Raw genomic sequence first — 72089 nt, forward strand, 5'->3', positions numbered from 1 at the left:
CCGAGCGCTCGCGAGGGAAGTCCCTGGAAGGAGCTTATGTTCTGTTGTTGAAGGGTGAGGTTCTCCACTGAAGACCACACACAGCCCGATGAAGACCCAGCCCTGATGGAGTGGGTGTAGAGGACGACACCCGGGTCAAACACACACACACACACACACCATTACACAGAGACATAAGCCTGCTTTCCACCGCACTGCTCAGATATTACGCTTTGTTCACACACACTTTACACTTTACATTAGTTAACATGAACTAATAATGAACAATACTTCTTCAGCATTAATCTTATTTCATAATAATTTCAACATTTACTAATATGTTATTAAATTCAAAGGTCGTATTTGCTAACATTAGTTAATGCACTGTGGACTAACATGAACAAACAATGAACAGCTGGATTTTTATTAACTAATATTAACAAATACTGTAACAAATGTATTGCTCATTGCCAGTTCATATTAGTAAATACATTAGTTAATGTTAAGTAGTTAACCTTATTGTAAAGTGTTACCGTTAGGCCTACATCTTCTCATGATGGAAAATGGCCAGAACTGATTTTTATTTTTGATAAGATCCTGTTCACAAATGATCTCTTAGTAATTCCCCAGATAGCAAGCAACCATTGAAGCATTACTGAGTCAATGTTGATTGCTCAACATTAATTGCACTGAATTAATGTTACAAAGTGATGTTGCTTCAGGATCAGGTTTGCACCCTCAGTTAATGTTGAAGCAATGTGGAGATTTCAACCACAAATCAATGGTAATATTATTGATTCAACATTATTAAGTGATGTTTGTTCAATATCACGTTTGCAAACGCATTTAATGTAAGACAATGGTGAGATTTCAGCAAAAAAAATAATCAATGGTAATGCTATTGAATCAATATTACACTATGATTGATTCTACTTCACTGATGCTGAATCAACACAGAAATTAAGACAAATAATCTTTGGAAATATTGTTCGATCAATGTTACAATGTGATGTTGAGCACTTTTGTTGAAACACTGAGAAATGTAATGTTGCATAAAACAATGTTGCCATCTGATATACCAAGTTAATGTTGAAACAACATTAATATCTCAGCTAGTACACTTCAATAGTGCGCCAATTCCCGACCATTTAAAAGTTTGGGGGAAACCTTTTCAAATATAAATGACACCTTTCCAACAGAGTCAATTTATTTTATTTAACAGTTTCACACAATCAATGACGAAAAGATATAAAATATCACTAAAAATAGAAAAATGGATGCTTTATTCAAACACAATTACAGTCAGTAACAATAAAAATCAAACGCAAATAAGCATGCAAAACAAAGGAACAGAGAAATCATAAGGTATATGCGATATTGTTTGAAACTAAAGTCATGCTGGTTCAACACACAAGGCTTCTGTGTAGGATACACCTGTGTTTTCTCTCTAATGAGGAAGCATCAGTTACACTACTGAGAAGTGCACATGCAAAACCAAAATGGGCGTTTCCCAATCAGTGGCCAATTTCAAATTACACTGGATGTTTTTCAGCCATTTTCCAACAGACTTGCTGAAATCACGAAGGCCCTCCTCTAAACGAAGCCCCCGGTGGATTAGAGCAAATCGGGTAACGCGGTTGAAAACGCCGTCGTGTCTGAAACGCCCCAGTGATTGAGAGACACCCACTCGTGTTCTGCAGAGATACATGCCTGAATGATCTTCTGCTCATTGACTATCACTGTTAGTTCAGTGTCAGTAGGCGCGTTTCCATTACAGATTTGCGCAAAACTTTTGCGATTTTTTCTAAATGTTGACAAAAAACTATTGCGAAATGACGGCGTTTACTTAACGCCTGAATTTATAAAGCTGTATATAAAAAAAAAAATTCTGTGTGTTTTTGACTTTAAGTAGATGGTAAATAATGTTGAGATTATCAATTTCACTTTTGCACAACAAATAAATAGAAATTTTGGTATGTTGCAAATTTGCGACAGTGGGCATTTAGGGTATTTTTTTACAAAATGGAAAAATTAATAAAACACATTTTCCCATCTCAGGAATGTAGATTTTATTCATGGCACAAAGTTGTTAGAACTTATAAACTTTATACTTATAAACTTTGACAAATTAATGAATCTTGACAACAGCAAGAAACAAAACACTCTCCTACTCCCTAACATTGACAGTAGTTTTTATACATTCCATGTTACACTCTGTTTAACTCTTTCCTTGTTTCTCCAGTGCATACATTATATAATCTTATAGTTATATCCTAACATTCTATTTTTTGTGGGAAAAAATAATAATTTTTTTTGGCTGAAACCATCTAAATACAGCATTATTATAATATGTAGCCCATTAGCCCAATCCAGCCGTTATGGACCAATGTCGCAAATTTGCTACAAACAGAAATCTACAAAGTACGTAAAAAATATTCGTCACATGAAGTCTATATGAATAACATAGCTATAGAAGCAATCAATAAGCTGGTACATATTTTTATCTTAGCACAACTTAACTCATTTTGGGAAATTTCTCCACATTTGCGCACTTGATGTGCGGATTTTGCAAAACAAAATATTAGCTTCGGTGAACCGGATGTAGTTCCCACTCCGACCGCTCCTACGATAAACCAGTGCGTGCAAAATGTTCCTAGGTATGTATCGAATGTGCACAAACAGGCATTGGGGGAAAACACACGCTATCTCGCCTGCAGTCTGAATGGAAGGGGTTTGTTGCAAATTCGCGACTGTGGGCGTTAAGGGGTTAACTGATGTTATGCGACTAAAACTTAATTTTTCCTCTCGCGATAAGTAAAATCATTCCAAAAATCATGGCAATGGACGTTGGTAGGTTTATCTACGGTGACCGGGAAGGGACATGTCCGGTCACTTAGTTTTGTCGTGGCCACAACATATAAACTTGTGGGAACGTGATAATAAGTTGTTGCCATGAGATATTAATTCGTGGGAACGTCATATTAAGTCTTAATGGGAACGTGATAATAAATCGTGGCCACGAGATCATTTTGTTGAGGTAACGACATCATTATGTAGTGGCCACGCGATGTAAAGTCGTGGCCTCGAGATCATATGTTGAGGGAACGATATATTTTTCTCGTGGCCACGACTTCATATTTTGAGAGAATGACATCTATTTCTCGTGGCCACGAGTTATGTTGAGGGTAGCCTACCACACCGGTCAATACTGTAACCATATACAGCAGTCGGAGATGGAGATGACTGATGAAATAACATTTTACTTTGAATTAGGAATGTCATATAAAGATATAGTGCGGTCTCTGGCATTAAGACATGGGTACATAAGCGAAAGACACCTGAAGCGCACTCTTAAGTTGAATGGGCTTTTTGTCGGAAATTTGCTGGCTTGAATGAAATACTCGGGTCACGAATAAAGTCCCATTTAAGGCAATAAACAAAAACAAATTATGAGAAACTTAAATTAACAAATAACAAAGTAAATTATGACCGGGGTAAAAGGAGGAAGCCCGTATCGCGTGTGAAGATTCGGTTCCCACATGTTATATCACTGGTAGCCACGAGAAACTGATGTCATTCCCTCAACATATTAATTCGTGGCCACGAGAAATGGATGTCATTCGCTCAACATACGTTCTCGCGCCCACGAGATATTATGACGTTCCCACGACTTAATATCACGTTCCCACGAGTTTATATGTTGTGGCCATGACAAAACTAAGTGAACCGAACATGTCCCCTCCCGGTCACCGTATTTATGTACTATATCCCAGCCACTGCACTGGCCATTATTATTAATCGAAGGAGATGTATGAGTGTTTTCCAAGCATTAATAGTAAGGATCGACCCTTATTATACTTGTGAGCGGCACATATGAGGTGTTTCTGGGTGTTTCTCCCTCAGATCTGCTTCCAGGTCTTGATTGTGGCATTTATTTGAGGTTTAGAATCCATTATTCCTGTAATTCTTTTGTCTTATATGAATTTAATAAATTGCTCTGTCTCGTATTCTGTCCAAACACACCGCGTCGTCTACGTCAGCTGAAATGCGCAAAAACTGTTTCCATTGCAATTTTGCTAAATATTTCTTTTTCGAATTGCCTGAAAAACCTCCTCATACGAGCGTAAAAACTTTTTTGCGATAAATGGCAGTTTTTGTGAAATTGACGTGTTTCCATTGGGCGTATTTTCAATTCACAATTTCAATTTGCGCAATTTGAAGGGTAATGGAAACACAGCTACTGTCTCACCCATGTGTGCTGTCGACTTTCATCACAATTTCAATGCTGATCCAACACGATCCAAAATGATGGATTGGATCACAACTCAACATTGTATCAATGTCAGGGTTACCATGTGTGAAGGGGACTATAATCTCAGGGCTACGAATCAGAGTTTAAAGGTCATGTATGGTGATAGACTATACAAAGCTTACCGTATTTTGGTACTAATGCGTGAATGGAATCTCAGCTGTAAAATTAACGCTGTTGCTCACGTGAACTGCATATCTGGTATATTTACCAGTAATTTACCTGGTTAAATGTGTAAAATGGGCTGACGATTCAATCAAGTCAGAATACCAAAAATGTGTAATTCAGGGATGTACAGACCATTCTGGCAACAGTCAATATGAATAATGTACCATTAGTAAGAGATTCCACGATTCTGGTCTTCCAAAGGAAGCCAGAAAGGAAAACGCCTCAGCTAAGAAACAATACAATGTGCTCTGGAGAGATGAATCAATGGCGGATATTTGGAAAAACCAAAGATTGCATTGGCAAAAAATGACCACGCACCAAAAGTGACCTTCTCTACCTCCCGCCTGGTCCTTTCCCTATCATTTTTAATGCTGACAGACTTTAGTATTTTATGATGTCCCCTTCCTTCTGCCATATTTCAATACCTTTCTTCTTAACTACTGCTTAACTGGAACTGTTATTTACCTGAATCCTGCTTCTTCTTCTTCTTCTTCTTGAGTTTTATGGCAGTTTGGCAAACCAACTTAAAAGGTGCAATTCAGCCACCTACTGGCCTGGAGTGTGAAGTGCACATAGGTTTAACTATCTAAGAATATGATATGGGGAAGAAAAAAAACAAACTTGTATTCTATCCATTACTCCTGTCTTTTTTAGATACTTAAACAATTCCTCATATACTTTTGATTGCATTAACACATTTCATAATAGCACCTGCAGAGATATATTATTAATTCCCATCATTTCTAATTCTTGAGATAGCTCAAATCTTTCTCTGTCATTTTGCATCACATTTTAGAAGAATATTCTCTACTTTTTCTGCGAGTCCACATTTTACACAATTACCATTCTCATGTTTCCCTATTATACGCAAACTGTAATGTAATGCTGCAATCCCTATTCTCCGTCTTGATATGATCACATCCTTCCTTCTATTTGCCATCCCTTATTCCCTCAGCACCAACACACTCCTGAACCTGATATAAACGACTTCCTTCTTTTTCATCAGCCCAAATGTTTTGCCATTTCTTTCTTACTTCTATCGTTATTAATCTCTTAATTTCAGCTATATTTATTGATACCTTGAATTCAGCTTGTGTTTGTTTCAGGGCCGTTTTCGCCAGCTGGTCCTCTTCCTCGTCCCCTTCCACACCCAAAGGAAATACACCAGTATCCCGAACTGCCTTATTCTGTACAAAAACAGCACTATTTCATATAGCATGTCTTGTCGTGCTTCAGATTTTCCACTCTGTAAACCTGTAAGGACAGCCATCGCATCTGTACATATCACTGATGTATAAGGTTAGACCTCTTCAATCCACTGTGAGGACAGACATGGCTAATAAATCAGTAGAAAATACTGAATCATGATCAGATATTCCCAAACTCTGTGCAGTCTCCCAACATTCTTTTAAAATGTTCCTAACTGGATGATATTCTTCACTCCGGTTCATCCTCAACTGAAGTCTACATAATTCTAGTGGCATTTCTCTCATTTCAACCTGTAATGATATCACGGGTTATCTAAATATCTAAATGGTCTGCAACACACTCTCATTGCCTGTGTTTGAGTCTTCTCAATCTTTGTAATCCATGTTTTATTCACGGAGCTATACACCATAATACTGCCATAATCAATGTCAGATCTTATCCCTAATCAGTGTTAGATCTTATCCCTGCTTTATATAATCTTTTCAGTGACTGACTACTTGTTCCCCATTTTACTCCCAATAAGCACCTTAATATGTTTAACCTTTTATTTATTATCGGTTTCTAAATATGTATTCTGAAGTTTAATTTTGAGTCCATCCACATTCCAAGAATTCTGACCACATTTACTTGCTCCAAATGATGCCCATACGGTTTAATATTCATAGAGAGATTCATTTTCTTATTCGAAAAACATATTACCGGAGTATTTGCCACAGAAAATCGATTCTCAACCTCATTTACAGCCTTTTGCATTTTCTTTTCTACATAAAGAAAATGTTTTCCATAATGCTCCATAATCTGCACACACTGACCTAGTTTCTCCCACATCAATATTGCAGTTTTTTTCAGTCGATTTGACACATTTCTCCAAATTACTGTAGTTGCTCTCAAAACAATTAACACAGCAAACTAAACACTCTTATGTTGGCCAAACAGTTTTTCTGCATTTTATTCTAGTAACGCATTTATCGAAGATAAATAGTAACATCAAAACTACAAGTGTGTTCTCTGTTGATTTGATAACAAATTCAGGTGCGGATACACACATACGTGAATGAAAATACATGTTCTTTGTGTTCTTTAATCGTGTTCTTCAAAGTATACATTTACACCCCAAAATAAATAAAATAAATAAGTAAATAAATGAATGTACTGCAATCATTGAATCAAGGAACTTTATAGATCTTGCCTCATTTACATCTGGTCAAAGAATTCCATCAACATCACAGCATATATTCACACGAGTTGTGGGGGAAAAAGCCGTAAATGCTGGATCCAACTTCTCCACAGGCCTCTTCCATCGTTTGAAGAAAACATACTTGGCTGTAAGGGTTATGATGATCACATACCCCTTCTCCAAGAGGAGAATATGCTGGAAGGAACACCATCCTGAAATGTGGGTCAAGTCACATTTATTTATACAGCGCTTTTTACAATACAGACTGTTTCAAAGCAGCTTTACAGAGATAACAGGAAAATATGCAAAAAAGTTTGTTTCCAGAAGAAAAAAGCGTCACAGTCCAGCTTAAGTAAGCTTTAGTTCATTTATATATATATATATATATATATATATATATATATAGCTGCTCTGGAGTAAACCGTGATGTCATCGTCCAGCTCAGCTCAGTTCTTGTATAATAGTGTCAGTGCAGGCAGATCAATATTATTGTTGAATATTAAATTAAATATTAAATGTAATGTCCCCGTACCAGTGCTGAATGTTGAAATGGGGAATTTGTCCTGAACTACAACAGAGTTTCGCTCAGTTTGCTCCTGATCACTTTGTGGAAAGTGGATTTCATTGAGGGAGTTTAAAACATTTACGGGCCTTTCTGTGTTATGCGTCTCCAAGACACAACACCACTGGTGCACAGATGACTGTGATTTTTGTAAAACCATTAAAAATCAAAACCATTTTTTTTTCTGATATATTAAAGTTTTGGTATGAACTATTGTGAAAACATTTGAGAATTTGTGCACAGTGATTTGAAAAAATTATGAATGTGATTTGCAATTTGCACGAAATAAAGGAACATTTACAACCTGTTAAAAACAATTACAAGGTGTTCAGATCACTGTAAACTGTTCTGAGACCAGTGACCTGAGTTTACATTTACTTTACATTTACATTTATTCATTTAGCTGACACTTTTATCCAAAGCGACATAATTTTTATTTATTATTTTATTATTATTATTATTATTATAGAACAGAATAGAATAGAATAGTAGAGAAAGTGTTAGTTTGAAGAAAGTTTGAAGAAAAGTGTCAAATCGATTGAGAAAAACTTGTCATTTATCATTAAGTTAAAAAGAACAGGACTACTTGCACTTCCTTGGGGAGAATATTCTCTATAGGATACGTCTGAGAATATGCGAACCCCACTCATACTTGAACTGTTCTCCAAAACCCTTTAGTTCTATCTAACTTCATTAATATACCCTCCTTACACAGCATAATCATACGCCTTTTCAACGTCGGAAACACTCCTACTGCCGCCTCTTTACTTACTTGGGTCTTTCTTATTTCATTTTCTAGACATAAAACTAATCCATGGTATTTCTCTGATAATGAGACAACAGGTTCTTGCTCTCTGTAACATGTGACAGTCTGATCATAACCATCCGTTCCATTAGTTTGCATATATCATCAGGCAACTTTCCTTTCTCCCATACCATATTAAAAAAAGTCTTCATATTATATTTAATGATAAATGCTTAATCATCTCATAACATATATATTCCTTGCAGGGAAAGTCTGTTTAATCCCTGCCAGTGCTCTCTTCATCTCGTACAGTAATATCGGAGTCTAATGCGCCTCCTGCTGGTTTCTTGTTTTTACCCAAATATCTGTGTATTGCTGTTCCCTACTCTTCCTCATATCATCTGAGATATTTGCATTGCTGTGCACCTTTACAGATGATTCTACTAACATCTCTGCTTTATCACTGTCTGTTCCCACTTATGATCTGTAACCAGTTACCCAAGAGTGACCCCTACTGGACACACACTTACATGCCAAAGTTTAAAATAAAGACAGAATGGCTTTTACACCATTAAATATTAGTGCTTGTATTCTGTGTTTTAGTTAGGGTCTTTTGTTTTATCTACATGCAATTACTATCACTCTACCTCTGCCGTTTGTCATTAAAGCTGCACATAAAACACTAGCAAAGGTGTAATGTTATAACTCTGGAGAGGCGTGATGACATTAAGGTCCAGGTATGGTTTGTAACTAGAAAAGAGAACCTTTGGGAACTCTTGGACAACAAGATAAGGTGCACTTTCTTTAATTTACATATGTTGTTTCAAGCCTGTGTGTGAAAGTGAAGTTATGTTTTACAAAAATAACACTGTGACAATATTAAGATTGAATTTTTATTCAAGAAAAGAAGTTGCTCTAGTGTTTTAGCCTTTAAACGGTTTATTTTCTTGCACAGAACTTCGCCTGCTTTGGAAAACACTTGATCACATGGCACAGATTGAAGCTGGTAAGGTGGAAGAGATGAGGGAAGAGCGTTTAATGTTTCGCCCAAAACTCCAGTGGATCGCTTGTTCTGTTAATGTAAGGTGTGTGTGTTGGTAACACTTTAGTATGGGGAACACATTTTCACTATTAACTATGACTTTTGCCTCAATAAACTCCTAATTTACTGCTTATTAACAGTTAGTAAGGTAGTTTTTGTAGCGTTTAAGTTTAGGTATTGGGTAGGATTAAGGGATGTAGAATAAGGTTGTGCAAAATAAGGCATTGATATAATAAACAGCCAATATGCAAGTAATATGCATGCTATTACTGTATGCTAGTGAGAATTGGACCCTAAAATAAAGTGTAACTGGTGTATTTAAGTATCGCTGTACTTCAACTGTTGCATCTGAATTGGATCAGTACAAACACAATTGACTTATTTCAGTTTTGTTAACATAATAAAACTGACCTGAAATCAGTTAAATCCATCGTCGACACTGGTCCACGGGTTCACTTTGAGATCAACTCCCCCTAGTGGCAACCATCAGAGTTTCAAAACGTTTCGAAACAGTAATGACGTAACAAAGCCTAGTTTGCTGAAATCTCGTGACTTGCCCAATCTGATGCACGCTCCGAACCAATGATTTGAAACAAAGATTCGAAAAAGTTTTCGAAGCTTCATGAAGCAGTGTTTGGAAAGTGGCCATCACTACCTGTTCATCTTCATCTTCTGGTTCAAATTCGCTGCGATCGCTCGTTAGAGCCTGGATTTCCTTGCTTTCACCGGAAACTTCTGTTGTCTTACCGTCACCAATCCCTTTCGACGATAAGACCCTGAAGTCTTTGTTCTGGATCGGGGGTAACTACCATCCCATAGACCTCCCAGGCACCCCTGGACTAAACTGGAGGGACTAGGGTCTAGAGAGTGTCTATCCGGACATCTGTCCAGAGCTTTTTTGTAATCTGAAATTCAAGAATGAGACACTAAGTAAGATGATTAGTCAATTTGTTGACAGATTTTTTAAATATTAATGTTTGTTAGAAAAAGATTATCAGCCGAATAGTTTGCTGAACAAGAAAACTATTTATTAATTACAGCAGTTGTTTTTATGTTGATTTTATTTATTATATTTTATAATAAACTGTATAAACTCATATATAAATACCTGCAAAATACACCAAACAGGCATGTCAAGACCCTGCTCTTTTGAAGTGTGTAACCAGTCTTTACATCCCGGGACAGGGCTGTGCTGTGGGTTCTCCACATCCAAATGGTCAAATGTGTATTATGGTTAATGTTCTGGCCTGTACAGGACAGTCTGGTGTAATCCTTGAAAGCTGCGACCACATTTGAACCATTGTCGGTCACTACAACAATATCCTTGCTCAAGATGCCAAACTCCTATATGTTAGGTTAGATAAAAAAAAAAAAAAAAAAAAAAACAGCACAAACATAAAAGATTAATCCAAACACAAATAAATTGAACATAATGATTACTTTGTAAGTAAATTATTGTTAAAGCTTGAGCTAGTCAGAACAGTTAACAAGAAATATAAGAGACTTTGAATAGAATATTACCATATTACTTGGACAAGCCAATAAATACAGTATAACACCGTTAAGTATGTGCTACTCATATATGTGGGGGACACTGGGGGTAAAAGACAGATACCTGAAGGATGGACTCCACAGTTCTTCAGATATTGTCATGGGATTTGACACCAATGATCTCCCTTGTAGCCAGGACCTGGTTCAATAATTTCCATCCAAGAATATAATGAACTATAACTGAACTATCCTTTCTTCTGTCCAAAGGTCATTTGTCAGAGTGAGGTTTGGGCACTAAAGGAATGATGTAAATGTTATTTAAGGCTTCACAGGATCTTACAGAAACAGATAACCATTTGACAATATTGCTTTTAATATACAATCCCATAAAAGTAGGCTCCAAAAATGGCAAAAAAAAGAGACCAAGATTAAACAAGCAGTGTAGCCAGGCCTACCTGTTGTAGCTCTTCCATAACAGGCTTCTTGACTTTCTCGTATTCGTCTTCAACATGGCGAGCACTCTGTAGCACATCCTCGACCTCAATGCTGCTTCCATATTTAGCGTCGATATTAATGAGCTCTTTCGCAACTTCAATGAACCCTCGACCCTCAACAATAGCGAACGGTCTTAGATCCTGGCTGCACATACGAGCCATCACGTCTGTGAATCTCTACTTTACTGAGTCGGAATGGTATTTGATAATGTGTCTACATGTCTTGCAGCTGGCGTATGGAGTTTTTCTCAACTCGTAAAAAAATTATGGTAACTTCAGACTGCCCAGAAATGTCAGTGGGCACAACTGAGGTATAGTTTTCCAACAGTAGTCATTGCAGCGTGGCTTTCATGCCTGACCCCATTTTGATTTTTGGGGCTACAGAGTGCATGGGGAACCTTCATTGCTGTTTCTTGACAGCACTAAGAACACCTTATGTCTGTACCTGAGTTTATTTTATAATTAAAAGATATTTCGTATTAGAACCTGTTATCTTCATCTTCTATATCACTGTCACAATCTCAAAGTAAATCAAACAGTGTGTCCAGATCAAGTTGAAACTTCACAAGTCAAATGACTGACTCGTGACTCAGTGTGAGAGTAATTACAGTCCAGCTGTGAATTTGAGCTCTTATAAAGATGCAGTCTTGTTAAGTCCCTGGATGTATGAAGTTTTTCATCCTAGGGGTGGTTTCCCTGACAGGGATTAACATTAGTCTTAGACCAAAATTCACATTTAAACTGGACTAATTGAAAAAGCATTTCTCAGACATGGTTTAAAATAGTTTCAGACTTTCCTTAATCTTGATATTTAAAGTCTGATTTCCAGAAGGAGGATCAGAGCTAGTCTAGGTCTAGGTAAAGGAACAATTTAAACCAGGCCAGAGGGAGGTTTAACTCCAGATTAAATGATGTTGGCCTCCAGGTTGACCTTGGCAACCAAGGAAAATGGATTACCTGGACTATTTCAATGATGATGAAAAGGCACCACCAAGACCAGACAGAAGAGCAACTGGAGCAACCCGCTGAAAGATTTTGATGAAATCAACTTTCGTGATTGCTTTCCTATGCACAGACAAAATGCAGCAGACATAATTTGTTTGCTTGAACAAAAGCTTTCATCTCTATTACCTATTCCTCCTAACCTGCAAGTGCTGATCACTTTGAGGTATATGTCATGTGGGACATTCCATTGTGAAATATTGTGTGGCGTAATTGTCCAGTCATTTTATGAAAAAAGGTTGAACAGACTGCAACAGAAGCAAACTCAACTGATTTTGTACTGTATCCTGAATATGTCATGAGTAAAAAAAAAAAAAAAAAAAAAAAAAAGTCCAGAAGAATCCCCTTAGGGGAAAGTTTAGAAAAAGACCCAAATATAGTCTATTCATACGCCTAGTCATTCTTTTTCTCACGTGAATAGGGTTTTTTCACCATTTTTTGGTCTGGATTAATTTAAGTATAATTAGTCTAGTTTTGATTTGATTTAATCCCTGTCTGGGAAACCGCTCCCTAGTGTTTGGATGCTCTAGTTAACTGGAAACATGATTGTAACCAAATTCCATAGACTATTAGTGGAAGAATGATGCATTTTATTTCATTTAACCTCATTCTCATTCTCTCTCTTTATTTGAACTGTTCTGAATGTTTCTAGGCTTTGTTTTGTATGCTTTGTGCTAATGTGAAACCTGATCTAATGCTGCTCTCTGGTGGCAAAGGCGGCACAGAAACCAAATCTGAATATCTGGTTTCATAGGCATAAAACCACAAAAATGTGAGTTTACAAAGACTGTTTAATGCTGTCCTGAAGCGGCATAAATAGATTAACACAGTATTTAAAATTGCGGGAACGATCATGGGGATGTTTTTGGAACATAACAATGCACTATTACTGTGACACTGATTGCGCTAAGCTTTTTAGGATAAGTCAACGTGCCTGTCCTTGACTAATGAACTCAAACCAGCTCTTCAAAAGAAGACTGCAAACTGGGCATTTGATGACATTTGATGACATCTGACCAACCCTTACCCTTCACATGGGTAGGAAAGGCAGCTATTGTTAAGGAATTAATTCACCGGGAATCAGGATTACGAGGCCATGCTTTAAAGTACATAAAGAAGGGATGGTGCAAGCAACAGCTAAAACAAACATCTTTCGTGATGTAAGCATACTGGACCCAGAATATCCCAATGAATATCAAATTCTTGCACAGTTGTGACTGTGGTGGCCCGATAAATAAATTCAAAACCAACAAATGATTTAGTTTTTCATAAGCTTAATTCATTTGTGTGCCAGACAGGGGTAACTGTCGATATTTTAAGAAAAATAACACAGATAGGATACCACCCATTACAAACACAAGAAAGGACAAATGAACAACCACATCGAACTCTCAATTCTGCTTAATAAACACATCAAAAGAATAATAAACAATAAAAAAAAAAAAATCATTTTCAATTCAAGATCCATGGAAATTCAATACTATAGGGCCTATGTCAATTTCAATAAAAAAAAATTCACAATTCCCCCAAACTTTTGAACAGTAGCATATATATTATTATATCGAAACCAGCACAAGCATACTTTGCAATCAAAGCATAAAAAAAGAAGAAATGTTACATTATTTTGCCTGTACCTATATTTAATTTTTGTGAACATCAAATAAAGCTTATTCTATTCTGTAAAAGAATGTGAAGTGTTTTTCTAACTACAGTAGCCTAGTTGTACCAAATATTATTTATACACTTTTGTCTAAACAATTTTGTAATTAAATATAACATAAGTACAATTTGGATTAAAGCAACCCATTCATCCTTGTGTGTGGTCTTAAATTATTTGGCTTATTTAAATGAACGAGAATTTAAGAACAATCACACCAGGATATATTTAAAAAACCTTCAATGTCCATAGATACATTTATTCAAGTTTATTCCAGTTATTGAATTCAACAAATGATAAAAATGAGTAAAAGACACAGTTTTAAAGTATTGCAAGGTATAAAGGTGTATACAATCTGCTTGGAGAACATTTGGTTCCTATCTAAAGAGTGTTAAAGTAACGCTGAATCAGAGTTAAAGTTAATGAGATAATTCAGTGATCAATTAAGTGATGAACACCTGCTGTCAACAAGCAGAATCACTGAAGGAAATAAAAACAACAAGAACAGAAAAAAGAGAAACACAAGAACTACAACTGACTTCATCCACAGTCTTAGATTAGAAGACATTAAATCTCTGAGGATCTCAGCAGAGGAGGATTAAACTGCTCCACAAACAGCATAAATGTTAAATTCAATTTAAAAGAGTTAATTGTAGCAAATTTAACATTTAATATTAAACAATAATATTGATCTGCCTGCATTGACACTATTATACAAGAACTGAACTGAGCTGGACGATGACATCACGGTTTTCTCCAGAGTGGCTATATATATATATATATATATATATATATATATATATATATATATATATATATATAATGAACTAAATTAATAACTTTTTTAAAAACAAAAATGAAAGATCACTGAACTTACTTAAGCTTACTTAAACTTTTTTGCATTATTTTCCTGCATCTGTATCAAATTCAAATTTAAGGCTTTTTAAGACCTGAAGAAATCAAAATTAATACTGTACATTAGGGGTGCGCAATATTGACAAAAATATGTCTAGATATTTTTTAAAATTTGTTTATAATAATTAGATGATATTTTACTGATTGTGTTTTTGTACTGGTATCCTGGCTGGTTTAGGCCTGTTGTTGACAGCAGACCCACGAAGATATTCATATTTTTTATATTCTATGCAGTGGTCAGTTCACAGTAGTGACCGAAATTAACATTTTTATTAAGGGGCAATATTTGCCACCTTAAATTGATTTCCAGGGGCATTTTCACCTATATATGGACATTGTTTCTAAAATTGACAATATTGTGTCCAAAAAGTAACTCACAATGTTAACTTTATTGTTAATTTAACTGTTGTATAAAATAAATAGCACATTTGCAATTGTGCAAAGGAAAACGGCACTCTTGCTCATGTGATATTCTAATATAACAACATAATATGATATAAATATAAGACAGAAACTCATTTGGGGACATCTATAACTGCACTGACACATCACGCAGTGAAGTTAAGCATGAGAGACAAACGCGATGTCAGCTCGCACTCGCAGTGCCTCGTACATAGTTAAAACAATGATTACAATATCATCATAGTTCATAGACAATATCGCACACTCCTAACTGACCTGACATTTGAACTGACATTTACTCGTTTTCTTCTCTCCTCTCGCGTGCAGGAGACAGGCGTAGGCTAATATGCTGCCGTAAGTGACGCGAATTGTCACGTGAACAAACAAATTCACAAAGATAGAATTAACAAAATAATACGTAGGCCTACGCTAATTAGATAGTTTTAATTTCGAAAGCATTTAGATAAGTCTAAGTCAAAGTGTCACCTAAAATTTCAGACCTTTCTTAAGTAAAAATAAGACATTTAATTTTTTTTTTTTAATTTTTAAGACTTTTTATGGCCTTAAATTTAAAAAATCGAATTTAAGAACTTTTAAGACTTTTTAAGGAACTTCGGGGACCCTGGTATTGTAAACAGCGCTATATAAATAAAGGCGACTTGACATTACCAGCTTCTTAATTCTCAATAAGAACTTCTATAGACGTCTGACAGAAATAAGTGTATTACTAACCAGATTTACTTTATTTCTGTCAGACGTCTATAGAAGTTAACAGAAAAAAAAAAATTAACAGAGGTTTAACTTATGTTTTATTGAAAAGTTGGTCACCATTATGATGCTCAGTGTTTCAACTGGCCAGTTTGCCTCTTGGCTTTTGATGTGAGTTTGTAGTCTTAGTAAGTTTTTACCAAAACACATCATTTGTTGAATATATTGGAATATTGAACATTGGTTGAAATTTGGTGAATAAAGTCTATTAATGACAAATAACCACTTTTGGTTATTATGGATTCATTGCTCTCCTGGAGCTGAAAGTGTTTTACTGATCAGTCTGTTCCGTATGAGTGCAAATTTTTTTTTTTTTTTTATCTTATATGCTTGTGTTATACATCAATCGATCCTGTTTAGTGTGTATTTTTTTTGTGTATGCTCATAATAAAAACAAAGTGTTGTGCTTTTCGCCAAATAAAGAAAAATAAACATGATGCGAGTTCTGTCTACTCTCTGTCAGTGAAGTCAATTCTGAAACGCGTCCGAAAATGAACTGTAACTCAGCGAATACTCAGTCAAACAGGCATTTAGTCACAGAGGTATGAAGCTTGAATTATCTTCTTTTAAATGAAGTATTTTTTATAAAAAACAAATATTCACAGTTTATATAATATGTATGTAAAGAGAGAGATGTCAGTCGTTCTCATCTCAGCTAATTAAGTTTTAATGTGACTCCGCCTACAGAGACCGCGCTATACAAACGCAAATGTGAAACGCCCACATCCGCTGGATAAGGCCGGTGACACACTGGATGCGTGGCGTAAGCGTCTCAGCTGCGTGGCGTGTCCGCTTTTATTTCGGCTCCCATGTTAACAGTTTAGAGTTTGCACACTGCCTGTGTGAGACGCTGTCTCAGGCGCGGCATGAGCCGCGTGGAAAACGTGTGCATGCTAGAAATAGAACCGACGCCTATTTTTCACGCGACACGCAAGCATCTTGGAAGCGTTTCCATGCAAAATTGAATAGGAAAATCTGTTTATTTGTCATTTTGACACGAATACATATTAATAAATGTCCTTTTGATGTTTAAAAGTGTCTAGGTTTTGACATAAATGCAAATATAAATGTAATTTTACAAAATATGATCGATTTTCAAATACTGCTGTATTGAATGAACAGCTTTTAGCAAACTCTATTGCTATACTGAGATGAGGAATATATATACTGTATGTGTTTTGTCAAAAATAAAGTCATCAACTAACTAATGAATCCTTCACTTTGAAATACGTATGATAAAATGTATAGGCCTACTTTAGTTTTGAAAGACGTTGACTAGTTTTGAATAGATTATAAAGTATGTATGTGCATGCATATATATATATATATATACAGTATATGTGTGTGTATATATGAAGAGTTCAGATGCAAAAGCCTCTAAATGCCATCTGAAATTTTCTCCTAGAATGATCATTTTTATGAAGCTTGTATATTTAAGTTAGCTATAGGTGACACACCTGAATGAATGGCTCATTAAGTATGCAGGGGCATTGTCTCACCAGGTGTGAACTACTAAATATGCATGATGCTGTTGGAGCGTTTACTTTCCAAACTAAAAGTGTTTCACAAAACTAAAATCAAAGTATCGTTTTATGTGAATGATTAGGCAGGATGATTTTCACATCATTTTGAAGAAAAAACTCTAGGCGACGACATCCATTAGTCAAAAGTCTTATTGCCACATATTTAGTATGTGTTTTGTGGCCTTATTTCAGAAACTTTAATTTTTTGTTTTTTTCGATAACCATGCATAAACATTATTCTCTCAAAAATGAAAACATGTAAATACATGTTGCTCACATATTATGGTAGTCCTGTTTGTGCTATATAGAGTGAATTTACACCTTTGCCATTAATATGTTTATAAGCAACTGAAAAAAGCACAAATGTCAGGGCATGTCAGAACATCTCAAGGACCCCAAAAACACCCCAGACCCCAGAGGGTTAAAAATCTTTTTTCAGACCAACACATTTTCAGTTATTTTAGAAAATGTCTTAGATCTTTCAGTGGTTATAATGTGAAGCTATGGGGTCCACCTCGTTCAAGTCCCAAAATGTGCATGCATCCTTCACAAAAGTAATCCATCCGGCTCCAGGGGGATAAACGAAGGCCTTCTGAGGGTAATCCGTGCGGTTTTGTCGTAAAAATATACATGTTTAAAACTTTATAAACGAAAATAACTGGCTTCCGGTAGCGGTCGACACGCGTTCACGGAGATGGATGCTGGCGTATGACGTAGGATGTAGCGTAGGAAGCGTCGTGACGTAGAACGAACGTAGAGTTTTGTTTTGCTCTGCTCTCTGGCTGCGCTGTCACGTTTGTTCTACGTCACGACGCTTCCTACGCTACGTCCTACGCCAGCATCCATCTCCGTGAACGCGCGTCGACCGCCACCGGAAGCCAGTTATTTTCGTTTATAAAGTTTTAAACATGTATATTTTTACGACAAAACCGCACGGATTACCCTCAGAAGGCCTTCGTTTATCCCCCTGGAGCCGGATGGATTACTTTTGTGAAGGATGCGTGCACATTTTGGGACTTGAACGAGGTGGACCCCATAGCTTCACATTATAACCACTGAAAGATCTAAGACATTTTCTAAAATAACTGAAAATGTGTTGGTCTGAAAAAAGATTGACATATGCATCTCGAACGGCTTGAGGGTGAGTAAATCATGGGTTTAATATCATTTTTGGGCGAACTATCCCTTTAAGAACAGAAACTCCCTTTATGGTGTAAAAGATTAAAGTGACGTTGAGCCCTGAGTTGATTCAAACCGATCATCGTCTGGACAAGTAGTCGTTTAACTGTTCAGATTCAGGTTGATTCAGTGAATCACCAGCATCAGATCTTATCTTCATTTGGACAGCAGATTCGGGATCCCTGAGAGAAACACATACAGTTTTAGTAGATGAAGACTCATAGAGCAAACGATTCACTTACAGCAGATTAAGATTCATTCACATCAGATCTGTGTGAAAGTTAAAACATCTAACGCTTGTTTCACATAAGTGATTTAGTTCAAGTCTTTGAGATTCACTCCATTTCGTTTATTAGCTTGTCTAAACAACTCTCACTGCATTCAAAGAGCTAATTTGATTCGTTCGTTCATTCTGTGTGAATCAAACCCATGATCTCAGTTGTTCATCTACAGAATCACTCACCTGTTTTCTGTATCATTCTCACACTGACAGATGAACTGCACTTTCCTGTGAAAAAATATGACAACAGATTGAATATGATTATTACACATCACATCCATCACAGGGTTTGAGTTTATTTATTCAGACTGTCATGATTCCACTGTTTTACATTCGGTAATCTGAAGATGAAGGGAAATGTGATTCATGATGACACGAGCTCTTGAGATTTACTGACTGAAATGATTCTTTTAGATTGATCACGACTCACCTGAAGATCCTTTTACGCTGAATCAAACACATCAAGAAGATGATAAGAAGAACAATGAAAACAGCCAAAAGCCACCACCACTGATCTATTCAAGTGATATAAAGATAAATCAGCTGATCAAATCCATACATTAATTAATAAAGCAATGATATTGGCTGATCTATAAGAGTGATAAATCAATATTAGAGTTGAGGTTTAATGCCCTCGATGTTTTACCTGAGAGCGGGAGAGGAGGAGTCACTTCTTTCACATCTTTAAAACACACATCGATCACAAATATAAGACAATATGACAGTAAACATGGATTGAGTCTGAATCAGATCTGAATCAGTGTTTTATTAGTGAATTAGACACGTTTATCAACTGAAACTCACCCGGGTTTGGAGTCACAGCAGTTTCATTCCTCACTGAAAAACACATTCACAATCATCGTGATTCACTTACTGATTCACTTACAGAAGATTCACTTACAGTGATTCAGTTCAACACAGAATCAGATCTGAATCAGGACAGACTGTGTGTGTGTGTGTGTGTGTGTGTGTGTGTGTGTGTGTGTGTGTGTGTCTCTCACCCCTGTACATGGTCGCATGCCTGTGATGAGTCTGAAATGAAATACAATAGAGAATCATGTTAGTGAAGGATTAAATATGAAAACAGACGAATGATGAGTTGAGAGTTGATTTACCCCTGAAGCGTCACAGACGATCTCATGAATCAGATTCACACAGCGAGACGTGACGAGACGATCAGGAGAAACTGATGAAGCAGGATCCATCAGTCTGTGTGGTTTATCTGGATCTGCTACACACTGATCCTGAACATATTAAAGACAATCAGATAATGTGTGTGTGTGTGTGTGTGTGTGTGTGTGTGTGTGTGTGTGTGTGTGTGTGTGTGTGTGTGTGTGTGTGTGTGTGTGTGTGTGTGTGTGGTGTGTGGTCCATCAGTCTGTGTGGTTTTGCTGGATCTGCTACACACTGATCCTGAACATATGAAAGACAATCAAATAATGTGTGTGTGTGTGTGTGTGTGTGTGTGTGTGTGTGTGTGTGTGTGTGGTGTGTGATCCATCAGTCTGTGTGGTTTTGCTGGATCTGCTACACACTGATCCTGAACAATCAGATAATGTGTGTGTGTGTGTGTGTGTGTGTATGCTCACCTCTATAAACCAGCTCTGTTCACAGACTCCATTGCGTGTGTGATTCAGTATAACTGGCAGAATCACGTACACAAACCCCACAGCGCTCTCAATCTCTGCACACGTCATATTGATGATGTCCATGACTCAAAACTGAAAAACAGTGTTTTCATAGAACAAACATCAAACCTTTAATATCTATCAAGCATGTAATGATGTGTCTTTAAAGGGATAGTTCACCCAAAAATGAAAATGCTGTTCTCATTTACTCACCCTCATGTTGTTCCAAACCTGTATGATTTCCTTTCTTCTGCTGAACACAAAAGAAGATATTTTGAAGAAAGTCGGTAACCAAACGACTGATGGACCCCATTGACTTCCATAGTAGGAAAAAAAAAATACTATGGAAGTCAATGGGGACCAGCAACTGTTTAATTACCAACCTTCTTTAAAATATCTTCTTTTGTGTTCAGCAGAAGAAAGGAAATCATACAGGTTTGGAACAACATGAGGGTGAGTAAATGAGGACAGCATTTTCATTTTTGGGTGAACTATCCCTTTAAAGCAAGTCTCGTCTTCTATCTTTCAAAAAAAAAAAAAAAAAAAAAAAAAAAACCAACCAGGGTTTCAGCAAATAATATATAAATGTCAGTCTGATCCCAAAAAAATAGCTGATATATTTCAGATAAACTCAGGATATGGCACTCAAGTCACGTGGATTATTAGGAATCACAAATATCAGATCATCATATTACATTATCACAGCAGTATTGATGAGAAATGCTGCTTTACAGAGTATAGCGAGAGGATATTAAAATTTAAATCAGGATTTTATCGAAGCAGAGTTAATCGAGCATTAGTCACACTCATAGTTAAAAGATTAGCAACCTTTATTGAATTTTCTATAATCAGTGATAATAATTATAATCAATCCTCTTAGATGAAGTGGAGAAATACACAGATGCAGATCTCTCCAGTTTAACTGGAATGCACAAACTCAATTATTTGTCTCCTTTCGACACTACTTTCAGACTGTAACTTGTACATAACTACTTCAGTTGAGTAAAGTTGACAATAAATTCACAGAATCGAACTTCCTGGATTAATAACTCGTGAGCTAAACATTGTTACTACACAAATAACACCTCTTTTAAATCATAGTAACGTAGACAAGCAGCTCCAACCTAATTTTCCACAAGCTTTCCTTCGCAGTGATACACAAAATACGGTGATCTGTTTGAGACTGTATGTGCAGCCGAGAGACAGATCCGAAGGGACCGCCTGCAAAGTGCAAAATAACTTCAATGTCACACAAGGTAGTGTCAACAAATTCAGTTCACACATCACTGCTGTCCTGTTGGTTATAATACAACACTTATTTTGGAAAAAAGTATTTTTGTATAATTTTTATTATAAAAACATTCAATAACTGTCATGAACCAGGATTGATCGTTCTCCTTTTTCTATCTCTCTCACACATTCACACACACACACACACACACACACACACACACACACACACACACACACACACTCACTCGCTCTCTCAGCTGATCCTCATCGCAATCAGCGCTCACGCTGATCTTCTCCACACCTGTTTTCTCTTGCCTCCTGATTTTGCCTGCTACTTCTAACTACCTTTCTCCCTGTTTCAGTGCCAGATTATTGTTGCTATTGAAGGCTTGTTCCTCTATGATCTATCGTTATTTCTACTCAGCCATACCTATACTGGATACCTGCCTTGTCCTGTCCTGTCCTGTCCTGTCCTGTCCTATCTCGTCTAGGTGTCTGCTGACATTGTGTTTTGCCCAGCTATCCTGCTGCTCGTGGCCATTGACTACTCTTCAGCCTGCCGTCCGTCAACTACTGGTCTAGAACGGTGTTCCCTCGCTGACCGCTGCTACCCAGCCCAGGGGTCCCTGCTGTTTCCGTTTCATTAAGCCAAGTCAAGAATATTTCTGTCAACCAGTTCTGCGCCTGCCTGGCGGCTGACTGCCTTTGTTCTCTTTACATTAAAGACTTTGAAAAAAGTATTTTTGTATATTTTTTATGATGTTTATTAGGGATGCACCGATCCACATTTTTCCACTTCCGATCCGATCCCGATACCTGAATTTGGATATCGGCCGATACCGATTCCGATTCTATTCCGATACCAGAGCTGTGTTTGATTTAATATTATTATTATTATTATTGTTTATTTTATATGATGCTGAAATAAACTTCTCTCAACAGGCAAGTATGAATGATATGTTATGTACGTATGTATGCATGTATGCCCCAAAAGGCAACTTGAGGTAAGTATAAGGTCAGAAAAGGAAGTCCGAAAATAAGGAAATCAGGAAACAGGAAATGCGTCTTGAAATATAAGAAAAGTGCAAGTGTAAACATCTTACACACACACTATCTGAAGGGTGATTCTCGCTCCGATGCGGTAACTCTCTCGATGAATGCTCGATCAAAATCAGCCATCTTGCAAACAGACAAGCGGATTTCGCTTCAAACTTTTGTTTTTTACGCACGTCAGTTTTTCTCTGGTCGCGCGAATGGATTCAAAATATTCAAGCGTCCAAATAGATGCGGTAGACGTGAATTTGACGCGCTATTCGCGTTTGGTGTGAACGCACAGTAACGTGGTGCTTTTTTAAATGTTTGATTGCGTTCGTTGTGTTGTACGACGCGAGGGAGCTTTAAAGGGCTCTGAATTACAGCTTTGCAAACATTGCATTTTGCTGTCTTGCTCTGCAGTGTTTCCAGTGTGAAGTATTTCCACACAGCGGACGTTGTTGGCTAGCCGCAAACCGTGGAATGGATTTCCTGAGCGGGGGCGTGTCTCATAACTCTGTGTCTCATTGAGCCGCGCCTCCGTTCAGGAAATCCATTCCACAGTTTGCAGCCAGCTAGCAGACTCGCCGGCGGGAATCACTTTTGGACTTTGGAGTCATTTCAGCAGACGTTAAAAACGAGCGCAGACATGACTCATGGATATCGGATATTTCAGCAGGTTGGATCGGGAAAATCCGATACGTGAATTACGCTGGTATCGGGTGCCGATACTGGATCGGATCGGCCCCATCCCTAATGTTTATGATGAAAAATATTCAATAACTTTGATAAATGTTGTACGAAAGCCCAACAATGCCCCCTGGAGGTTTCTTTATGTATTTGACTTTGTTGTATGGACATGTCTGAACTAGTATCAGAGCGCAGTCCATATACTGAACTAGTATCAGAGGGCAGTCCATATACATAGGTGGAGAGACTGACTTGCTTTCTTACACTAAGCGGACTGCTGCATGTTTGTTGTTCCCGTGAGTGATTGGTTAAGAAACCACGCATACCTTTGGGTGTAGTGTTCTCGTGCAGTGTGTTAAAACTCTGACTAAACACCAAGTTAAACCGTGCAAATGAAGACAGAGTCGTAGTAAGTTTGATGCTTTACTGTCACGCTTCACCAAAACTACTTCCTGCTAATTTTATCTTCTGTATTTTTATATTTTATCTCCTTTTATCACCTAATTTTAACTTCAGCAAATCAGCACAGTGCTCAAACTACAAAGTTTGGATTACTACAAAAACACAGAATTCTTTTACCCGACCAGCTTACATTCCAGGAAAGGAAAACACAACTGCCTACATTCATAAGGATAAGAGAGAAAATTCCTCTTCTGGTTCAAGAATCTACTTGCTGCACTAACTGCCACAGACTTTTACAAAGGATTGCAGTTCTTGAAACAAAGTTACTTACAGGACCACCAAACCAGAGCACCAGAGCACACAACAGAGCTCAGCATATGAGGTGAGTCCCATGAAACTAGTGCTCCTTGACAGGTCGAGAAACAAGCCAATCGACTTACAAATCGATGGCACAAACAGGGAGCGAGACCCAAAGGCACTCGATACATCAGATTGTCACGAGCCTCACATATTGCCGCAGTAGCATCCTCTACCCCAGATACAGCTCTGACAAGGATTGCAAACACTGGTCTCCTACCACCGCCTATACATCTTGAGAACAGATTTGAAGTACTAATGAATGTAAATGAGGAATCCCCAAACGTGATGAATGTGATCGAACACAGACTGAATCAGCCAGTAGCTAACACTGATGCTAACTGGCGCTCAAGGTCGAGCAGACAGCGGCACTCAGCTCAGAGTGCAGCCGGGCCCAGGACTCTGATAGTGGGGGACTCCATAATCAGAAACATTAGCAGCAGGGACACAACTACGTGCTGCCTTCCACAAGCAACAACTTCTGATATAAACAGGGAACTTCAGAACATTCTGATGAAACATAAGACTGCAAATCGACTTATCATTCATGTGGGGAAGAATGATATTCATAAAGAGCAGTCAGAACCCTTTAAGAAGGATTTCAATTAACTTTTTGAAACACTTAAAAGACTGAAAGTTCAAACATTCATCAGTGGACCACTCCCAGCAAGAGGAACAAACAGGTTTTCAAGGTTGCTTGGGCTAAATACATGGCTGCAAAAAAACGGCAATATAAAAGGAGTAAACTTTATTGACAACTTCAATCTTTTCTGGAGTCAGAGACAACCGTTTCATCAGGATGGCCACCACCCAAACAAACTTGGTTCAAGAGTGCTAAAGGACAATATCTACTTCACTCTCAATCATCCTTCTGCAGTGTGTGCCAATCCACTCAATCAAACGGCACACACACACCTGGACATAGTATGAATAATCACAGGACTTCACTTCAGCAGAAACATGGACATGCGGTTGACATCACACAAGGACAATGATAACACCACCCCGCCACAACAACCTCTGCTCATGGACACAATCTCAGCTGAGCCCTGCCCACAGAGCTCACCACAGACAGACATATTAGAAATGCTCGAAGATTCAGCACCCAAGGACGACTTCCTGGAAAACAGCCAGGGAAGCCAGGACAGCATATTACAGCCTCCGATAACACCAGAGCAACAGCCCCTTTCACCAGACACTTTATCCCTCTCTCCAGCATCTCCACTTCTGTGTTTCTCAGAGAAAATGGAAGTACTGTTGTATGCTGGAACCAAACTATCCCACTCTTTTGCTGCAAGCCCCTAGCCTGACGTCGTCATACTCAATTCTAGTCAGAATGTGAGTCTGATACTTTTCCATAGAGATTTGATTATGGGGCGTGTCTCAACCAAACCAGGAAAAAAAAAAACTCTGCACTCAATTGGATAGACCTACAACCAATCAGAGCAACGGAGTAAATGACGCATGTTCTTCATTCATATTTTCAACCAACAAAATGTCGCGGCTCTCTGTTCCTCTTTTAAAATGAATGCGCTGTCGATATAACAGACGCGATGGCGGAATCTACACATGATGTTTCATAAACAAAGTTCGGGAGGAGCACGTACAAATAATCAATCCAATATAAACTTGTCATCAAACAATACCATGTCTAACGTTACCCTATCTATCAGCATGAGGAAGCATATTCACTCTGTAAACTTACCTAACACTCCTTGACAGTTTTTCAGCATCCCTCCACCACCCCGAATCCTCACGCTTGTCTTGTTCTCTCACAACCAGGAATACGGGGGAGTATGGCTACCGAGCCCACAGCCCTCTCCTCGGACAGCACGTCATATACGCATTTATTCTATCGACTTATTTGTGTGAAATCTTATAAACGCATTTATTCTATCTGACTTATTTGTAAATGTGAACTCGTGAAATCTCAATTCTCCAGCAGCAGTCGTCTTTGTTGTAAACTAATTCAAATCAAGCGCTCTTTGGTGACGTGGACGATTACGTTGCATTGCTCATCTGTCCATCATCGTATAAAGCCCGCCCTGACAATTTGATTGGTCCGAACAATTTTTGTTCGGGCATAATAGCTCCTCAACGGAGCGAGTCCAGACCGAACTTCCCGACCAAAAAATATTGTGGGCGGGGTTCGGGCTGGCACCCAGGCTAGCAAGCCCCCAGATACCAACCAAAAAACGGCAGGCACCGCAACCACCAAAGCCTGCGGGCCCAGCTCGCCCTCCTCCTCCTGTGAGAGCTCTTCGGCCTTTGCCACAATGCCAGGGCCCACACCCTCCTCCATCTGCTCGAGGTGAACCAAAAACAACTGATACCAGCTCTCAGTGATATGTGTCGGGTCCCCGCTATGATAACAGTAACTTTCTCAAATGTTTACAGAACAAGAGGGAACCCAGTGTGCCTGTATCTTTCTCTATTGCTGTTCTATTACAAGATAAAAAGTCTAAGGCATTCAATAGCCGTACAGCAAACCCAACTAATCTGGTGTCTATTACACGTCAAACTGAGAGTGCTGTGGGGACAAAAAGTAAGACTGTTAAGTTAGCACTTTTAACCCTCTGGGGACCAAAAACGCGCCCGCGCGTTTTGCTCGTTTTTTTTTTTTAGCAATGAAAATAAACACTAAATGCTCTGTTAATTTTGATCTTTCATTTTCGTGTAATACATCAATCGATCCTGTTCAGTTTCTATTTTTTTCTGTATACTCACAATAAAAATAAAATGTTTTGCTTTTTGACAAATAAAGAAAAATTAACATGATGCGATTTCTGCCTTCTCTCTGTCAGTAAACTCCCATTTGAAACGCGTTCGAAAATGATCTATAACTCCGCGAAAATTCAGTCAAACAGGCAAACAGACCCACGGGCATAAAGCTTGAGATCGCAGCTTTTAAATGAAGTAATTTATATAAAAAACTAATATTCTCAGCTTCTGTAATCTGTATAAAAAGAGAGCGACTCCAGTCGACCTCATTACGAGCCATTCAAAAGTAATTTGACCACTCCCCGGAGAGCGCGTGCTATTCAAACGCAAATTCTGTGAACGCCCACATCAGCTGTAAACAAAGCGCGTCGCGATCATATAGCCTACCTTATGGAGAAAAGTTTCCTCAGAACAGTGCTGATATGAGGAGCAATATCTCCTGATATGAGGAGCAGATCCCGCTGAGGAGTGAGGTAGGCTGTTTTCTTTTCTCAAGTGTTGATGTGGAATAACGTTATGGAATAACGTTAGTGTAGGCCTATGTAAACCGCAAAAAGATGAATCGCATTTCTATAATATGACTCGCCTTTCTGTGAGATGAATGAAGGGTACATATTTGTAAAGACTGTTAGCCTAAATATGAATCGCGCGTCTGTGTGTGAAAGAATAAACTGCTTTGCTATAGCCTACTGAAATGAGTAAAAATCGACTGGAATATGTTGAAATAAAATGTATTTGTATAAGCAACGTATTAAACTGCAAATTAGCATTTATATGCCCTAATATTTCATAAAAACAACGTTACAGTCAGTCACTTGTTGACTAGATTTGGGTACAGTTTTTAGGCTACTGTAGAATATACTGCCACATCAAATAAGCTTTTGTTTAGCAATTTCTGCTCATATCTAACGTTATATATATTTATAACTATATATATATATATAACTATATTATTTATATATATTATATATATTTATATATATGATATATTGTTGAAATTGTAATTATTGTTGTAATTGTAACATTTTTAATAAAATAGCAAAACATATTTACAAGATAGATGTAAGCAAAATCTTAAATGGTCAATATAAGTCTTCTTCTAAATACATCTTTTGTCCTTGCATTGTGGCTTAGTCAGTGTCACACCTGAATGAATGGCTAATTATGCAGAGTCATTATGCAGAGTGGGTGGGACATTGTAATCTAAGGTGTAAACTACTCCTCCCCCTCGCATATTGGCTTTCCAAGCAAAACCTGTTTTACACCATTTAAATCAATGTATTTTTTTTTGTGAACGATAAAGCAAGACTATTTTCACATCATTTTGAAGCTAGAACTCAAAGGGACAACATCCATTAGTCAAAAGTCTTGTAGACACATATTTAATATGTGTTTTGTGGTCTTAATTCAGCAACTTTCATTTACATTTTTTCCAATAACCACGCATAAACATTATTCTCTTAAAAATACAAACATCTACATACACGTTGCTCGCATATTATGGTAGCCCTGTTTGTGCTATATAGAGTGAATTTACACCTTTGCCATTAACATGTTTATAAATAACTGAAAAAAGCACAAATGTCAGAGCATGTCAGAACATCTCAAGGACCCCAAAAACAGCTTGGTCCCCAGAGGGTTAAACATCCACTCACTTAAAAATAAATCACTTCTAGTCAACGATTTAACCACAAACAACCTGGATTGTATGCTTCTAAATGAAACCTGGCTAGAAGACAGCTGCAGTGCAACAATCCTCAATGAAACAGCCCCTCCTAACTTTACTTTTATGAGTGTCTGCAGAGCTGTTAAGAGAGGTGGAGGTCTAGCTGCTCTTTTTAAAGATATCTATCAATTGTAAGCAAATATCATTTGGGAATTACCCGTCTTTCGAATATCTGGGTACTGTGTTAAAAGGTGCTCCACGCATTTTACTGATCATTATTTACAGGCCTCCAAAATACTCTCCAGCCTTTGCTGAGGACTTTATAGAACTGTTATCAACAATTACCTCAGAGTTTGACTGTTCTGCCATTGCTGGAGATTTTAACATTCACATAGATAATGCAGAAACCAATATGGCAAAAGAAATCAAAACTGTTTTGAATACTTTTGATCTGACTCAGCATGTACATGGACCCACACACAATCGTGGACACACTCTAGATTTACTTATCAGTAAGGGTCTTGTAAGGATTGAGTGCGAAACATACACAAATTAATCTTCCAGGTGATTTGTTCAAACATAATTCCACACAGAACTCAACATTCCAGACCCCAAATCACCAATCCAGAGCCATAAAATCTACGCTAAGAACTTTATGGCCAACTAAAGCAACTAAAGGAAGAACATTGTCAATGTTAGATGGTTTTGAAAAGACTGATTGGTTCAGAGATGGCACTGTTAAGAGCTCGATCAAGATAACAGCAGAAGTTGCTCGAGCCCACGACAGATAGATAAAACAGACCTGCATTTCCTTAACGACCTCTGAATGACCCAGAGTTAAAATCTCTTCAAACCACAGAGAACTGAGATTTTACCTATAACAATACATAAAACCATCCCAGAACAATTTTCGATGGACTTATAATCAAACATCATGCAACTATATAATTCTATATAGTGTCTGCAACCTATATATGTGCATCTAATGTGCTTAGATGCCATATAATTCATGTAATTGTTATAACTATTAGGTGTTTGAATGAAAGTATGTCGTGTTTCCTATCAATATGAGTGTATGCTTTTAACTCAAAAGATGGCTTGATTGAAATCTGTGTAAAATGTTTTGTATTCTTATAATAGTAATAATGTCTAAACTGTGGCCTCTTTTTTTCTCTGCTAGTGCTGGAGAATAAGATCACAGATAAGCATGATTTATGATAGGAAGTGAAGAGAATGCCACCTCCTAAATAAGGCAAGTGTCTAATTGGTCAGATCTCTTCCAGGAGGTTGGACAAACTTTTGAGTTTAAAATCTTAGACCCGAACAAAGCTTTGTTGGAAGAGAGTTACAACAAGGTTAAAAAAAAGTGCGCGAAGGGAGATGAAAAGATAAACCAGACAGACTAGCAACTAGACGCGCAGAGATGGAAGAACCCAAATCAAGATCAGAAGAACGGGTTCAACAGCTTCATTCAAGCCATCTAACTACTCTGGTCTCAATTTTCTTTCTTTTCTGAGTTTTCCTTTCTTTTCCGTTGTAAGTCTCGGTTCTAAGTTAAGTTTTGTGCCAAAGTTTCGGTCCACGATTCGACTGCAAAGCCAGCTTCAAACAAAGACTTTCTGTCCATCCACAGCACACCACGTGATTGGCCGCCCCAGACATCTATCCCAGCACGAGGACACCAGCCAATGAACGAACTCGGGAAACCCCTTTTACGCTGACAAAGGGAATCCCCAAAAGGGAACGCAAACAAGCAAGTAGCCTCCAGACTTTTAAGCTGAACTGGTGTATTTGATACAGATTTAATAACCCACCTAAGAAACGATAGAAGGGTTAAACTAATGATTGATGGTTCGCTCAGGTTATGTCTTAAAGTCCAACTGAAATCAAAATTGACCCTTTTTACTTTGTTAGCGCATATTACTAGTCTTGTGGTGAACAATTAATCCGTGCAAGTTAATACACAGAAAAAAAATTGTTTGCCGTCGTAATCTTTAATCAAAGTCTGAAAAGTTACTTCCGGTCTGGAATGGCGTTCCTTCTCTGATGACGTAGGTTTGACGGCTTGGTTTGGGAAACGCTTAACCACTCCCCTCAAACCGTTAGTCTGCTATGAGCGAGAGATGGAGAGGAGGAGCGCTAGCGTAAAACCCTGCCCTCTGTTCAATATTCCGTTTCACTGGGAAATACGTCACAACACTGGAGAAAAGTCTTGGCAACTTCCGGTTCACGCGGACTTTAAGTGCATCTTGAGATTTCATCTCACTCTTGAAACTCATTCTTTCCTCACTCTCTTCTTTCTGCAACTCGTATGAATGTGTGTGTGCGTGTGTTTGTGTTAGATATTAGTTTTATGTGTTAGAATACTCAATAAAGTCTTGTTTGTATTTTAAAGAGAAGTGTTACTTGGGTTATGTGCTTACAAATTTAAATGTCTTAAACTGCTGATCTAAGTTACCTTGCTAATAAATAGTGTTTCACTATAGTTTGGATATGTATATACGCTGCAGAGCTGATAGTTACAGCCAGTTCAAATGAACCCTGGACGAGTCATTTGCTCGGTTGTAATAAGTGAAGTGATTCTTTCAATTTCCTATAAATTAATTAATAATTCCTTTGAGCTAAATTGACCTGTCAGAATCACTCTATTAACATTACAGTTTAAACATTTCATTGATTGTTATTAAGGATGTTGCACTGTCCGATCATTTCTGAATTTTCTTTGATATATTGATCTCTCCTGCCACTGAAGCCAGATCTGTGTCTGTCAAGAAGAGATGCTTAAATGAGAACACTAGTGTACTATTAATGAAGGCTATATCCTTAACACCAAGTATATCTGCAGACTCTGTTGACTTTCTCCTTGATTCTTTTAACTCCAAAGTTAAGTGTAATTGATGATATTGCTCCTGTGAAAGTCAGGAAGAAGAGTGGCAGACAAAAAGCACCTTGGAGAAACTCAACAGCAGTGCAAAATATGAAAAGACAATGCAGAAAATCTGAGCGCATGTGGCGGAAGACAAAACTTGTAGTCCATTATAACATCTACAAAGACAGCCTTCATGCTTTCAATATGGAACTAGGCAAAGCTAGACAGACTTTCTTCTCAAATATTATAAACAGCAATTTAAACAACACATGCACTCTTTTTGCTACTGTCGAGATTCTAACAAACCAAGCCAGATTCCCAGTGAAATGCTCTCAGACAACAAGTGCAGTGAGTTTGCTTCCTTCTTCTCTGAGAAAATCAATAATATCAGAAAGGTGATCAGCACATCCTTGAGTTGCACTGAGGTCAGTCAGATCAGACCACCTGAGAAAGTAGTTACTATGTCTGATTTCAAAGAAATTGATGGCAAAATTTTGGAAGAAACCGTTCAGCACCTTAAAACATCAACCTGTGCTCTTGACACACTTCCCACATCTTTTATCAAAAGTGTGTTAAACAGTATAGAAGCAGATCTTCTAGAAGTGGTAAATGCCTCACTTCTCTCGGGGGACTTTTCCAAACTCCCTGAAAACTGCAGTTGTCAAGCCCCTCCTGAAAAAGAGCAACCTGGATAAGACCATATTAAGCAATTATAGACCGATCTCAAATCTTCCTTTCATAGGCAAGATCATTGAAAAAGTTGTCTTCAATCAGCTGAACAAATTCTTATGCTGACCTCAGTGCTGCATTTGACACTGTCGATCACAACATACTCCGTGATAGAGCGGACAGGCTGGAAAACTGGGTGGGGCTTTCTGGGATAGTCCTAAAATGGTTCAGGTCATACTTAGATGGGAGAGGTTATTATGTGAGTATAGGAGACCATAAGTCTGAGTGGACATCCATGACATGCGGAGTCCCTCAAGGCTCAATTCTTGCGCCACTCCTGTTCAACTTGTATATGCTCCCAATGAGCCAAATAATGAGAAAGAACCAAATCTCTTACCACAGCTATGCAGACGACACACAGCTCTACTTAGCCCTATCGCCTAACGATTACAGCCGCATTGACTCCCTGTGCCAATGCATTGATGAAGTAAACAGTTGGATGTGCCAAAACTTTCTTCAGTTAAACAAAGACAAAACTGAAGTCATTGCGTTTGGAAACAAAGATGAAGTTCTCAAGGTGAATGCATACCTTCACTCTAGGGGTCAAACAACCAAGAATCTAGTCAGGAATCTTGGTGTGACACTAGAGTCAGACCTTAGTTTCAGTAGTCATGTCAAAGCAATAACTAAATCAGCATACTATCATCTGAAAAATATTGCAAGAATTAGATGCTTTGTTTCCAGACAAGACTTAGAGAAACTTGTGCATGCTTTCATCACCAGCAGGGTGGATTATTGTAATGGTGCAGTAATGGTACAGTGAGGAGTTCACTGGCCTTCCCAAAAAGACCATAAGACAGTTGCAGCTCATACAGAACGCTGCCGCCAGGATTCTGAGCAGAACCAGAACATATGAACACATCACACCAGTCCCTCAGGTCTTTACACTGGCTCCCAGTTAGATTTAGGATTGATTTTAAAGTATTATTACTGGTATATAAATCATGCAATGGTCCAGGACCTCAATACATTGCACATATGCTCACTGAATATAAACCCAAAAGATCACTCAGATCATTAGGATCATCTCAGCTAAAAATACCAAGGGTTCACTCTAAGCATGGCGAATCTGCTTTTAGCTATTATGCTGAAACCAGCTTCCAGAAGAGATCAGATGTGCTCCTACAGTAGCCTAGTTACTTTCAAATCCAGACTAAAAACACATCTGTTTAGTTATGCATTTACTGAATGAGCACTGTGCCGCTGTTCGTCCGACTGTTTGTACTGTACTGTATTTTATTTTTCTAAACTGTTTTAAATATTATTATTTCTTTTTATTATTTTAATTTCTTCTATGTAAAGCACTTTGAATTGCCATTGAGTATGAAATGTGCTATTTAAATAAACTTGCCTTGCCTCATTTACATGTAGTAGAGAAAACTGTAATAAAACAATACAGCTGGGGAACCCAATCCTGCTCCTGCCGATCGACTGTCCTGCACAGTTCATCTCCAACCCTAATCAAACACACCTGAAGCAACCAATTAAGGTCTTCAGGATCACTTGAAAATTAAAGGCCAGTGTGATTAGGGTTAGAGATGAACTGTGCAGGACTGTCGATCGGCAGGAGCAGGATTGGGCACCCCTGCAATACAGCAATATTCAGTGTCCATTTCTTGAGTAATATTACATTGTAATTCATTAAAACATGAATATACAATGCTATTCTCTCTGTGGCTGCAATTATACAGGCTATTAGCATTGCTGTGAGCTTGTACACAATAGTAAACATTGTTTTTAGTAATCTTATCAAACATCATCTTTTCAACAAAATCTCTACTAATATATTATCTTTAACATGTCTAATATCACATAAATACACTTACGGCATTGCCTCTATGATGCTTTAAGGTGGATGCAAGTGGATTAACACTGAGAGCACACCATGTCTGTTTCAATGCAGTACCAGTAAGGACAAAAAGGAAGTGATTAAATAGGAAGTGACATCACCACATGACACAACAACTCTAAAGTTAAATTCAACTTAAAGGGATACTCCACTTTAAAATGAAAATTAATTTTTCTTCTGCTGAACAGAAAGGAAGATATTTAGAAGAGTATCAGTAACCAGACAGTTTCTGGTCAAGTCAATGAGACCAGAAACTGTCTGGTTACTGATATTCTTCTAATTATCTTCCTTTCTGTTCAGCAGAAGAAAGAAATTCATAAAGGATTGAAACAACATGAGGGTGAGTATATGATGACAGAATTTTCATTTTAAAGTGGAGTATCCCTTTAAATTAAAGAACAACGCAATGGGCAAATGCCTGTAATACTTCATACATGCCGAAATAATCTGAATAAAACCCTTCTGCAGGGACACTCTCTCTCTTGCTCCAGTTTCCCTAACCAGAAACTCCCACCATTTCTACTAGTGCTTAAACGAACACTTTATGGCCGTTTTAACATTTAATCATTTAAACTGACAAGTCTCTATTTTCATGCTACTAGTACTTATTTTTTAGATACTAGTAGTATCTATTCCATTAAGTACTAGTACCTATTCTTCAGATACTAGTGCTTATTATTTAGGTACTAGTACCTTTTTAAAGATAATAGTACTTATTTATTAGATACTACTTCTTATTTATTAGATAATAGTACTTATTCATTAGTTACTAGTAGTTATTCATTAGATACTAGTACTTATTCCAATAGTGACTATTAACTATTATTTTGTTACAAGTAACAAATACATTTTTTTGTCATTGACTTGTATGGGGATCTGTCATTCAGATATCAACTATTCAGTTCTGACTAGTATGTATTCCAATTGTGACTAGTACATATAGATACTAGTAGTTATTAATTAGGTACTTCTTATTTTTTAGATTCAAGTACCTATTACTAGATACTAGTATGTATTCAATAAATACTAGTACTAAGTCATTAGATACTAGTACCTATTAAATAAATACTAGTACTTATTCATTAGTTACTAGCAGAGCCGGCTCTCCCTATAAGCGAACTAAGCGGCTGCTTAGGGCCCCGCCACTATAGATGGTACGCGCCGGCGTCGCCGCGGTTTAACAGTCAACCAACGTTAAAATCGTTGTCTTGCTTGGACTTGGAAATTTGAAAATGAAACGAATCTATCCATCGGGAGCAGAAAAAAGGAAAAAGAAGAAGGATGACGACGAGAAGAGACAATTGCAAGGTAAGTTAATTTTTAATAACGTAATTTAAGTTAAGGCGTGGTCACGTTATGCCAGGCAACTCAGGCCTAATATTAATGGACACGCCCTTAATATAACTGTTAGTTATTATTACTTTATCTTTACTTATTTAATTTGCAAGTGTATGTTTAATCATTAATAGAGTAACTAATGAAAAAAGTCGGTAGTTGGAACTTGGTGCAGCTGACGTTAGCTAGCTGTCCGTCAATTATGCTGAATCAATATTGCTTGCTTGCGGTATGGTCCAGCCGTCAGGCCCAGCTCTGGGCTACAGACCGCGTAGATACAGACCCAGCTCTTATGAATGTATTTTCTTTTTAACAGTTAATGTTACATGACCTACACTAGTTCTGGGAAAGAAAAAAACTAAAAATCTTTGTCTCAATAGACACTTATTACAATGAAAATAGTTTAATTATTGAACATTAGAGAAAAAGAAAGAGAAAGAGCAATCATTTGACAGTCAAAATCAAAATGAAGTTTAAAATAAAGCGGTTAAATACAAGCTTTTTCTTCTGGTCTTCATTGAATAGGCAATTAAAGATTATTAATAAATATGAATCTATATACTAACATAAAATATTTTAGATATTGTTAAGCTAAATCGCCCAGACCATTTAAACCTAAAGAAAACACTGTGTCCTCTCTGAAACATTATTGAATGATGATCGATACAAGACACCTAAAAGCAAAATGGATTTGTGGTCAATTTTGGTAAAGAATGTAGTACTGTATGTAATCATAAAAGGTGAAAAATGTCTCACTCCATGCTGTGAAGGTTTAAAATATGAACAGTATGTAAGAGTTAATCAACCAATAATTAAATAATATCATTTAACCTTGGATTTCTTCTAATTTACTCTTAACATTATTTTCTGCTCACACTAATTGTAAAAAACAAAATTTCACTTTCTCAGGAGGAGCCATTCTTAAATATTTTGGTGGTCGTGGAGAAACATCTCAGGAGGCTGACACCAGAGATGACACAAGTAAATATTTCCTACTGCCTTTCTTTTGAATAGTTTTGTGTGCAACTTCAACATAGCTCATTTTCCTCTTGCCAATAATTTTTTTTGTTTTATTATCACAATTCACTATGTTGTCTTTTGTACTTTAATATTAATTTAAGATTAATGTGTTTTATCTACTCTGCATACTGTATTTATGATTATATTATAATCTCAGCAGCTGCAGGTGACTCTACTGCTGCTTCAGTAGAGCACATGCAGCGAGCGACATACCACAATATGGATAATGTTGCTGGTAAGTTAGCTATATATTGTTAATGCTAAATTATTCATATTTATTTGTTTACAACAAATTGACCTTATGTATGATGTTGATATAATGATTAATACTAACACACTTAAAAACAAAGAAAACAACTAGGCCTAATCACAATGATGTTGATGTTTTTATTTCATGTCAGGCACATCAATATCATGCCACACTAAAGATGATACAACATCTTCATCCCGACCAGTGTTTATCCCTGCTGGTTCCAGTGATACAGTTGGTAAGTTTGTTTCCACAATATGTTTCTACCTCTGTTATTAACTCAAATGTTTTGTACACAAGTAGATAAACATTTCCCATCTAAACTTCCCACAGTTCCAACTGCAACTGCTGATCTAAGCCAACCGACCTCTTCGGTTACTTGGATCCCTGCTCCACCACCAACTGATCCTGCTCGGTGGCCATCAAAACTGTCTGACCAAGTAAGGGATGACTTAGTTTACAGAGGTCCTGTGAATGTAGACAGAGACTTTGAATTCCCAAAGTCCCATTTGCACAGAAACTTTCACTACCATCATATGTTTCGAAACCTTGCAAATGGTGAGAAAGGTAAACGTGACTGGTTAACATACTCAAAGCAGAGTGATGCAGTCTTCTGCTTTTGCTGCAAGTTGTTTACGAGAAAGTCATCAAAGCTTGCCACAGAGGGTCAGAATGACTGGGTCAATATCAGTGCAATATTAAAGTCCCAGGAAACCAGCCCAGATCATGTTAAACATAATAGTTAGCATGGAAGGATTTAGAGCGTCGACTTAAAGCAGGAAAAACAATTGACCACACTGCGATAGCTCTCTTGCAAGCAGAGCAGAATCGATGGAGAGAGGTACTCAAACGTTTGATCAGCATCATTCAATCACTGGCTGAAAGAAACCTTGCTCTCAGAGGATCAGCAGACACCATCAACAGTCCGAACAACGGCAATTTTCTGAAAGAGGTAGAACTTCTTGCAAAGTATGATCCAGTTTTAAATGACCATGTCAGACGCATCAGCTCTGGGGAAAATCACACTACCTACTTGGGGAAAATTATCCAAAATGAACTTATTGCTTGTATTAGTGGGAAAATACTTTGTATTAGTGGGAAAATACTAACACTATGGTAGCAGAAATAAAGCAGTCGAAGTGTTTTGCTATAATTTTAGACTGCACTCCAGACATCAGTCACCAAGAACAAATGTCGGTTGTTGTCAGAATTGTCACCACATCAACACCCCCAGAGATTAAAGAGCACTTTCTGGGTTTCCTACCTGCTCCAGAGTCCACTGGCCTTGGCCTGTCTTCATTGATTTTGAACAAGCTGGAGGAGCTGGGCATCCGTTTTCAAGACTGCAGGGGTCAGTCATATGATAATGGCTCCAACATGAAGGGGAAAAATAAAGGAGTGCAGGCCAGGCTGCTTGAAAGAAATGCTCATGCTCTATATGGTCTATGTGGAACACACACCCTTAATCTAATGGTTGCAGATTCAGCAAAGCAGTCAGTGGATGTCATCAGCTTCTTTGGCATAGTCCAGAAGCTTTACAACTTGTTCTCTGCTGCTCCTCAGAGGTGGGCCATTCTTAAGAAGCATGTCCAGATCACGCTGAAGTCATGGAGTGAGACAAGATGGGAGAGTAGAGTCAACAGCATTCAGCCTTTACGGTACCAAACTGACAAAGTCAGAGAGGCCTTGACTGAAGTCAGAGACCAAACAAATGATGCTGCTACAAGAATTGAGGCCCAGTCATTGGCAGAAGAAATAGGATCATTCAGATTTCAAATCTGTACAGTGGCCTGGTTTGATATCCTATCCAAAATCAAGATTACCAGTAAACTCCTGCAATCTGCCAACATGCAGCTTGATGTTGCTGTCAATCTTATTGACAAAACAAAAGAATCTCTGCTGAACTACAGAGACACCGGTTTCTCTGATGTCCTGTCAAAGACGAGAGAATCATGCGAGAACATGAATGTTGAGGCAGTGCTGCACAGAAGAGGATTCGAAGCTCAAAAAGGCAGTTTAGCTATGAGGCAGCAGATGAGACTGTGAATGATGCAGTAAAGAGAATGGAGGTAACATTCTTTAATGTTGTTGTTGACACTGCCATCCAGTCACTGCAAGATCGCTTCAAGTCACTAAAGAATGTAAAAGATAAATTCAGTGTTTTGGTCAGTTTCACTGACATGGATGACGAGGCACTCAGAGAGCACTGTGAGATACTTGGCAACACACTGACTGACGGGGAGGAGACTGACCTTGACTGGCAAGAACTGACTGCAGATATTCCAGAGTTCAGACTGGGCTTTATCCAAACCTTTGGGTTGCATTGAGAATAGCCTGCACACTACCAGTGACAGTAGCCTCTGCAGAAAGGAGTTTCTCAAAGCTGAAGCTTATAAAAACTTACCTAAGGTCCTCCATAGCACAAGAACGCCTCAGTGGTCTGTCAATCATCAGTGTCAACCACCAGGTTGGAAGCAAGATGTCCTATGATGACATTATAGAGGACTTTGCATCTCAAAAAGCAAGAAGACAAACATTCTGAGAGAAAAAGTCATTAGAAGGAACAGGGAATAAAAAGGGTTTTAGACTTATTTTCTTCCTTTTTTTCTTATTTATATTATTTGCTTATTTATTTAATTAATTTATGTACCATTCATTGCATTTTAAATGCTGCTAATTGTTTTGTTGTTTACTGTTTTTGGATTTGAATGTGTACTGAATGTGTAAAAGGGGTATTAGAGTTTGGTTGCACTTTATTTTAAGGTGTCCGTGTAACATTGTAATTATACATTTAAGTACCGGGTAATACTAAGTAACTACATATATTACATGTAGTTAGGGTTAGGGTAGGATTAGGGTGTGGTTTAGGGGTATGCATAATTTACTGTTATTACTATAGTAACTACATGTAACGTGTAACAATGACACTGTAAAATGTTGTTGTTTTTTTACTGTAAAATGTAAAAAGTGTTACCTAGAGTTTTTATTAGATTTATGTATATATTTTATAACTAAACATTTTATATACACATTTGGCTAATGATTGTTCGCTGAAGTAGTGTTTTTGTAGTTGGAATATATAAAAAATAAATACCAACTCAAACTAGAATCTTTTGTAGAATTTTTAATCTCTTTGATACATCAATAGAAGAATATGTTTAAATCACTTTAGAAGGAAGCAAAGAAATTACTGGTCCAACTTCTCCCTCTTTTTAAAGTGTGGAAAAGGGAAAAGAAGTTCAAAGATCAAGACTCCAGCAACACCTGTAGTATATGCAACAACTTGATACAAGATGTTTTAATACTAAATGTTTTAAGCCGCCTAGTGGACAAAAACAGTTAGTGCTCTTGTAAAATAAAATAAAAAGCATTCAGACAGTAATAAAGTAGATGTAGAAATTTGGCAAAAAACTTTTACTTTTACTTTACTTTTACTGTTTCAGTGAGTGTACTTTAATAAGCAGTAAAATAATTGTGGGCAATCATGTTAAAGAGGTACAGATGAAATGTGTAAGGGTTAGATTGTATAGAGTTGCTGGTTTGTGGTGGCAATACTCCATTATTCACTGCAAGGCAGGGCCCCAAAATTATCCTGCTTAGGGCCCCCAGATTTCAGTGATTCTTGAGATCAGGGACAAAACATGTCCACCAGATAAAACAGTTTGTGGGTAAAAAAAAAAACTTAATATTACACATACACTTAACCAGAAGACTAAAAAGGATAATGAAAGCACAAATAAATTGTTTTATAAATGTTTTTAATTCTAAATGATATGATATGTAACCAGTGTCTGTAAAAACCCTTCAGTACTTGATATGTAATAAGGTGTTGCTTATGATTACCCATCATTTGCAGCTTATGCTTATCCATCAGAAAAGTATACTGACATAATGGTATGCATTTCAGGCTAGAATGGCTAGGGAGAAGCTATCAGTGGAGGAACGAAAGAGAAGGAATAGGGAGTATCAAAAAAGAAGGCGACAAAAAATGTATAGCCAGCCTGTGCTGAAAGAAGAGTTGCTGAGAAAGGAGAGGGAAAGATGGAGAAATAGGGTGAAGGAGGGCAAAATAAAAAACATCAGTGATTTGGAAGAAAGAGAAAAGAGGTATAAGAGAAGGTTTTGGAAACAAGCACAGAAAGAGTCAAGAGAACGCAAGAACAAAGCACAGGAAGGCCAGCATCTAGACACCCCACCACAGAGTCCTTTGGACATCGGTTTTGAGGAGCCAAGGAGTAGTAGACAGCTAGTTGCTGGTGAAAGGGAAAGACGCAAAACTATAAAAAGACACTCCAGAGAGATTAAACAGGGTTTCTGCAGGGATCTTCAATTTAAATTTAATGCTTTTTTAATGCCTTTTTAATGCCATTTTTTCCATTTTTAATGCCATACACGACCCATGACTAACCACGGATATTTTATATATATATAGGCCTATATATATATATATATTAGTGCTGTCAATCGATTAAAAAAAATCAATACATTTTTCCCGCAATTAAAAAAACACCTACATTTGTATAGGTTTAGTTTATATATTTTATAATGTAATAATTTCACAGTTAATCTACAAATGAATGTAGAGAGAACATAAAGGCCAGTCTCACTGATACTAATACAGCTATTGATGTCTGGATAAAAATTATTTCTCCCCCCTAATTTTAAACATTAATTATAGCCATCCAACATTACAGTGTAATTGAAAGCTATAAAAAATTTAACATTAGGCTTAAAAAAAATTAATTTTTTTAATTTTAATTATTAAAATTATTAATTTAAAATTTTAATTTAAGTGAACTTAACAAACAATCCTCACATAAATCCATAATAAATGTAATATTTACCTTTGCCCTTCCTGTCTAACAGGTAGGACATATACAGAAATTGAATAAAGTTATCAAACAGTCTGCACGGCATAAATTATAGATTAAATATATACTAATGCTTATTAAAGCTACAAGAGTTAGGCTATTTAGTCAATAGCAGTGAGTACACTGTAAAACCTAACAGTAATATGTACTAAATACAATTGAGTTCACAGCACTCAAATATTACCGAAACTTGAATGACTGAAACAGAACTCAAACTGAATGAGTTATAGAACATTTCTAGATCCCAGAATGATAATTGTATAATTAAGTGATTAATTAAGTGATGATTGAGCATTAGTGATGAGCACCTGCTGTTAACAAGCAGAATCACTGAAGGAAAGAGAAACACAAGAACTACAACTGACTTCCAGCCACAGCAAAATCAACTCAAGATAAAAGACATTAAATATCTCAAGATCTCAGCAGAGGAGGATTAAACAACTCCACAAACAACATTACAAGCTTCACTTATTACTAAACAGTTTGACTTTATTATTGCCATTCGTCTACAGAAGTTCTTATTAGAATTAACAATGGTTTAGAAGTTGATGATTTGGTTCATTTAAGGTCACCATGATGGAGATCAGCGTTTGCTTTAGTTGAGCTCTTGCCCCTTGACTTTTGCACTTAAGATTTTCTTTGGCTGCTATAATTGAGTGTTTATAAAACATATTTATTATGGCACAAAAGGCAAGAAGAAGTCTGATTGGGTGTTGATGGTGAAGGACTGATGATGACAATCATTATTTAGTGACTTGATTCACTGATTTCATTCAGAGTCTGATCTCTGATTAAAAGGGCAACATATTAGTTTTACTCAAAACTGTGATTCTACAGCATAAGAGCTAGCCATGTTGTGGCCATCAGATAATATGAAGGATTTTACAAATAGTTGTGCACAAAAAGTTTCACAGAAAAGGTATTGCTTTACTAAGACTCACACACACATCAAGAATCAGCATATGAATCTCAACAATGGTGACCATTAAAAAATTATTCATTCTGCAATGCATGCTGGGTACTAGCATAATACAAAACTTATCCATGGCTCCCAGCATGCATTGCGGCATAAATCATTTTTTAATGGTCACCATTGTTGAGATTCATATGCTGATTCTTGATTACTGTGTAAGTCAGCATGATACCATAGAGGTTTTTAAAATCTGATTGTCACAACAATGGGCCTTACAGCAGAATCAGTTCTATTATAATGAATAATACAAGTAATACATCACCTGTCTAATCAGTGATTAGGCTCTGGAAAAGATCAGAGAATCAAGTCACTAAATGATGATTTTTATCATCTAAACACAACCACATGCTCATATTTTCTTTTGGCGTATGTGCCATAACAAATGTGTTTTATAAACACTCAATTACAGCAGCCAGAGGGAAACCTGGTGTTATAAAGTCAAGGGTCAAGAGCCCAACTAAAGCAAACACGGATCACTATCATGGTGTCTTTAAATGAAACTCAATAAATCATTATCATCTAACCCTCTGTTGATTCTCAATAACAACTTCTGTAGACACAAGACAAAAGTCAAACTGTTTAGTAATAAGTGAAGCTGGTAATGCTGTTTGTGTAGTGGTTTAATCCTCCTCTGCTGAGATCTTTAGAGATTTAAACATCTTTTATCTTGAGTTGATTTCATCTAAGGCTGTGGTTGGAAGTCAGTTGTAGTTCTTGTGTTTCTCTTTCCTTCATTGATTCTGCTCGTTAACAGCAGGTGTTAATCACTAATGCTCAATCATCACTTAATTAATCACTTAATTTATTGACTGCAATGTATATCTACTTTTAGTAAACTCAACTGAAATAATTGCAGAGTACTCATAACTATTGTTTTTATAAACTTAATTGAATTAAGACAATCGGTTTCCTCAAATGTAATAAGTTAGCTTAACTTATTGAATTTGACTTTGTGTGTGACATTGTGAGCTAACAGTAACTGCAAGTGCTCTGAGATCATTTAAAGTTTGTCATGTCACTGTTTTTACTCAATAAAGTGAAGTTTCAGCTATATAAAGTATTCAAATGCAGTGTAAAGTTTAATTGTGTATTAAGAAATATTATTGTTTTAGTGAACTCGATTAAAATAAGTTCAGAGTACTCATAACTATTGTTTTTATAAACTTAATTGAATTGAGGCAATTGGTTGCCTCAAATGAAACGAGTTACCTTAACTTGTTGGGTTTTACAGTGTAATTTTCTCTGTTCCCTTTGTTCTGTGATTAACTTTACTGACAGAAAGTTTTATTGGCTGCTGTCCCTTTAAGACCAGCCGCTGCTGACAGAAACACGGATCTAACACGCGCCTCATTCTCTCACAACTCTTTGCGTTCATTAAAGACTTTATTTCACTAATTTAAGAATGCTCTTATGTTATGAGGATTCTCGACAAAACAGACATTTTGGCATAATCGGTTCAAGCGTGTGTGAAAGAGAACCGTTTTCTGGCGCACAGTCTGTGCGCAGGATACTGATGCGCGTCTTTCTCCCTGTGTGTCTCAGGACATTCACAGACAGCGCGTTTAAAAGCATTTACATGAATAAGAGCAGGATCATATAATGTAGGGGTGGGGAAAAAAATCGATTCTTAGATGAATCGCGATTCGGGACGTGGACGATTCTGAATCGATTCACAAATGTCAAAAATCGATTTTCTAAAAAAAAAACAAAAAAAATCTAATACGTAACATTGAAGGAACGCAAAAGGCGGAACTCTGAAGCGGACGTGCAGTGCGCGGACAGTCTGTGGCGTGCACATAACAGAGACGCGCACATAACAGACGCATGATGGCTGAGCGCCAAATCCGAACGGCACCAGAGAATGTCTTCGTTAAAAGCTAACGTATGGAACATTGGCAATTTCATTGTGATCTATTTAGTATTTTTTTGTATGAGAGCTAATTTCTGTATTGTTTAGTTTTCACATCAATATGCTGTGTAAACCGATCTGATCTGTATGCAATATGTGCAATGCCAGTCACAAAAAGTTACATTTTGACTGTAAGTTACTCTCTGCAGATGTTCATTCACTTTATTTGCTATTTTTGATTGTGGTATACAGCAAACATTTCAAGTCATAACTCTTTATTATTTAGTTGTGTATAAGTCAAGAGCGACTTTGTATGTTACTAATTATTCAGAATATGCATAAGTCCTCAAGCATTATACGTTATGATAGCGTCTGGTACATAATTCTATATTTTTGAACGAAAACTGTTTGTGAATTTGCTACAGAAAAATGTTTTTTTTTTTTTTTTTTTGTCTGAAGGATTATATTGCTCATTGGAAATTACAAGAGGATGTTGGTTAGAAGTCTATTATTAAATGCTAGAGATTCAGAATATGCTGAAGTTTGTATTAATTTACTACAAGTATGCTGCTAGTACAGGCACACATTTATTTTCCTGTTGGTTCTCAGCAATGTTGGGACATATGCTGGCAAATGTAACCTTACAGTTGACTTGCCAAATCACTTCCATTTGTTTTATTAATACAATTAATATAGGAAGTATTGGAAGTAAGTTCGTTATGGGTCATCATAAATACTTTGCTTTAAAAGTACCAAGTAAAAATATTTTTTCAATGTTTTTGATAAAAGGCACTTCCCTGAGAATTGAACTTAATAAATGTGAAAAAGACACTTTAATGTCTCCGTTTGTCATTCTGTATTGCAAAGCAGATGAGAGTAGATCATGATCAGAAACCTGATTAGAAATCATTATGAATAAAATCGAATTGTTTTGAATCGAAAATCTTTTTGAATCGAAAATCGATTTTGAATCGAATCGTGGCCTCAAGAATCGGAATCGAATCGAATCGTGAGATGGTAAAAGATTCCCACCCCTAATATAATGTAATGCTACCCAAAGGATGACAAAAATTAGCGAATGCTGCACATAGTTAATTGCTGTCTGCCCTTTTCTGTCGATTTGTGGCTGTCAATACCGCATATGAGATTTTACGGCGTTGATTACCCAACCAGAACTACCCAACTTAAATACCTTTTTACAAACGCTGCAAAATCCTTCTTTATTTTGACCACCAACGGGCTGCAACCATGTCCTAAATTGTTTGTCTTCCTTGCACTTTCCCATTTTTTGGTCTAGTTTTATTCCTGTTGTTCCTGCTGTTCAAAATGCCCGCGTCATCTCAGCATCACAGCAATTTTGCTCCGGCCGGAGTCAATCACCAAACTTGTTCCGCATGTTTTTAATCACACTAACATACATATTTTGCGACAGCAAATAAAATGTATTAATTATGAAGGCTATATTCAAATAAATTTTTATATTAATATAAAAATTTCTTCAAAACGATTTTAATAGGATTACAATTTAATGCTTTTTAATGTCATTTAAGGCCTTAATTATCGCAAAATTCATTTAATGACTTTTAATGCTTTTTAATGCCCCGCGGAAACCCTGTTAAAGCACTGAAAAGTAAAAAAAAAGAGAGGGACAAGCTGAGAAAGCGACTTGAACGTGGAAAACGTAAACACAGGACTCACCTTGAACCAAAACAGAGATGATGGTTCAAGGGAGCCAACTCAGAAATCCTTTAATCAAAAGATCACTGCTCTTCCACCATGCAATGACTGCAGAGCTGAGAAGAAATGCTCCTCGCACCCACAGAAGAGGCAAACTTGCATCCCAGCATTCAAAACTGTCTTTGTCTGGCCAAATTCTCAAGAAGTATCGCCTTATCCACAGGGTTCATGAGTTTGGTAAAAAATACCAAAACAAAGGAAGCCTAGGTTCCTCCAGACCATATCTCTAAGTGTTCACAGTTTTTTGGAAAACAATGCAAGGATGACAACAGACAAGCAAGACACCATTACCAGGAAAAAAGTAAAATGTCAAAGGATGATTCTGACCGACACGATGCAAAACCTTCACATTGCATTTGTCCAGCAAAACCCAAACATTAGACTTAGTTACTCGTCCTTCTGTGCATTGCGTCCATTTCACATTACATCTCCAAGAGCCTCAGACAGAAAGACATGTCAGTGTTTGTAGCAGTGTTCGAATTGAGGGGGGGCAGGGGGGGTCCGGGACCCCCCATCAGCATCAAGGGACCCAAAAAATAAGGCCCAAAAAAATTACCTCGGGGGGTCCCCTGGTTTTTCATTAAAACTAAAATAATAGAAACATAATTTATTAGGTAGGGTAAGTGTACCCATTAAGCCCACCAAAATCTAAGTCTAGGTTTTTTTCATAGATATTGACATAGTTTATAAGAAAAATTATTTGTTAAAATGCAAGATTAATCTCTCATTTGAAATTGTATTAATTAGTTGATGAACATTTTAGAATATAAAATTAAGATAATTTAGGAATAAAGTCAGAAGTCTGGCATGGGCTTAATTGGTACTTTTGGCACCATTTAAGCCCGCATGTGTTCCAAATAAGCCCACATCATCACTGATTCACAAAATATAAAAAAAATTAAATGATTTTAAAGAAGTAAAACATCAATATATTTATTTAGTGACAGGGAAGTATTAAAAAAAATCATTTTGCTAATGTTTGATTAGAGACCTGGGTATGATGGGTTGGTGTTAGTGGCCGGTGGTCTGGAGCTTTAAGTCGGCTTGACTGGAGTTGTAGCTGGAGTCAAGCTGGAAGTTTGACCGGGTGTATCTCGGGAGCCAAGCCGAGTTAGGGCTCCATACTCTGGGCTTAGGGGGGCCTCCTAGTGGGCACCCCACACAGGGAGTCTGGAGCCTTAAGCCAGCTTGGCTCCCAAGTTACGCCTGGTCAAAGGTGGAAGTTAAACTGGGTGTATCTCGGGAAGGAAGCTGAGTTGGGGCTCCAGACTCTGGGGTTTCAGAGGGTCTCCTAGTGGGCCCCCCACACCGGGAGTATGCAGCCTTAGGTTGGCTTGACTCCGAGGACTGTGGGGAATATAGGGTCCCTCTGGGAGCTCTCCATGCCCGGAATATCAAGCCTTAACTCAGCTTGGCTCCTGAATTATGCCCAGTTATACATAAAGGACTTTAGGACAAAACGGGCTCTATCTCATTTGAATGAATGTGTGTAATTTGTGTGTAAGTAAGGTAAGGGTAAAAGGTTAGTAAGATAAAAGCACACAAAGACACGTTATCATTAAACACTTTCAGAAAATGAATCAGTTAGAGGGATTCCTCATTGAAACGCATAAGGTGGGCTTAAATGGCTCCACAGTGAGTAATGGTGAAAAAAGACAATATTTTCCTTTAAAAATGTAAGATATGTTTACAAATACATGCATGGAGCTTAAATATACTGTGGACTAAGTATCATAGTAATTTTCATTGTGCCCACATTGAGAAATGTTACGTTTTTTCCATTCAAGGTTAGCTTGTGTTGGCTCTAGTTTGCATGCGTTTTGTGGCACTGTACCATTTAAGCCCATCTTTAAAAAAAGTGAATTTATAAAAGAAATCTTCTCTACAAAACAATTTATGATGTATTTATTAGTAAATGAATGTAAAATGAATCACAAAACATTTATTGTTTGCAGTTCACATGCTTAATTCTTTGGCAGTCTATCTTTCTGTAAGGCTAATGGTTTGACCTAGAGATTAGCTTTGAACGCAAGCTAATAAAACTCATCTTTCAATTTAAAAGAAAATGATATAAAATGAAGTACTATTTGTTCAAACACAAAAAACAATACATTTATCTCTTATTTTACATAATATCAATGTAATTTCCAAAGAAATGGCTGAAAATTGCAGAAATGTGTTGATTTCTGAAGGGTCCCGAAACACCAAAGTTTTGGGGTGACTTTGTGTGAGGTCACCTGAGACAGCATGCACATGGGTGGGGCTAACTCAACATTGCCAAATGTGATTGGTATGCAATAAAAAATGTCAGGGAAGTAACAAATCACTGGATTGGTTAAAATAATAAGCAGCATAAAATATTATTTTCTCTTTTTTTTATTTGACTTCAGAGTTGAAAGTGGGCTTAAAGGGTACATGGGCTTAATGGGTACACTTACCCTAATATATATATATATATATATATATATATATATATATATATTTAATCAAAGTATTGCGCTGCCGCTCCCATTAGAAAGTAATTCAAATTAGATTTGCGTCTGAAAAGACGCTCAAGTGCGCCACACCCTGTTTTCTGAAGGAATTTACAGACTGTTGGATTTATAAACAGATACATTTTATTTATCGTGCCATTTATACGGCAAAAATAGGTTTTTTTTTTGTTTTTTTTTGTAAATGATACGCACTGCAAACCCCTTGGGTAGGATTAGGGGTGTGGAGTACGTGTGTAATACACACCATAAAGTGCGTATCATATGCACGCAAAAACTATTTTTGGCCTATAAATGGTACGTACGAGAAATACATTTTGTGCTATAGATAAGCACTTTCACGAGAGTCTGGCAGAGTGGATCCTCATTTTCACCTCACGATGATGGTAAGATAATATTTCTTTCTTTTATGATTGTTTGATAATTTACTGATCTGGATTTCGACATTAATGCTTGTCCGGGACACGTGTGTGTGTGTTTTTTAAGGGACAAGTGAAAGAGAATTGTAGGCCTACTTGCCCAACCGGACAAATGCCCTGATTAAAACAATTTTCAGTATCAAAAAAATAAAATAAGAAATAACGTACTCGGTTACTAACGTAACCTCAGTTCCCTGAGAGTAGGGAAAGAGTATAGAGAGTACAAATTAGGGAAAGAAATGCCCTTTATAAAGCAAAAAAAATTATTCTGATAAGAGTGTTTTCCAACAGTGATGTAATGAAACATTGACAATTTAAGTTTTTTTAAATCAGCCTACTTCAGTGTGATATTTTATCATATTATCATGCTTAACACTGAGAATTTGAATAATTGAAATGTGATGATCAGATGCAGACATCTAAATCAGAGAATATCATATAGGTTCGGGAGGTTGGCGGGTGGATTATTTATTTTTAACAGCAGATTCGGGGGACTCAAAGTGCACTAGATTAATGAATTTATCTTTAAAATGTACAAAATTTTCTTTCAGGGGGGGTATGATGGTCTACGAAGAATGCAAAACTGATGCTTTATGGAGCTTATAATATGACAAAACGATTTGAATTTGATTTGTGTAAATTTGAATTATTTGCAAGTGTAATCTAACAAAATTGAATTTTAGGTGGTAGATTAAATAGTTCTGAATTTGTTTTTTTTTTAAACGAATATTGAACATTTGAAATTTAACAAATTTAAATGTTTTTATGGCTGAATTTTATAGACGTATTTTCAAACAGCTAGTTTTTTTTTGTTCTGAATTCTTATACTGCAAATATTCAGTTAAAAAAAATACAGATTCAAGTTTTCAAGATGAAGAAATTCGGAACTTCAAATTCAGTTTTCTAAAATTCAATCTCAAAAATTCAAACTCAAAAAATCAGATCTTACAGAAAGTAGGTCACAGGTCATCCATAGGTAAGAGTAAAGGATCTCAGATTAGTCGAACAGAGCATTTTGGCTGCACTGCAGTAGTTTTCTGCCGCAAACGCGGTGGTGGTTCAAGAGAATCCGTGTATCTTTCGTTCAGTCGTTTTTTTAATTTAATATTAAGAGTAGAAAAAAGAGAAAACAGCTTGAGTATTAGATTTCTAATATTCTAATAATAGTCCGCTGCAGCAGTTGCACGGAGCTTACAAAACTTAACGCGTGTATTTCAACTATAGGCTACATTTAATTTTCTCATCAAACAACTAGACTAACGAATGGCTCGGTACAACAGAAGAGCCTAGAAAGGGCTTTTTCTCTGTGTAGACCAGCAGTTGGTCTGAATTTGCTATATAGCCTATTTTCCGGACTGTATAGGCTAAGTCACGTTTTATCATGAAACACGCTGTGATTTATTCCAAAGTGCCTCAGGCATATATAATGCATTTAACGTTAAATAATCTAAATGTTGACTTTCAAAAGTAGGCACGCCAAGAAGGCTATTCTCTGTATTTTGGTTCATTTTTGGTGAGCGCCAGAACGATCTAAAGAGACCGAGACGCGCTAAAGCAGCGCATCATGTTGTTTTATTTATTTTTCAATGGCATTATATTTTGTAGTCATTTTGAATGTACACAAATAAAAATATACATTTTACTGTTTCGAATGATGTCATATTATCTGTATGACTATAAATAACAGAGTATTAAGTTATTTCCCAGCAGTGGAACAAATCCAAGTGATGGCGCAGGCGCATCGCGCTCTCACACAACATAGTCAGTTCTGGCGTTGCTTCATATCGCAGATTGCTCATTATCAAAATGAAACACAGTCAACCAAACATATAAAAAGTTATTCTGCCTAATTTAATTGGTCTGTTGTACAATATAAAGGGCAAGCTGTGCCGCACACAGTCCTACTCCAAACATTTCCCTTGCTGTGAAGACGCTGATTTAGCCTATACGTGTATATTGGGACTCGACTGAAGTATTGAAATGTTCAATATTCGTTTAAAAAAATATATCTAATTCAGAACTATTTAAACTACCACCTAAAATTCAATTTTGTTAGATTACACTTGCAAATAATTCAAATTTGCACAATTCAAATTCAGATCGTTTTGTCATATTATAAGCTCCATAGACATCAGTGATGTGAAGTTATTGAATATTGTTCATAATAAAAACCCTAACAATTATACAAAAATATATATTCTTCTGAAAATAAGTGTTGTAGTATAACCAACAGGACAGTAGTGATGTGTAAACTGAATTTGGCAACAATGCAGTGAATCCCAGTAAAGTTATTGAATATTTTACATCATAAAAATCATAAAAATTATACAGAAATATATATTTTTTCGAAGATAAGTGTTGTATTATAACCAACAGGACAGCAGTGATGTGTGAACTGAATTTGGCAACAATACAATGTATTACAGTGAATTTATTTAATATTTTACATAATAAAAATCATACAAATTATACAAAATAGTATTTTCCCAAAATAAGTGTTGTATTATAACCAACAGGACAGCAGTGATGTGTGAACTGAATTTGGCAACAATGCAGTGTATTACAGTGAAGTTATTTAATATTTTTCATTAAATTATTATTATTATTTTTTTTTTAAATATACAAAAAGCCTTGTCTACGTTCCTACGATTGAAAAGAGGTGTTGAAAACGTTTAGCTCACGAGTTATTAATCTGTGAATTTATTGTCAAACTAGTTACTCAACTTTCCACTTCAAGGTCGTGATTGTTCCATCTGACACTGAAACTATAAAAGCATGTCGAGTAATCGCAAAGCAATTTCTCATGAAGTTCGTTTTCTGTATACACACATACACTATATAAAGACAATTTATATATCCATAACAGTACGAGTATCAACATGTTGATGCCTTTCGATTCCATAACATATCTTCCTTTGATGATAATACTACTACTTAATAATAATAATAATAATAATAGTTGTTATTCCATGTTACAACAAATTCCATTTTTATGACTAAATTCCATCCGCGCTTTAAGTCGTTCAGATAACGACTGCTGTGCTGAGAAAATCTGCATATTTAAGAGACTTAAATCCAGCGAGAGTAAAACATTTTACATTTTACCTTTTCTTCCAATTCTCAAGAGCTATTTTCACAATTTTACTTTCTAGTCAAATAACTTAAATGTCACCATACCTATCGGTGATTAGGCGACGATGGGTGGCAGCGAGAGAGAGATAACAGGAACTAGAGATGATGAGAAGTTCGGATCAATTTACTGACTCTTGAACATCAAAATGAACGAATCTTTTTTCGAGTCATTTCGTTCATCTAAGGGGATTTAAATGTTACTTTTAACAGGCAAATTCCCCGAACACATTCACCTACGCAATCTTGATCACATTAATTATAATTAAGAAATCATTATAATGCAGTCAAAAATAATGTACAGGGAACATAAATAATTATTTTACCTTCCGAGTCTTTCGTTCATTTGTCACTCAACTCAGTTTACCGTCCAGACACAATAGGCTACAGAGAGCGCGCGCTATTGACATCAACTCGATAAAACTCACCAGATGCATGTCTTGTGAGTCACTCTCCATTTTAGAGTCTGACAGCAGGTTTCAGGTGCACGCCCCCTCCCGCTCACGGTTTGTCCCCTCTATCTCCGCTTTTCTAGCATTTTTCAAATATTACCAGTGGGTGGAGTCAGGCTCTGACCAGGCGTTTAGTTACCCTTTAAAGTTGTGCCTCTACTGAAATGTGTGCAGTGTCTACTGAAATTCTCTCCTCTAGCAGTGGATCTCATCTGACATGATGCAGATATCGCGGGATTCACGTTCAAAAGTTTGGGGTCAGTAAGAATTTTCATTTTATTTTTGGGGGAAAGAAATAAAATAAATCAATACTTGTATTCATCAAGGATGAGTTAAACTGATCAAAAGTTACAGTAAAGACATTTATAATGTTAGAAAATATTCTATTTTAAATAAATGCTTTAAATTTTAAATAAATTTTATATATCTATATCTATCTATATCTATATCTATCTATATCTATATCTATATCTATCTATATATATATATATATATATATATATATATATATATATATATATATATATATATAGTTCATGCAATTGTGTACTTACATTATCCTAAATGTCTCCAAGACTTTGTAAATTCAGAGAAATTCACATTTTTAAATAGGTCCCTTGTCACCTGTCCATGACGTAATATCCGCGTTACCCCTATTTTGCATTGTTACAATGATCATTTTCAACACATAGTTACAAATATACCTAAAATATATATTTTAAGTAAAGTGCAAATAAATACACTTTAAAAAAAATAAACAGTTTTCACTTCAAGTATATTTTTCTAACATATATTAAAGTATAATTATTTTGAAGTGCATTGTGAAAATAGGCAAAAGCATGATACTAATATAATTTTAATATATTTAAAGATTAAAAGATTTTTTGTAAGTATATTTGCAATGTACTATTGAAAAAAAAGGAATCTGTCAAATACAGTAAAGTATTCTTTTTTTCACTAATGAAAAAAAAAGCTAAATATACTTGCAGCCAGACTAATTGATTAGTTTACTTGAAGTGTGCTATTTTGAAACAACTAATTTTGTACTAAGTACCCTGTAAAAAACACAACTTGAGAAAAGTTGAAATGACTGATTTAGTTGGTTCAGTAAAAAAAAAAAAAAAAAAAAAAAAAAAAGCACTTAGTACTAATTTCCCCTAGCTTTTTCTTGTTGACTCAACTTTTGTAAATAACAGTTATACAAACTGAAAATAAGTTGTCTGTGATACACACACAAAAAAAAAAAACTTTAGTTGAGTCAACTTGACATTATTTGTTTTCTGGAGAGGTGCAACTATTCTGTAACAAATCTTTTGTAGTTGAGCCAGTTCAAAAACAAGTGTCTATTGGAAACATAAGTTCTTATTAAGAATAAGGTTCAGATGTAGATTTTTTATTGAAAATGTTTGGTCACCATTTTGGTGAAGTGAAGAGCATTGCCTTTGGTTGGGCAGTTTGACTACTGGCATTTTACGTGAGTTTGTGGTCTTTATAACAGTGTTTAACAAAACGCATAATTTGTTGCAAAGAAAGCCATAAACAAAATTGATCAGATGATTTAAATAACAGCATTACAAAGGGGAATAGTTCACTATTCTTATTCCTGGAAAGTGATTATTTATGAATAATATATTATATTTACCAACAAAACTTTAATGCAACAAGTCAGACATTCTGAATTTATATTTTTAAATACATTGTGGGAATTTTTTTTAGAAACACAGACATCAAGAATCAGCATATGAATCTCAACAATGGTGACATGCATCATTCCGCAATGCATGCTGGGAGCCATGATGTTAATACTAAGGTGGCTCCCAGCATGCATTGCGGCATGAAGCATGTCACCATTGTTGAGATTCATATGCTGATTCTTGATGTCTGTGTCAAAATACATTTTTAAATCAGAATACATAATGTCTTATCTGCTCCAAGAAAGTTTTGCTGATAAAATATTAATACAGATTGGTGATTTATTCTAGTTTATGAGGCTGAAAACATGATCATCTTGGTTTCTTTTTTCTTAGCAACAAATTAAGTGTTTTGCTAAACACTGTTACATTAACCACAAACTCCAAGAGTCAAGCTGCCCAACCAAAGGAAACGCTCATCACCAAAGGAAACGCTCAACTAGCAAATGACTTCCTATAGACAAAAAATGTTGAACTGGCTCAACTGCAAAAGATTTGTTACAGAATAGTTGCACCACTTCAGAAAACAAATAAATGTCAAGTTGACTCAAGTAAACGTTTTTTTCTTTTTTGTGTCACAGACAATTTATTTTCAGTTCGTATAACTGTTATTTATTTAAGTGGAGTCAACAAGAAAAAGCTAGGGGAAATTAGTACTAAGATTTTTTTTTTTGTTCAAGCTTAATTTACTTTTTACAGTGTATATTTGTTATTCAATTGTAGTAAAGCATAACTTTAAGTGTGTTAAGTGTACTTTTGTGTATTATGTAACGAGTTAGCTCAAAGGGGAAATATTAATAATAACTCATAACTTGTTATGATTAATTATGAATATTTGGGTTAGTTAACTGACTTAACTTGATGTAGCTAAATTAATATTACAATCAATTAATCAGTTCATTCAACAAACTCTTTTGATTATTCATTTATTCTAAGAAAAGCATATTTTTCATGGCCAAAGAAACTGATGAAGAAACTAAGAAAGATTCTTGTAATACTAATATGTTGCGCAGCTATCTGCATAACATGTACACGATCATTTCGATCTTCAAAGAACCAATTTATAGAGACCAAACATGGTATAGGTGAGGTTACATTGACCGTTGGTTCTATTATAAAATACACAGTATAAAAAAAAATAGAGTGTTAAAAGACACTACACAAGACGATCACCGTGATTTTGCCAAGTAAGACATGTTCCTGGATCGACCTTTTTGTTATATGTTGATCCAGGAATATGTCTATAGAAGAAAAACAGAAATCTGAGTGCAGAGACGAGCGAGTATGGTTTAATCTCATATCACCTCTGTTATAGAGATTTATGTTTCAGTCAGGCCTAATGAAAGGTGATTCTGTCAGTCTTGGTAGGAAAATGTTAGCAACGTGTCCATTTCAGTGTCTAATTTGTGCTTCCTTAGAGTCATTCATGTAAAAATCAGTTTATTTAATTGTTTTTTTAGTAAAGCTGCAAGTCACTCGTCCTAGTTTGTTGTACAGCCCTGGCATACAATGTTTTGCACAACTTCTAATTTCCTTAAATCTTTGCAACAGTGGTGAAGAGAGTGCATGTTAGCATGACCTCAATAGACACGTTCATAGGAAATACCCTCGGTTTAAATAAACCACAATTATCAATATACAACACACCTCACAGGGTGCTTTACTGCTGCAAATAACTATATCAGTGAGTTTTTGATTGAACTTTGCTCACTGTTAGTTGTGTTGGGCTTCTTCTAATCTCATGTTCAGTGTAACTCATAGAGTGCTGTATAGACGACAGGCGAGAGGATAAAAGACACTCATGTCCAGGTTGATGAGGATATAGCCAAAGCTTTGAAAGGTAAACTGAGAAGTCAATGGAATTCTAATGCATTTCTATGCTAGTTATAATACAAACATGGATACAAAAATGTTAATCATTGGTTAATTTAATATGCATTCTTCTTCCCTTTCACATATCCTGTGATAAAGCAGTCTTCACACACTACAGTGTCTGAAACACAACTCTCAGTTGTGGAAAATTTGAGTCAAACTCAAAGAAGTGATCGTCCACTTGAAGATGAAGATGTGACACAAAGTTTGAAATGCTTTTCGCTTCCGCACATTGTTTTTCCATAACTTTACCTTTTCTTTTTCAGAAAATTGCATGGTGATGCTTTTTATTTAGTGATGTAGGATTCAGTGTACTTTTCAGTAATACAGGTATAATTTATTTTTATAAATGCTCTGCCATATCATTTCACTGATCTTTGTTATAATGTATTTTGTTCAAGAGATTTATATGCTGCTGTACTTTTCTAATGTACTCTTATGTATTTATTTTGTAATGTACACAAGATAGTATTTTAAAGTTTTCCTGATTTTAAAGTGTGTGTGTCTTATCATTTATATTGAATTATTTTTACACTTTTAATACCATTTTGAATACTGAATAAAACAGCTTTATAATAAACTATTAGTGTAATGCTAATACATTTTTAATGAGCTGAAATGCTATTGAAATGTTCTTGAACTACATTCAAATGAAGCTTCAAATATATTCTACCTGTAGAATAAGAAATATGAAAGTATATTTTAAATGAACTGTAAAGAAATGCACCAAATGCACTTGAAGTGGTTCCATTTTAGCACAATTTAATATATTAAAATATATTGCAAATAGCTTAACATTTTTCTTAAGTAGGCCTATACAGTATATTGAAATACTCTTAATATACTTGAAGTTGTTTCAAAACAATACTTTTAATATGCACTTAGTATAGTATCATTTAAATATATTAAGTATGTCCAATAAAGCACAATTTAAATATAATTGTTAAGGTATATTAAGTATAAGTATTTTAAAGTTAGTTTTAAGCTTTTAAACATGAGTTGAAGAGTATGAGAACATCATTGACATGAGGATGTCTTTTTTGTCTCTATAGCTGGATAACACCCACAGACACACACTTTAATTTCTAAAAAGAAGAGATATGTCAGGGGTTTCGTTTTTACAAACACAGCAACTGGCCATTTGTGTGTGTGTGTGTGTGTGTGTGTGTGTGTGTGTGTGTGTGTGTGTGTGTGTGTGTGTGTGTGTGTGTGTGTGTGTGTGTGTGTGTGTGTGTGTGTGTGTGTGTCTTTCCTCTGCTGATCACTCTCTTTCTCACTCATTTCTTAAGAATAATGCACTCAGTGAGGACATTGTTATTTTTACAGTGAAAGCCAGACTACAAGTTCTTCCAACCAGATTCAACCTTTCTATTTGGTTTCCTACACCTCGACAGAATAGTGGATCTTATAGTGAAGGACATATCAAGTCATCTCTCATCTTCAGTAAAAATGTACAAACATTCTTGTGTAAAACCATCCATGTTTCAGAATTGTAATAGCTCTGAAACTTTCTGCTGTCTGCTAATACACCAGATGTTGTTGTGGTTAATGAGGAGATCAGCGAGGTGTTCGTTGTGGAGGTTGCATGTACCTTTGATTCTAGTATGGAAGAAGCTTTTATGACTAAAATTATTAAATATCAACCACTCCTAAATATCATCTCAGAATTAGGTTATCAGAGCCGACTACTTGTGTTCATATTTGGTAGTTTGGGACATGCACACAGGCTGGTTGTAAAAGGGCTTCAACAACTAGGGATGCCTAAAAAGAGGGCTAAACGGCTAGCGAAGTACTGTGCTCTGTCTGCTATTATAGGTAGTCGGTGTGTGTGTGTGTGTGTGTGTGTGTGTGTGTGTGTGTGTGTGTGTGTGTGTGTGTGTGTGTTTTTTCAGGTATTCCACAACGTTGTGTGGACAAAATATGGTCAAAAGAGTAATAATACCAGACATTTTTGCCCCGAACAAAACAGCTTATAAATTATATTTATTTATTTATTCATTTATATTATTTGAAAATGTAGAAATGCAGAATGTGAGGGTCTTGTTTAGGTGTGTGGGATATAATATACAGTTAAAATCATAATGTCTATGGAAATCCCCATGCCTGTCTCTACCCTACGCCCACTGCTGTGACTGTCACACCATTTTGGTTAAAACACACACCTCTGTCTCTCTAAGCAACACTCAAGAGATTTTATATCTCTACTTATTGCATTTTTGTGAATAATAATTCATGGTGTGGTCATTGCTGTGTAAGGAGATCTTACATAAATGTAAGGTGCTTTTTATATATTAATTTAGCTAAAACTATAATAATTGGTTTAGTAAATTTTAGTAAGATGTTTATTTTTATGTTTTATTTATAATCATTTCATTTAAAATATATTATATATCATATTTTACTCAACCGATGTGTGTGTGTGTGTGTGTGTGTGTTTCATATATAACCTTATGTTATTATATAATTGATTAGAATATATATATATATATATATATATATATTATTTTTTTTATGCACAAGAGCCTTATTAACTTTCTAACTTATGGAGTAAAAAATGTCAAAGATGTACAACGAAACTTTATCAACTATCACTTATTTGTATAACTAAAGTTGTTTAAATTGTTTTTTAACCCAGTAGTAATTAGCAAATAAAAAGTTAAACCAGCAAACATTGTAGAGATTTAATGTTTTATCTCTGTTTGTTGATACATTTTGAGCTATTACAAGATCTGTGATGTAATTTTAGATACATTTTAGGTTAGTTTAATCCGATAGTGAAAAGTATACAGCTTTACTATATTTCAATGTTAACCATCTGAAAATAAAACTAACAGTACAGAGCCATTTAATCATCACTATAACTAATAAACTATTAAATAATAGAAAAATATCAAATAGGTTATTTAAAACACTGTAATCTTTAAAAACTTTTGTCGATACAGTATACAAACATTGGCACAATTTTCTCATTACCTGTAATCTTCAGATGGTGTCAGAATTGAGCTGTCATATTTTGGGATGCCTCTTTCTTTCACACTTTCTCCCAGACAGACGGGATGGGAGACAGTTGTTCCGGGAAGGAAGATTTAACTTTCATAACAATCAATGAATAGGAGTATAGAAATATAATAATAAAAAAAATAATAAAAACGCAGGATGCAATCAAAACAAATTGGTTAAGGAAGCTATATCTTGTTCAGGGATGAGAAACCCCTGTAGAGAGTGTCTAAAAAGGTGACAAGACGCTCTGTATTGTATGGCCCAATAATGGGAATATGCGTTAGCACACCATTCTCAGAGATAGCAGCACCCATGGTTATGTTCCCGCCCCGTTGGCCTGGCACATCAACTGTAGCTCTGTGGCCGATGAGATTTCGCCCACGCCTTCTGCGTTTCGTTAGGTTGAAGCCAGCCTCATCCATGTTGATGAAGCTGTGCGGTGGTTCACTTGCTTCCAGTTCCATTATACGCTACATCCAGAAGACATAAAATGAGTTTTATGAATTACATGCATTTTCATTTTGGGCAAGATACAGTTACATCAAATGTACACAGCACATTTTGCATCTTCTTTTCTATAGCAAATGTGCAAAGGTCACACTTACTGTACTGTATATCGCTATACGATGTTGTACTGTTTACTGTGAGGTACAGTTGCTGCATGCTCATACATGTTTTACCTGTACATATTGGTAGCGCAGCTCCTTCACTCTTTCACCATTTCTTTCAAATGGAACAGTGTACAGCTGCTTCATATTCATTTGGTGTCTTTTCAGCACCCTGTCAATGGTTGAGATGCTTTCAAAGATGTTGCCCCACAGCAAAATCCCCAGTGTTAAATTAACACTGCTCAGTGTTTATGTAATCCACACTCACTCAGTGTTATAAGTAACACTGAAACAGTGTTGAAGTTAATGAGATAATTAAGCGATTCATTGAGTGATGATTGAGCATTATTGAAGACACCTGATGTTAACAAGCAGAATCACTGAAGGAGAAAATCACAAATTGTAAGTCACCATTATTGAGATCAGTGTTTGCTTTAGTTGGGCTCTTGATCCTTAAATTTTTAACTTTAGATTTAGTTTGGCTGCTGTAACTGAGTTATAACTACCAAATGAACAAAGAGAAAATGTGATTTGGTGGTCACAAGTGCCAGATGTGGGCCGGATCTGGGCCGAAACAATGTAGCTATCTGGGATGGATGCAGCGTGTGATGACATCACAGCAGAGGCTGGATAAGACACTCTAAAATATTATTTCCATGCTGCATCGCAAGAGAAGATATTTGTTGTGATGTGGATGAGAATTTGTGGCCCAACAGACAGGAACGTCAGGAGGTGTAGGAAGACTGCACTGTAATTCCTAAGGCAGTGCATGTACAGTTTTCCCCAAGGAGACTGTCCTATGTTCACATTTCTACTTTAGTTTTTTTCTTTCTTTTTTTTCTATGTGCTATGCAGTGCTGACTTTTCCTTTCTGTATCACAATGACATGGTCTTTCAACAAATTACAGTACAAACAGTAAAAGCATAAATGTGAATCTTGTCCAGTTTCTTGCAATCAAACTCCCACATACACAGGTGTAACCAACAATTTACAATAATTGTCATCAAAACTTTAGCCATAGTTTACATCAGAACATCCCTCCTGAGTACACTGTTATTATAGCGGCAGCCAGTAACCGCTAAGAGGCTGAGTAGAGGGATTAAAGATTGACGCGTTTCCATTGTTGATCCAGGTGATTTATTATAACATTGAAAAGGACAGTAACATGATGATGATGACGGTAAAGTAAACAAAAGGAAAAGAAATGAAATAAATCTAAATAAAATGAAAACGGTCAACAGAAAGTGAGCGTCCCAGCTACTCACCCCCTTCCTCCATACCAACCACACGCAAACTAACAGGTAATATGCACCTGAAACAAGTGACGTAACAAACCAAAATAAAATTTCAAAATAAAAGACATTAACCCAAACCTGGCACCTACAGTTATACTGACAACATGACTAAGCAATTTGACTGTCTTATCCGTACACAATGACACAAAGACTTGCCATTCTGATTGCACTGACATGTTCATTGACACAGATATTTACTTTTGAGAGATGAACTACGGATTTTGAGCAAGAGACTGGCTTTTGCAGGTAATCCATGGTGTTTTGCTATTTGGACGATTTGTTTTGAGAAATGCAATTACTGTTTTGCAAATGTCGAGAATGATTCGAGAAATGTACCAAAGCGACTGAGAAAAACTGTAAATATGGAGTCATCTCAGTCTTAATAAGCCTGTTAACAAGCAGAATCGCTGAAGGAAAAAAGAGAACAGAAAAAGAGACGAGTAGAAACACCCGAACTACAACTGACTTCCAGACAAAGTCTAAGATGAAATAAACTGAAGAGAAAAGAAGACATTAAATCTCTCAAGATCTCATCAGAAGAGGATTAAACAACTCCACAAACAGCATTACCACCTTCACTTATTACTAACCAGAATTACTTTATTTCTGTCAGACGTCTACAAAGGTTTTTGGTTTCATATTCTGAGAGTGCAAGCATGATGTTGAACCAACATCAAATTGTAACACTGACGCAATACCATTACTATTGATTTATGGATGAAATTTCAACATTTTCTCAATATTAATTACAGGAGCAACAGAGATGTTGATTCAGTGCAGTTAACATTGACACATTAATATTATGTTGATGGTTGCTATCTATCTGGGACCCTAATCAAATGCACCTGAACCAGCTAATCAATAGCCGTTTCTCAATACCAAGTACGCAAAGTTCGGACTTGAGTCCTTGGTAGTTCAGACTGACAAGTTCGACTCAGGAGAACGAACTCCCGAGGACGGGAGGACGCGAGTCCGATAATTCTGCAAATGGAACAGCGGCGTACTTGATAGCGTCACTCAGCTAAGCTTGCTCTGGCTACTCCGGTTATCTCTTTATAGGCTACAAATAAAACAAAATATGTTATAAACCACCACTTTGCCTCTTTTCATTTTCATTTAAAAAAGATCTTTAACATAATGGCCACACAAATGAGGTTCAGGCAACGCAATTGATTATCTTCACTGCATATTTATAACAACACAAAATATAAAGCACAACCCTGACTCTTTTTGTTTTCATTTTAAAAATATGCTGAATAAAAAACATTATAATATTGATCATTAAAACGAACATTTAGCAAAAAGAGACAGGGTTGTGTCATATATGTATATACAGTGAAGAGAATGTAGGCAACATGTAGGCTATTATAATAAAATATTTTATGTTTTAAATATATAAAATAAAATGACATAACCTTTTTTGCTAAATGTCAGTTTTAATGATCAATAATAGCCATTCTAAAAGTATTAGTAGCCTAAAAGGTATAAGAAGCTATACAATAATAAAGCCAACGATTCAGTCAAACATAAGTCAGCTCTCTAGGCTACATAGTTAAATAGACTAACGTTAAATAAAGCTATAACTTCACTTTGCCCCCAGCTAAAACGTTTTGCCAGGGAACAAATAATACATTAATGAGTTTGGCCTGTTGGATATACACAAGACGATTTATCTCATGTTATACCACTAGACTAGAGACATCCGAGCCAACGGCAAGTCAGCAGCAGAAGCCGAGGAAAGGCTGTTCTCGGCGGGGTACGAGCGCCGAGCGTCCGATTTCCTGGTTCTCACAACTCCGAAAACGTCAGATCAAATTTCCAAATAGGCGCTATCTTTATAAATAAACCAAAGATTTGAGCTTTAAACAACTACATTCTCGCCTGAAATACTCTTAAAACTACATTTCGTGACACATTTATAGCAGTATTTTTAAATTACGCGGGGTTTCTCATCTGCTATTGATGCTTGCTGGTTGGTGCTGGTGGTGTGAGATGCATTCTGGGATACCTGGCTTGTCAAGTCCGCACAAGTCACCTCTTGATGCATCCTCGGTAAAAGGGGCGGATCAAGAACACATCCGGGGATTCGAACTGGACTTGGCTAGATGTGAACTTTGAATTGGAACAGTACTAGGGGCAGCGACTGATGACGTTTCACAAGTCCACAAGAACACAAGTACAGACAAGAACGCATATTGAGAAACGGCTAAAGTCTTCAGGATTACTGGAAAGCTACAGGCAGAAGAGTTTATCAGGGTTGGAGCTAAACTCTGCAGAGCTGTGACCCTCCATGACAGAGTTTGCCCATCCCTGCTTTAGAGGAACTTGATGGGCTTTTGGCACTCCATTTTGTGCCTGCGCACTGCCATTGGATGGTGAGAGGCTTTCTTATCCATAACAAACATGCCATACAAACACACAGTCACACCAGCCAGAAAAAATAAAATAATGCTAGGGATTATTTTTGCCCCAGGGTTACACCCCTTATTTTCTGGGGTTTATTTTAACCCTTTATTCAGTGCAGTTTATGGCGACTGTACTGGGGCGTTGGATGTTATGTGATATAGGGACTATTTTACACCAGGGGTACCCTTTATACAGTACAGCTTATTGTGACTGTACTGGGGCGTTAGGACCCACTAAGGCCACAGGTTGATCAGACCTGCTAGCCTCTCTAACACCTCTTCCAGCAGCTACCCAGTCTCCCAGGAGGTCTCCCATCCAGATAAAGACCAGGCTCAACCCTACTTAGCTTTGATGGGAGTGCATGTGGAAGCTTTAGGTTGACCACTGCTGGCTGATACTACTTTCTTTGCAAGAGTTAAATAGACCAACTAATGGAAACAATAATCACCATTGAATGAAACAGAGAGTTAAACCCCTGTTAATTCTCAGTAACAACTTCTGTGGACATCTGACAGAAATAAAGTAATTCTGGTTAGTAATAAGTAATTGTGGAGTTGTTTAATCCTCTTCTGATGAAATCTTGAGAGATTTATTGTCGTCGGTTATCTTCATTTGATTTAATCTAAGGTTGTGGCTGAAGTCACTGTAAAAATGAATACGCTATATCTAATCAATAAAATTGTGGCAACAGATTACAAGCAATATTATTAATTAAATTTAACAAATTAGAATTGATGAGGTAACCATTTAAAATGAGTAAAATGTACAACATTTTTTTTAAACAAATTATTTTTTTATTGCCAACATTGAAGACACTTGATGTCAGCAAGCAGAATCACTGAAGGAGAAAACCGTAATTTTAAATCACCATTATGGTGATAAGTGTTTGTTTTAGTTGGGCTCTTGACCTTAAATCATTGATTTTAGATTTTGTTTGGTTGTTGTACCTGAGTTATAACAGCCAGATGAACAAAGAAAAAATGTGGTCTGATGGTGTTGGTTGTGTTTTAACATAATCATTATTTCACAATCATTTGACCTGAATCTCTGAACTCACATAGATCCCAATTTACTTGGGAACCTAACTTAGGTTTCTAATTATAGCAGAGTTCAAATTAAACGTGTCTCATATACAAAGGAGATTTTTATTTTATTTAGTTTTTAGACACTGACATGAATAATCAGCCTGTGAATCTCAACAATGGTAACAATTATAAAGCATGTTGCAGTGCATTCTGGGTGCCACCTATCAAAACTCATTCATGGCTCCCATCATACATTGCTGCATGAATAAATAATGAGCTTATGATCAGCGGTGATCTGTTTGTCACCATTGCTGAGATTCATACACGAATTCTTGATGTCTGTGTGTGCCTACATAACAGTGGTAGAAATTTTGATTCTTTCCAGAGACTCGTTCATTTTCAGTTCGTTCACCAAAATGATTCGTTCAGATTCGTTCACTGATTCGTTCAGTGATAATTTCTTCATGTTACATAAATAAGGCATAGACATATTCGTTCAGTAGATCCAACCAAATACATGCCACTTCACAGCCCGAACTGAAATGCTATTTGCTGACGTTACGCAAATGAGACCTAACCAATACTGTCAGATTTTTTTGGTTTGTTTTAGTTTTTAGAGAAGTGCATATGACATGAATAAAACGTAATGAATTCATTTTTGATAATACAAAATGTACACAAGTACTCAAGTAAATTGTTCAAAGTGCAAAATACCACAAAACTAAGACTAAAACACACAAAAAAATAAATAAGAAAAGCAGGTAACGAGAAGTGTAAATTTAAATCAAGTAAACAGTCAAGTGCTCAAACCAAGTAAAAAAATTACGATGTTAATTTGTCTTTGTTATATTTAACCATTAGCTTGCGTTATTAACCTGTTTTCATTACAATGGTAAAGTGTAAATTTCTTTCTTTGATGCAAACATGCTAACTACACAAACCTAGCTCTATCGGTTCGCCATCATTATCGTTCAAACAACTGGTTATTTTCGCTCATGAACGACATGTACCAGTTTGTTCAACTCGTTCACAAACGATAAGATCTCAAAAAGAACGATTCGTTCACGAACGTAACATCACTACTACATTATTTTTTTTTATTGATTGAAAAGGCTAAAAATACTATGCTGTACAAGGACAGCGCTGCTATAATTAATAAAGTAAACCTAACTCAGAATTTGGGATCTATATGAGTTCAGTGATTCTGGTTAAATGACTGTGAAATAATGATTATGTTAAAACATAACCAACACCATCAAATCACCTTTTCTCAATGTTCATCTGGCTGTTATAACTCAGGAACAGCAGCCAAACAAAATCTAAAATAAACAATTTAAGGGTCAAGAGCCCAACTAAAACAAACACTGATCACCAGAATGGCAACTTAAAATTACGGTTTTCTCCTTCAGTGATTCTGCTTGTTAACATCAGGGGCATGTTCAAGTTCAAAACGGTGCGCAACGTTTTGCTACGGTTTCCGGGTTGAAGGTCATGTTTCCTGGAAACAGCGTGCACCGTTGTGCAACGGGGTTTGAGATACGTTTGATCTTGTTGGGTGGGTGTGTCAGAACTGCAGTCCAATCAGCAGCAACATGTATATAAAGCACGTGGTGTTAAAGTGAACTCGCACAATGGGTTCAAGAAAAGTAATTTACAAATGTGTTTGATGCAGCTCGGTATACGCAACAACTGAGGATATTAGAACACATGTTTGTCGAAAGTTTTATTGTAAAAAATATAGGATATCAACATAATGATGTAGTTGTTTATATTTTTAGCTTCATTGCAAGTGTATTGGTATAGAAATAAACAATGGTAATTAAGTGCTTTTCCTAAAAATGAGACAGAAAATACAGGGTATTAAAACAGTATGACCTACAAATAAAGTCAGTATGTGAGGCTAAATAGATGTGTTTTAGTCTGAATTAGGTAAGAGTGTGCTTCCATTTCAGTTTCAGCAATCCCTTCACTCGATTGGGATGTTCTCTTTTGTTCTGGGCGGCAAGTGCAGTAACTGTGACATCGGGCATATTTTGTAGTATTAAACACATATTTATACCGACTTCACAAGGCTCCGAAAATTCTAAACAAAGAACACAAAGAATGGCCTTCTCAGCTGCCATAGTTGCAACTCTTGCGTCATCAGAACAGTGTGTTCAACGCATCACCGTTTCTGTTTAAAAAAGGTTGTGCAACGTTTTGTCGGGGCTGAACGCAGCCCTGGACTTTACACCTCTGGCCACATGTCAGCCAAAAGCAATATAAATAAGCCAGAACTGGACCTTATCTGAGCCACAAAACCTGTGTATATTAAATATTGAGTCATCTCAGTCTTAATAAGCCTGTTAACAAGCAGAATCACTGAAGGAAAGAAGACAGATGAGTATAAACACAAGAACTACAACTGACTTCAGCCACAGTCTTAGATGAAATCAACTGAAGATAAAAGACAACATTAAATCTCTCAAGATGTCCTCAGAAGTGGATTAAACAACTCCACAAAAAGCATTACCACCTTCACTTATTACTAACCAGAATTCATTTCTGTCAGATGTCTACAGAAGTTGTTTCTGAAAATTAACAGGGGTTTAACTCTAATCTGTTTAATTTGAAATCACCATAATGGTGATTACTGTTTCCATTAGTTGGTCTCATAACTCTTGTAAAAAAAGAAATAGCAGCCAGCAGTGATCAATCTAAAGCTTCCACATGCACTCCCATTGAAGCGAAGTAGGATTGATCCTAGTCTTTATCTGGATGGGAGACCTCCTGGGAGACTGGATAGCTGCTGCAAGAGATGTCAGAGAGGCTAGCAACCTGTGGCCTTAATGTGTCCTAATGCCCCAGTACAGTCACAATAAGCTGTACTGTGTAAAGGGTACCCCGGTGTAAAATAGTTCCTATATCACATGTCATCCAATGCCCCAGTAAAGTCGCCATTCAATATTCTCGAGAAAAGGAGTTTTTCCCATAGCATAAGCTACTTATGCAATATGACCTCTCGAAAGGGAAGGTCTTGGTTACTAACGCAACCTCGGTTCCCTGAAAAGAGGGAACGAGTATTGTATAACTCGCTGTGCTTATGCTTTGATCAAGCGATCGCATCAGTCGATTTAACCCAATGGATGAATTGCAAACCAAGTGCATATTTATTCTCTGAAAGGCAGGTTACACGAATAAACAATGTATGCAAAGGGGCGAAATGGATCGCTGGATCCTACCACCTTGGTGAAAACTTGCTGGGATTTTCACACTTTTATCATATAGTGACCAGTGGTGTTATAAATACCTAAAAAGTTACATATGCCACGTAAGAAAACATATAAGTGGCTACATGTGGTGTGATAGAACTTCAAGACCCTAGGCACAGTTGTCTATAAAAATCTCATACAGCAATCATGAGAACAGCAACATGAAAACAAATAAGAAGAACCCGTCTAGAACTCTTGATTAGTTCGATTCCATAATAACCCAATGGATGAATTGCAAAGCAAGTGCATATTTACTATCTGGACGGCAGGCTACACGAATAAACAAGGTATGCAAAGTGGTGCAATGGATCGCTGGGTCCTACCACCTTGGTGAAAACTTGCTGGGACCCGAGTGGTATATATGTCTCTTGCAAAGCGATAGGGTCTTGCTACCATTGGGGAACAGGCTTTGGGGTATAGGTAGGGCTGGGCGATATATCGCACGATATTGTTATGCGCATCTCATCAGTAAAGCCGGTTCCTTGATTAGTAGTAAATCGCCTTCACCTGCTTTCAGATGGAGCGGCATTTACTACAAAGAGCCGTAGTTAACTGACAAGCTGAGCCATATCGCATCAATATTGCGGACATATCGCCAGCGATAATTAATGCGATATGGCTCAGCTTGTCAGTTAACTACGGCTCTTTGTACACAGCAAAAACTCCAGTGTTAAATTAACACTCCTGGGAGTGTATATGAACACTCAAGAGTGTTGAAGTTAATGAGATAATTAAGTGATTGATTTAGTGATGATTGATCATTATTGAAGACACCTGATGTTAACAAGCAGAATCACTGAAGGAGAAAATCACAAATTGTAAGCCACCGTTATGGCGATCATTGTTTGCTTTAGTTGGGCTCTTGACCCTTATATGTTTACTTTAGCTTTTGTTTGGCTGCTGTATCTGAGTTATAACTGCCAGATGAACAAAGAATAAAATGATCTGATGATGTTGGTTATATTATGACATTTATCATTTGAACTTGATCACTGAACTCATTAAGATCCAATTCTTTCTGACTTATATTTATGTTGTTGGTTACAGCATAACTGTGAATCTGCATAAATGGCCAGAATTTTTTGATATAATATAAAGAATTTCTTAAAAGTTGTTTAAAAAAAAAAAATACTTTTAGGCACACACAGACGTCAAGATTCAGTCTATGCATCTCAACAATGGTGACGAGCAGAATATTCAATTAGGAAAAGTAAATTACATAGACAATTCAGATCATAATTTATTCATACCGCAATGCATGATGGGAGCCATTCATGAGTTGTGATTGGAGGCAGCCACTGCAACATGCTTTATTACTGTCACCATTGTTGAGATTCACAGGCTGATTATTGATGTCTGTGTTTCTAAATAAATTCATTTTATAGTGTTTTGATCAGAACAATATTATTAAATATTTTAGATTATAAGTAAAGTTCTGATAATCATATGCTGTAGAAACTCAAAACTGCTGCTAACAAGTTAAATCAAACTATCTCAATAAGTTTCATTTTTCAGATCACAGCATGACTAAGTCAAAAAATAACCAACACTATCAGATCACACTTTACTTTGTTCATTTAACTGTTATACATCAATAACAGCAGACAAACAACAGTAAAATTTAAAGTAAATATATAAGGGTCAAGAGCCCAACTAAAGCAAACACCCATCGCCATAACGGTGGCTTACAATCTGAGATTTTCTCCTTCAGTGATTCTGCTTGTTAACATCAGGTGTCTTCAATAATGCTCAATCATCACTAAATTAATCACTTAATTATCTCATTAACTTTAACACTCTTGAGTGTTAATTTAACACTCATATTTTAACACTTTACACTCTTGAGTGTGGACTCATATACACTCCCAGCCCCATGGGTGCTTCTCAATATCCCTCCTCGTCTCCTCTCTCCTCCGTCCTCCATCCTATGACCCGGAAACCGATCGAGCACAGCCATCTTGAAGGACATCTCAATTCTCTAATTGCACCGCGAGGAGTCGAGGATCGAGGAGTGAGGAGGCTTCCAGAGGAGTCATGAGCGAGGATACACAGGTGTATCCTATGCGGAAGAGTTTTATCGACTAAAACGTGACGCACGTATAAATTCTCCTCCCCCTTCACATCGGTCACAATAATTTTGATTTATACTTTACTTTTGCAGTTTATATAAACCACACACCTCACATATTTCAACAGGGTATCTTTCTTTATTATTATTTATTATGAATTTCTTAAATAAACAAATTTCAACAACATGAGGGCAGATCCTCTGAGCGCTGCTGATGACGCGATGAAGTGACGCTGGAGTGATCAAGGATTCCAATGTATAAAAAAAGCTTTCATTCGATCCCTCCGTCCTCGCGTCTTTTCCTTGCAGCCTTCCCTCGCATCCTACAGGGGGCGGAGCTGAGACGCGAGGAAAGGAAGCGAGGAGAGGAAACGAGGATGCACAAATAAGAATTGAGAAGCACCCCAGGAGTGTTAATTTAACACCGCTCCATCTGAAAGCAGGTGAAGGCGATTTACTACTAATCAAGGAACCGGCTTTACTGACGAGATGTGCATAACAAAATCGTGCGATATATCGCCCAGCCCTACCCATAGGTGATATATTTTCCCTTCAAGGTTTAGTCATAGAAAATCACTGGAACAGAACGATACATCCACACAGAGTAAACATGAACTAATATAAACTTCTTCTCACGATTAATTTTCACACTTTTATCATATAGTGACCAATGGTGTTGTAAATACCTACAGAGTTACATATGCCAAGTAAGAAAACATATAAGTGGCTACATGTGGTGTGATAGAACTTCAAGGCTCTAGGCATAGTTGTCTATAAAAATCTCAAACAGCAATCATGAGAAAAGCAAAATGAAAGCAAATAAGAAGAACCCGTCAAAGTCTAGAACTCTTGATTAGTTTGATTCCATAATAACGGAATGGATGAATTGCAAAGCAAGTCCATCTTTATTATCTGGACGGCAGGTTACAGGAATAAACAAGGTATGCAAAGTGGAGCAAAGGATCGCTGGGTCCTACCACCTTGGTGAAAACTTGCTGCGACCCGAGTGGAATATATGCCTCTTGCAAAGGCTTCAGCAGATACCATTGGGGAAAAGGCTTTGACCCCATAGGTGATATATTTTCCCTTCAAGGTTTAGTCATAGAAAATCACTGGAACAGAGCAATACATCCACACAGAGCAAACTTGAACTAATATAAACTTCTTCTTATGATTAATTTTCACACTTTTATCATATAGTGACCAGTGGTGTCGTAAATACCTAAAGAGTTACATTTACCAAGTAAGCATACATGTAAGTGGCTACATGTGGTGTGATAGAACTTCAAGGCCCTCAGGCTTATAGGCTAGACCATAGACTGCCATCAAGGCCTCAATGAAGGGGATTATGTGAACAGAAAGGGGGTTCACAATGTAAATGTGCAGCCCAGTTACTATTGTGATTCTTAATATTCCAGATTAATAATATTATATCAAATAAAAAAAAGGCAGTTGACAAATCTTCCATATCACAAATGTGAAAGCAAAATGGCAAGGATCTGTGCATGACTTAAGAATTTTCAGAGATTCACATTTATGCACATTATTTGAAAGTGGTAAGGAAAGTTCCACAATTAAATATCAAGCTCACTGTATTACATACACTTATGCTGATCCTAACAGAACTGCATTTGTTCATAGGTGATTATGACATGTTCCTGCCTGCAGACAGGTGTTTTATGACCCCATTCCCTGACCCAAACCAGTTACAGTGCAGCTCTAGCCAGGACAAGGGCACACAGTGAAATGAACTTTGGCTAACTAAATGGAAGATTTCAGTGTCTGAAAAGTCTGAGGGTTGCACACCTGACAGGGCCTGTGACATTGTTGCATGTGCCATATTACACAACACTGCCAAAAAAAAAAAAAACCTTTTCATTAAATGTTTAATAAAAGACAAATATGCTTAGTTCCTTGAGTTTTATTTCAATTGTTCTTTGTAAAGAAAAGCCAGTGGTCAAGTGCCTGCAACAAGAGATAGTAGACACATGCCTCATGCAACAAATAAAAAGGAAAAGTTGGCTATACACTGCCCACCTGTAGGCCTATGTCTCCTCTGTCTGTGCAAACTCTTCTGTAGGCCTTTCTGTAGATGTGGAATCCTGCAACTTATATTGCAGCCATAAAGCATACAAGTATAAATTAAGTAAAGTTCTTTATGCACTTGCAGGTAGGCTAGTTCCTCCATATGACAGTTATCTGAGAGGGTTTATTCACTGTCCAGTGCAATGGAAACAAATGGACATTACAAAGTCTTATCCTTTCTT

The 72089-nt window shown here is 36.6% G+C and overlaps 1 protein-coding gene across 1 annotated transcript; it reads right to left on the reverse strand.

The window, feature by feature from the left end:
- Window positions 1-18583: 18583 nt before the first annotated feature.
- Window positions 18584-34155, reverse strand: LOC311305991 (uncharacterized protein). The gene is made up of 9 exons (XM_084434092.1): window positions 34056-34155; window positions 20492-20623; window positions 20018-20146; window positions 19904-19934; window positions 19707-19739; window positions 19549-19584; window positions 19333-19417; window positions 19086-19130; window positions 18584-18804 (listed from the first exon to the last, which is right to left on the reverse strand). The coding sequence occupies exons 2-9, from the start codon at window positions 20612-20614 to the stop codon at window positions 18702-18704; spliced, it is 585 nt and encodes a 194-aa protein (XP_084290218.1). The 5' UTR covers window positions 20615-20623; window positions 34056-34155; the 3' UTR covers window positions 18584-18701.
- Between the last annotated feature and the right edge of the window lie 37934 nt (window positions 34156-72089).

The sequence above is a fragment of the Rutilus rutilus genome, assembly GCF_951802725.1.
Source record: "Rutilus rutilus genome assembly, chromosome: 1".
Taxonomy (NCBI): domain Eukaryota; kingdom Metazoa; phylum Chordata; class Actinopteri; order Cypriniformes; family Leuciscidae; genus Rutilus; species Rutilus rutilus.

Bases quoted from the DNA above. Each gene is read 5' to 3' on its own strand.
- LOC311305991 (XM_084434092.1), bottom strand. From the start codon at position 20,614: ATGGACATCATCAATATGACGTGTGCAGAGATTGAGAGCGCTGTGGGG. The intron at 19,740-19,903 runs GTGAGAGACACA...TGTGTTTTTCAG, and splicing joins GCATGCGACCATGTACAGGG to TGAGGAATGAAACTGCTGTG. The intron at 19,585-19,706 runs GTGAGTTTCAGT...TGTGTTTTAAAG, and splicing joins TGCTGTGACTCCAAACCCGG to ATGTGAAAGAAGTGACTCCT.